At 39.9% G+C, this 60,948-nt stretch overlaps 3 protein-coding genes and 1 long non-coding RNA gene across 8 annotated transcripts; 2 read left to right on the forward strand and 2 right to left on the reverse strand.

Moving 5' to 3' along the window:
• Positions 1–10,611: 10,611 nt before the first annotated feature.
• Positions 10,612–19,676, forward strand: LOC104593447 (protein ABIL1-like). 4 transcript variants are annotated; one of them, XR_016078550.1, is made up of 10 exons: positions 10,613–10,968; positions 12,458–12,540; positions 14,534–14,684; positions 14,778–14,877; positions 14,971–15,063; positions 15,182–15,266; positions 15,402–15,454; positions 15,635–15,741; positions 19,099–19,340; positions 19,478–19,676. XR_016078550.1 is itself a non-coding variant. In XM_010253285.3 (9 exons), exons 1-9 carry the CDS (start codon positions 10,882–10,884, stop codon positions 19,237–19,239), a joined length of 900 nt encoding a protein of 299 aa, XP_010251587.1. In that variant the 5' UTR covers positions 10,612–10,881; the 3' UTR covers positions 19,240–19,676. The 4 variants fall into 4 exon arrangements, 3 of the variants coding, with proteins under 3 accessions (XP_010251587.1, XP_010251588.1, XP_019052637.1); XM_010253285.3 differs by having other exon boundaries at positions 10,612–10,968; positions 19,099–19,676; XM_010253286.3 differs by having other exon boundaries at positions 10,697–10,968; positions 14,977–15,063; positions 19,099–19,676.
• Positions 19,677–21,308: 1,632 nt separating this feature from the next.
• On the forward strand, positions 21,309–27,563 carry LOC104593446 (UDP-D-xylose:L-fucose alpha-1,3-D-xylosyltransferase MGP4-like). 2 transcript variants are annotated; one of them, XM_088891323.1, is made up of 6 exons: positions 21,309–21,584; positions 21,787–22,517; positions 22,831–22,992; positions 26,689–26,904; positions 27,092–27,330; positions 27,493–27,563. In XM_088891323.1, exons 2-5 carry the CDS (start codon positions 22,038–22,040, stop codon positions 27,299–27,301), a joined length of 1,068 nt encoding a protein of 355 aa, XP_088747449.1. In that variant the 5' UTR covers positions 21,309–21,584; positions 21,787–22,037; the 3' UTR covers positions 27,302–27,330; positions 27,493–27,563. The 2 variants fall into 2 exon arrangements, with proteins under 2 accessions (XP_088747449.1, XP_010251585.1); XM_010253283.3 differs by having other exon boundaries at positions 27,092–27,553.
• Positions 27,564–33,427: 5,864 nt separating this feature from the next.
• LOC104593445 (calcium-dependent protein kinase 1-like) lies at positions 33,428–44,216 on the reverse strand. The gene is made up of 8 exons (XM_010253281.3): positions 43,342–44,216; positions 39,424–39,567; positions 38,856–39,008; positions 37,969–38,084; positions 37,692–37,859; positions 34,737–34,864; positions 34,523–34,622; positions 33,428–33,942 (listed from the first exon to the last, which is right to left on the reverse strand). Exons 1-8 carry the CDS (start codon positions 44,015–44,017, stop codon positions 33,859–33,861), a joined length of 1,569 nt encoding a protein of 522 aa, XP_010251583.1. The 5' UTR covers positions 44,018–44,216; the 3' UTR covers positions 33,428–33,858.
• Positions 44,217–56,505: 12,289 nt separating this feature from the next.
• LOC109114436 (uncharacterized) lies at positions 56,506–57,530 on the reverse strand. The gene is made up of 3 exons (XR_016078500.1): positions 57,405–57,530; positions 57,059–57,205; positions 56,506–56,753 (listed from the first exon to the last, which is right to left on the reverse strand). It is a non-coding gene; the product is annotated as an uncharacterized LOC109114436 (long non-coding RNA).
• Between the last annotated feature and the right edge of the window lie 3,418 nt (positions 57,531–60,948).

Below are 60,948 nucleotides of genomic sequence, written 5' to 3' on the forward strand. Positions count from 1 at the left end.
CTTTATTTCTTCTCATCATCAAATTCTATTAATTAAATCCATACATAGTAAATTAAGGGAAATTGTCTAAAACTCACCATGAGTTTTCAACATTTCTCTTAAACTCACCACAACTTTTCAAAATGTCTAAAACTCACCATGTTAGTAAGTTTTTTATTTTCAAAACTCATCTTCCGTTAGTGCACCGTTAATGCTTCTTAACAGAGGTGTCCATGTCAGCATAAATAACAATTTTCATGACTAAATTACCCTTGAATTGTGAGTTAGAGGAAAAATGGTCTTCTTCGGTTTTCAATTTTCTTGTTTTTTTTTGTATTTTTAGTGTTTTGTTATAATTTCTAATGTTTTTTATAATTTCTATTTCTTTACATTTTCTATTTTCTACAATCTATAAATTTTATTGTGTTCTTGTTATTTATTTACAATTTCTGTGTTTTTCTATAATTTTTATTTTCTGATTTTGTTTTTCAATTTCTATAGCTTTTATCATTTGAAAATAATTTTTTATTTTGTTTGCAATTTCTATAATTTTTATATTTTTTGTAATTTCTATGCTTTTATGTATTTTATATTTGAAAATATTTTTTTGAACTTTTCCTTTTTTCATGTCTAAATATTAAAATGGTAATATATTAACACCTGTTAATTTATTTGTATATATTTTATATTTTTCTATGAAGGTTAAAATGGTTATATATTAACACCCGTTAGTCTATTTAACGTCAAGTTAGTGACATGGTGAGTTTTAGATATTTTGAAAAGTTGTGGTGAGTTGAAGAGAAATGTTGAAAACTCATGGTGAGTTTTAGATAATTTCCCATAAATTAATAATCCCAATAACATAAAAAACATACTTTTAAAATCTATGTTGTCACAATTAAATAATAAAATTCAAAAACATATAAAATGCAAAAAAAATAAAAATTTTAAAAAAATTGGAAACGTTTTTAACATTATATATTCGACATATTAAACAGAGACAAGTACAATAGAAGATAAAAGGATTTAAGGACTGGTTCTAATTGGATCCAATCCATTGGCAATCCTAGATTTGATATTGTTTGTTTGTGAGAAGTAAAATAGAAGATAAAATGATAGGATCAATAGATTGAGTTCACATCCGCACCCCACAAAACATGCCCCATGGGTGCCCCACAACATATCCCAACTAGGGGTGCAACTTGGGCGGGCCCAACCTGAGCCTGAACCAGCCCAACCCGGAATTTTACACGGGCTGGGCCTGGATTTTTGGTCCTCGGGCTGGGCTTAGGCCCAAGAAGTCGGGCTTTTTTATTTTTCGGGCAAGGCTCGAGCCTAGCCCTTAGATAGTCCAAGCCTGGCTAAATTATATACATTTATACATACATATATGTGTGTGTGTGTGTATAAATGTTGCATACATATTTACATATATAAATATATGTATATATATTTGCATAAATACATTTATATATGTATAATTTTAGAGTGGGTTCATTGACCAACCCGAGCCCGGCCCGGGCCCAAGCCCAACTCGAGTTCATCAAATTACAAGGCGGGCTGGCTCGGATTGGGAAAATCGGGCTTGACCTCGGGCTCGGGCCTTAAGCCCAAATTTTAGGGTCGGGCCTGGGTTGGCCATAAACCTGGCCCAACCCGCCCGACTTGCACCCCTAATCCCAACCCGTGTATTGGAACATCTCCCAATGACAAGTATAAGACATGTTCCCAATGCACACTGTTGTGATGTGTATGTGGGGCACCCAACATGAACTCTACTAGACTCTTCACCCTATAAAAGAGGATGGTAGCAAAAGGAAGGTTGGTTGTTTTGAGAATAAGATAGGAAACAAAATGACGTGGTTCCTACCTTTATATGAGGAGTCTGTATTTCCTACCTAAGACAACTCTACCCACACCTACCCACATAACATTGCATCAATACATGGGGACGTGTCATCCTCTTACATGTTATTATGCACCGAGAGATATTCCAAATGTATGGATAGTGTTTTGTGGGCAAGCATGAATAGAGTTCTTGTGCGCAAGAAATCCGAGTCTTATATGAAAGGAAATCAATGTATGACGAAAGTGGTGCAGATTTTGCATTGATAGGAACGCTTTTTTTTTTTAATTTTTGATAAAAGCTAGCAATGCAAATCATAGTTATAAACAAATGGATGCAAAACATCGGATGTAAATTTTGCATCCCGTTTAGATTTATACCGCAAACATACAGATTACAAAGCGTAGAATTTTGAGGATTTTTCTTGGCTCATTCAAGGAAGGAAGAATTCATCCCCCCCATGATTTTTTATTGGTCCAAGTCAATTAATAAGCCAACTAGGATTAAGAGAGGGCCACTTACACAGCTAACGATGGCCTCACCCTTAGTTTTTCCCACCATTATCTCAAGAGTTTTTCTTTTATAGGATTCAAATCAAAACAGAGCAGAATTTCATTTGTGATTTCCCATCTCCAATAAAACCCTACACCAAAGCAACTCGTTAGGTGATTTCCCAGCTCTCAAAAGTTCAAACAGAAAGATTCTTGTCTACATGTCCATTGGTTTAATCTACTTAATAGTAGTGCTAGGTTTGATTTTTTTTGAGTAGTACGCTTCATTCAATCCTTATATATAAGAACATAAATTGGTTATTCATCTAACCAATACTTCTCTTTTCTTTATTTATTATCTTCTCCCCATTAGACGTTGTTGAGAAAAGGGATATGATGAAGGGTAATTTGGCACGACCTAGAAAGAAGGGGACACGTAGACGCGATCTGCTCGAGGGGTGACAACTTAGCCAAATGAACCCGGCCCGCAACATTCGGAGTTCGGATGTTCAGCCACCTCGGCGTAGAGACACCTCGACACTCAATCCAGTTTAGAACTAAAGAACCGAAGTACCAATTCAGAGCTAAAGAGCCGAAACGCCACGTAATCGGCTCGAAAGGCCTCCCCAACGAACCCCGAATTTTTCGGATCATAACAAGACTCATCCTAGCTCCGCCTGAATCGGAGGTCAACAATAAACTTTATCAACACATTGCTCTCCTTCAAAAACGGAATAGATCTTATCTGCACAGCCCGGAGATCCTAGAGCTCTTTCGTAAGGCCCACAACTATTCCATTATATAAGGACATAAAACCCCAAGGCAAAGGTACGCATGATTATTTTACTCACTGGCACTCAAGCATGCAAGTATTTATCTCGCATCCACAATATAGTACTAACTTAAGCATCAGAGCAACCTCGCCAGGTTAGCTACCCTAGGTTCTTTGATCTACTATTTTGCAGATTGGTCCAGCTCGTCACGCAACTAGAATTCGGATCGTCTTCCAACTAGGAGTATCTAGATCGCACACCATCAGGATACTTGCAGAGTGATGGTATGTGATCTGGTGCTCCCTATTGGTAGATAATTCGGACGCCAAACTGAATAGATCACCTAGCTAAACTATAAAGAAAAAGATCAGAGTGTTCAGATTACTTTATCTAGGGTGGACACTATAAAATGTACTACTAAAAAAATCAAGAAAATAAACAAAATAAGAGAAAAAAAAAATCAAACCTATCGTTACTATTAAAGTAGATTAAACCAATGGACGTGTAGATAAGAATCATTCTGTTTGAACTTTTATAAGTTGGGAAATCACCTAACAAATTGTTTTGGTATAGGGTTTTTCTTGGAGATGGAAAATCACAAATGAAGTAATGTTCTGTTTTGATTTGAATACTATAGAAGAAACACTCTTGAGAAAACGGTGGAAAAAAATAACGGGTAAGGCCACCGTTAGCTGTGTAAGTGGCCTTCCCCATAGGATGAATTCGTCCTTCCTTGAATGAGCCAAGAAAAAATCCGAATTTTGATGAATTCCAGTCGGTTGGTTTTCTCCGACTCCACGACAGAAACCTATCCAAATCGATTTTTTCTGACTCTTTAGAGAGTGGAAAAGATGACTTCGATAGCAGATTATGTCACCTGGGTCTCCCACCCAAACGCTCAAACCAACGCCCCGAGCCCAAACCATCTTATACTCTCTACAAAACTGCTCAGAAAATCTCATATTTCATTTCCCTTTCTCGAAAAAATGGGATCCGCCGGTCTTGTTTTTCTGTAGCTTCGTTCTTCTCCCCGTTTGCCAAAGCCTTACCGGTAAATGGCTTTTCTCTTTCCTTCACTGGAAGTCGCCTCCATTTCTGGCGGCGTACGTGGCGAGATTCCTCTCAAGCTTTTCTGCAAAACGAACCCTAGAAATGGCATAAGCTTCAAACCTGGGGCTATAGTTCGTTCAAGTGTCAAAGATTGTCAGGTTAAGGTTTCGGCTTTTGAGGAGAATCTGAAGCTTTCTCATAAATTTTCTACTCCGATTAAGCCGAGTTCTCCATTGTCTTCAAAGCATAATAAAGAGGAAGAAGAAAAGCAGAATTACTACGTGAATACGGGGTATGCGATCCGGACTCTCAGGGAGGAGTTTCGAGAAAGATTCTACCGGGAGCCCCGTTTTGATATTTTACACGTTCAAGTTGGAAATTTTGATTTTAATTCCTGTTTTCGGTTTGTTATCTTTTGTCTTTTGATGGACAGGAAAACGTTTATGTGTTTTATTCGCTTCGATCGTATCGAAGGTTTGTCAATTCTGTAGATACATCTGGAACGGACCCGTCAGATTCTTCTGTCGTGTAGTGACTGGTCCAGTAGTGCCTACTGCCTAGTACACTTTGTCTAATCTAGGTGGTCTGATTGATGGGTCAGTAGCCGACTCTCCACCGTTAGTTGATTCTGTCTACTGTCAAAGTAATAGGTTCTACATAGTCAATGTAGCAATTGCATTCTTCTCACACTACTTAACTACTCCAGGTTTTGAATTGTGGCTAAATATTCATTGTTCGAGCCTTGGAGTTTCTGGTTGTGTTCCTTATTTCTCTGTATATTTTTCCAATATTATGCCTTTGATTAGAGTTATCCATGATAACATATTCTAACTACAAAGATGGATTTTGGAATCCATGGATGTGGTCGGATCATAAATGGGCAGAGTAGAAAGTCAAGAATTTAATAGGTATTTGATGAGGGCAGATTTGGCCCTCCAGTGAAATTGTGACATGTGGCACCTCGTGACAATTAGGCAACACTCAGACAATAACTTACCAAGTTGGTGTCCCACTCGGGCACCGGTCTGGTGCGGCCTGCATGCGGCCTATGCACTTTCTGCGCGCAGCCTGCGCTCGGCCTACACGACCTGGCCGACCTGGATCAACCTGGCACATGATCCGACTTGGATCAGCCCGGCACATGATCCGACCTAACCGACTTGGATCAGCCCGGCACATGATCCGACCTAACCGACCTAACCGACCTGGCCGACCTGGCAACCCATAAGACGCCCACCGATAAACTCGGCATACATACACCACGAGCTCGGTAGCTCGCCAAGGAGCTCGGTAGCTCACCAAAGAGCTCGCCACAAGCAGCTCGGCAGAGCTCGCCACAAGCAGCTCGGCAGAGCTCGCCACAAGCAGCTCGGCATAGCCCAAGGAGCTCGACATAGCTCCCCCAGGCAGCTCGCCACTTGTAGGGTAGCTCGGTACAGAAGAGCAGTTTGGCATATCGCAGGAAGATCTCCTGCCTGACAACCGTACCTGACAAATCTGGAGACTCGCGCCCACATCTCTCGCCAGGCGGCACCTTGCCTGGCAGAGCCGTACTCTGCAACAGTCGCCTGCACCCGCCGCCTCAGCTCTGACAGCGACGATGGCAGAGAGACAGGCGGTTGTACCTGACTTGACAGAGGCGGTCACGCCTAATTTGACAGGACACCGCTATATAAGGACTCCAACCCCCAAAGGCAAGGGGGAGGAGGAGAGAAGGAAAAAATGGAGGTAATCCCTGCTCTCTAGCTCTCTCATTCCTCTAATATCATCTTCAAACTCTCGACAATCAGAGTGCTAACTTAGGCATCGGAGAGTCCCCGCCGGGTAAATACCCCCGGGCCCCCTGGTTCAGTTCTCGTAGGTTCCTCAGCTCCCGCCGCCTACAAAGAGGAGGAAAAGATGGAGTTCTCGCAGGTCCCTCAGCTCCCACCGCCTACAAAGGAGAGGAGATCACCTCATGCAGAGGGCAGTTGGGTTGCGCTACACCAGGGAGCTCCACCATCCTCTTGAGTTACAGGCCGCCTAAGAGCAGGTCAAATGACGAGTCCACCAAGGTAGCTCACCACCACGGAGCTCAGTATAGCTCTCCCCTGGGCAGTTCACCATCAGGGAGTTCGGCGTAGCTCTCCCCAGCTCGACATAGCTCGGGCAGCTCGGCATAGCTCCCTAGCTCGGCATAGCTCTCCCCAGCTCGGCATAGCTCTCCTCCAGACAGTTAGCCATTAGGGAGGCAGTTAGCCACTAGGGAGCTTGTCACCAAGTAGCTCGTCACCAGGGAGCTCGTCACCAAGTAGCTCGTCACCAGGTAGCTCACCACCAGGGAGCTCATCACCAGGTAGCTCACCACCAGGGAGCTCATCACCAAGTAGCTCGTCACCAGGTAGCTCACCACCAGAGAACTCGTCACCAAGTAGCTCACCACCAGGGAGTTCGTCACCAAGTAGCTCACCACCAGCCAGTTCACCACCAGGGAGCTCCACCATCCTCTCCTGAGAGTAGGTCAAATGACGAGGCACTTAGCCAAAAAAAATTGATACATCACAAAAAATGATACGTGACCATAACCGATTACATCAATTGGCACCATCTGTGAAAATACGCTACAAAAAGCTAAGTTCTCATCCTACAAAATAATCATAGAAGTACTGGATGTCATTCCCAACTCACCTACAAAGTTTTCAGTACTAGATGTGAAGGAATTGATTGAAGCCCTTGGTTGCCCCTCAACTCCAAAGGCTACATATTTTGAGATCACATCCTCTCCCCTTCCACATTTTGGTGATGTTTGTCAAGATGAGGTATAATCTGGCTTTTAACAACGTCTTGCTTTGAGGCGTGCTACAAGATCTTGAAAGAAAGGTTTGCTGATTGGCTTTTCAAAGTTTGGTTTATTCTGTAATAAGGTGGAGAAGAATTTCAGTTTGGGAACATCATCATCTGAAACAACAACTTTGTTATCAAAGACCTTTCCTAAGTTCAACTCATCCAGTCCTGTCTTCCAATTGGACTCGGATAATATGGCCAAGTTGTCTGTAGAAAACTTGGGTATAAATTTCTGTGACAAAGATCCCAGTGCCAAGTGAGTTGATTTGGTCGGCTACCCCGTCCAAGATGAGTTTTTTTGTCCTTGATATTTGTTGTATATTTTGTAATATTTTTATACGAAGTTGGTATTTGCATACTTATAAGTTACAACACTGTTGTTTGTTATTTTCATTTTAAATCTGTTGGGAAATTCTTTTGATCCCCTGTTTTTTTTTCTGATGGATAAAGGAACTATATTATAAAACAAAGGAAACAAAGTCAGATATACAAGGAAGCCAACTAAGAGCAGAGTCAAGAGTTACCATAGTTTGGCTAGAGGTTTTAGCATACTAGGCTAGTTCATGGACCAAAACATTATATTTTCTTGGTACATAACAAAAATGACAATGACCCAGTTGCGATAAAAAGCTTTTAAGTAAGCACAAAAGATGTAAACAAGCCCAGGGTACATAAGCTTGATTCTAAATGTAAAACAAGCTGAGAATCAGAACAAATAAGCAATGAGGCCCATCCTTCTTTGATCGCCTTCTGAAGACTTATATATAGCCATTAGTTCTTCTCCAAACGCGCCTAAAATAACACTAGGATTGAGGAAAATGCATCCACAATTATTTTAAAGCAAGGTTCAAAGTATCGATAGGTCGGCCCATGTGCATTGATACACCCCTCCAGGGGTTGTATCAGGTCAGACCATGGTTCAGAGGGTAGCTGGGTCTTAAGCCAATTCCTCTGAACTGGTTTTGAAAAAATAAAAATAAATAAAACTTAAAAAAAGTACCGATATAAGCTGACGCACCCTGTCGATACTTTGAACCTCGTCCAAAATCAATTTGGACGGATTGAACGGACCAAAAAGACAATGGATTGGACCAATCCAGTCCAAAAAATTTATTAGATTGGACTGGACCTGGTTCATCTGTAATAAATTTATATTGGATTTGGTTAGATTAAACCAATATCCGGTCCATTGATATAATCATATAAGATAATAATATAGGTGTCAATGGACAGGTTTGGGTTGAAACCAATCTAAATTAAAATTAATTTGAATAAATTGGACGGTCTGAACATTGAATTGGACTGATCCAAAATGGTCTAAATTATTCATTGGATTGGATTGGACCTGGTCCATTTGTAATGGACTAGATCGGATTGGACCAAATCCAGTCCAATCAACACCCCTAATTAAAAATAGTGCCACCATCCGAAAATAGAATATATCTTGTAGAAGCATGTAACTGAATTGTAAAAGGAAAATCATAGAGAGATTGATTAACAGTGCTGGAATGATATGGCTCTTGGAATCAAACTCTCCTACGGCAGGCTTTTCCTCCATTGGGCTCATTTCATTTCTAATACGCCTATTTTGCCAGAGTCCCTTCCCTCTCTTTGGATTTGGCTTCCTAGGCCTCGTTTGTTTTTCGAGAAGTGGGGGCGGGTATGTTGATAGGTCTCACAAAAAAGAAATAAATTCACGATAGTTTTTCGATATTAGTGGGTTCCACAGAAAAGAACAATTCCCAAGTGGCTTATCTACGTGGGGAAATAATACTTTCTCAAGGTGCCAATTGGCTGGTAGGTAAGGTCTCCTATTAGTCATAGTGGAGACTTAGGATCGAATCCCGCCTACACTTGGGTTGGGAGGTTATGGGTTGGTGGATAGGCTACTCCCGTTGTGTAGCCCTCAGAAGATATACTGATAAATTATTATACACCTTTACCTAGGAAATAAAAAAACTGATCAATACTATTATCCAAGTAAGTGTTTCTCAAAAAAAAAAAAAGACTAGGCTGGATATACATTTACCCAAGTAATGCTAAAGTTCAGCAAACCTAAAATGATATGCTGCGTGCCTAACTGCTTACCACTGCCCACCACATGATACGCGGGAAATGGATATCTGGGGTAATCCGTATATAGGATTTTCTTGAAATAAGAAAATGATTAGCTGAATATAATGGCTGTTCAGCGGACTGCGAAACCAATAATAAAATTTATGCTCATAAATTTTTGGGTTGGACTATGATATAAAAAATATATGATATCTGAAAAACTTTTAACAAGTCAAATGAAATAGTCAATCAGATCTTATTTATCAAAATTCATAAATGGATTTTGATTAATCAAAATTCTTACCATATCATATCTTTTCTGCATTATAGATTTTCCCAATTTTTTTTACTCTCATATTTTATTACTGGTGCGGGACCTTATTACTGCATCCACAGCCCGCTGAACAGCCATGACGTTCAGCAACCATTGGACTGGCGTGGGCCCATAAGGCTCTTATCATTGGACCCACAACTATTTACACTCAGTACGAATGAGGAACACACACTGTGGAGCGAGTTCAGCTTCAGTGAGGACAAATTCTGTTCGGTCAGTATTTACTTCTCAATGCAAGGTTGAAAAAGGCTGAAAACGGTTGTTAGAACGGTGTTAGCATGAATTTGCCCTGACTGAAGCCCGTCTCGTAGCGAGCAATGCCTGGCCGGTGCAGTCTCAAGTCTCAACTCTCACCATGGAGTTGCTCTTGCTCAGTTTGGACCGGTGCACGTGCATCCTGACACCCAAGAGATGGTCCACCCATTTTCTTTCCAATCGGTCGTACGTGAGCAACACGACCGAGAGTGGAAAAACTCGGTCTGCGGCGCACGGCAAAAGTTATTCCAACGTGAATCTGACCCGATCCGAAAAACGTGGGTTAGGGTCTCTATCCAATATCCAAATTGAAAGGTTGAAAGACATGACCCGACCCGATCTGAAAAGGTTTTGGGGCGGATTGGGTCATGGATCACCGCAAGATCACCTCTTTTCGCACCAACATTTTCAAACTAGTGTTGACTCAAACAATTGAAATTTGTATGGTTAAATCGAAGGTTTTAGAAATTGTATTGGGTGCAAAACCATTTCGGCCACTAATTCCTGAGTCAAACGGTCTGATCATCCGATTCGAATGAATGACCTGTTCTGATTTGAAATATAAAAAGTGGTCAAAAACCTTTGTTTGGGTCAACGGTTGACAAATTCAATTATAAAGATTAGCAAGTCGCTGAGTAAGTCAAGTGTTTTTTGTTCAAAAACGGTTTTAAGGTGAAACAGGACCCAAATGAACCGGTCTGGTCTGATTTTCGAAACCATGGTTAAATCCATATTTTTAATAAAAAAATCGCTGAATATTTTAGGGGTTAGGATCAGGCTCTGCCAGCCTAAACTAAAAACTTGACCTGATCCGGAATTACTCGAAGTTGTATTGGCCCTGCTCATAGCGGACCCGACCCGATTACCAGATCATTAGTGATCATAACACAACCCACTAGAAACTTCGTCAGTGTAGATCTTTGGCACACATTATCATCTCCCCTCGGAAAGCGACGACTACCGTTTTGTTTCCTTCCTTCAAACCATGACAGCATGACTCAACTCCATGAGAAGTCTGTCAAAAGTGCGAAGGTGTCGACCCTCGAAGTCTCAACCACCACAGATAACTAAATCATTTAATACTCACTTCGCAATAATAACGCATTCCTCGGATTTGCTTTCACTCCACTCTCAGTCTCTGCTTAAGTTAGATTTCCCACCAAAACTTAACGCCATTATCTATTCATCAAATTACTTACTTTTTTTGCTTGCCAGTGTATCACTGTATCCGCATTTTCTCCCTCTTGTAAATCTCATCCCCGGAGAGCTCTAAAAATGCAGCAATTACGGCCGGAATCTTCGGCCATGACCTTTGATGAGATTTCCATGGAGAGAAGCAAGAGCTTCGTGAAGGCTTTACAGGTCAAGCTTCTTGTCCTTTTTCCTCTCTTTGCTTTCTAGATCCGACTTACCTCTTCTTGACGACATTTGCTAGGTTTGTGGTTTAGATCTTTTTACTTCCGGTGATTCTTTGCATTGAAATTGACTGTTTTTGGTGTTCTTAGATTTCGATCTGTTTGTCTATTTTCTTTAGATTTCTTGGCTACTTTTATTTTATTTTATTTTCCTGAGTGTCTGATTGAATTTTACTTTGGCGCCTCTATTAGCTGAATGACATTGTTTTTTAGAATACTTGGTTTCGAGTTCTGGTCTTTTTGTAATCACGGTTTAGATCTTCTCTTTAATCTGTACCTTTCTTCGTTTATGGGGTTCCCTCGCTTTTTTAAGTCTTCATTTCAAGTTCCAATGTGAGAGCTGTTGCGAGTGACATGCCTCTGTCCTGTGAGCTTAATAATATAATTAATCTCTTCAGTTTTATTTCTGTATACTAAGCTAAGGCTATTTGATATAAGCCTTTCGTTTCTGAAATTTTACATATTTCTGATTCCCCAACCATACTTCTCTTTTTTTTTTTAGAGATAGAAAAATAAGTTAAAAAGAGGAAAAAAGAGGAAATGAAAGTCGATGAAAAATTACCAAGGCAAAATCTCATTACCATACAGAATCAGACTAAAGACCTACTTACAGACGTAACTTGATTTTTATCATTTTTTTATCAATAACAAAGGATTTCATTAATCAATAAAAAGAGTAAATAGAGTACAAAGGGAGGAGATAACCTCTCTTATCATTTTTTATCACCGTTTTCACATTCTTCTTGAATGATGGAGTGTCATTCTTCAGCAGTAAATTGTTTGCAGTTGGTATAACTCTGGTTCTAAAAACTTAAATGTTGCAATTTAAACCTCACATGGACAATTTTTAGTTGTACTAGATCATTGAATTTTCCTGTCCTTTATGGAAATTTAATTCTTATTAGTCGTGATCTTTGGTTAAGAAGCCAAAGAATTGAATTGGCCATATACTTCTGGACAAATTACAATAAAAGAAGAGACAATTCTCCACACTTACATATTGACATTATGAAAAACATGATTATAATTGTATCAGTGTCAGAATCATCCTTCAAACTGTTGAAAAGATCAAAATGCTACATCGGGCCTGTCTGAAAGTGAATTCATCAGAGAATGCTACTTTGCATGCAAAAGATTTTAACAAGTTCTTTCCCATAGAAATGGTTTTAGTAATATGAAACTATACAGTTTTTTTATTATTATTGGAAGGCCATTCAGATGTTTCTATGTAAATTATTTAATTGGTGCTTAACCTAATGTTTAACTGTTATTGGTTAAATAGACAAATCTGCCACTTCCTGGATAGCTCAAGTATCAGCTCATAGCCAAATACATCACTGCAACTTATTCTTCTAGACAGATTTCTTAGCATGATTTCAGTTGCAAAGATTATTGCTTGAATTCTGCTTTGATCATTATGCTAGTGTCTTTTTCAGGAACTGAAGAACCTAAGGCCTCAGCTTTATTCTGCTGCCGAATATTGTGAAAAATCATATCTTCATACTGAGCATAAACAGATGTAAGTGTACTTCTTCCACTATTACTTTTAAAATAATATACCTGTTACATGATAAAGCTTCTCTATGGTTTGAAAGGAAATTCAAGTGTATAGTTGTCAAAGCATTAAACACTGGTGACTATTTGCTGAGTATAAGGTGGAAAAGGGACCCATGCATGTTCATATAAATGAGTTGCTTTTATAGGAAAACAGATTTCTTTTGCTTCTAATGTTAAAGAACTAAACATTTCCAAAATTGGCAACAGGAAATATGGACTGTGATTACACTTAAAAAACAAGTAGTGTGTATCTGTTATGCACCACTTGCTCAGTTAGTAGCATGTGCTTATACAAAGCACCCATCTTGACATGTAGGTATTGGTTCCACTACTTGATTAATTAAATGGTGAATCTACAATAGTAGATCTTATTTCAATCAAGTGACTCAACATTATATTTATAATAATTTTTTCACATAGATCCAGAATTTTTCTCTATAAAATCATAATAGATGTTACACGACTGATGCTCATGATCTCCATACTAGAATTAAATTTTCTGGCCTGGCCTTATCTGATAACAGACCCTCCCTAGTTAGAATCTGCTGTAGGCATATCTATAACATTTTGATGATAAATATATTTATCGAAAACAAAACAGTTGATGATAAATATGGTTGAGTACCCACAAAGTCCAAAACCTAGATACTTAAACACCTACATTTTACCTTAATATTTTTTATTACTTCTAAATGGTTGAAAATTTATGGCTCTTTAGAATTTCATTGTGTAGTAGAAACATCTTTTAATTAAACAAAGCAATTTAGAATGGCTATCTTTGGAAAGGATCAAAAAGAGCACCTTAGCACATTTATGTTTAGTGCAACACAAAAGAGCCTTTTTTTGGAGAGAAATTAACCGATTATATTAAAGAGGAGCTCCAAAGGTACATGCAGTGATGCACAGCAGAAAAAAAAAAAACACTCAGATTACAAGGCAGATTTCTGTCACTATACAAAATTTCCTTGTGGGTACCAAACTTGGCCAAACAATCCACCATAAAGTTTAACTCTCTAGGAATCCAAAAAAGTTTTGCATTCAGCAAAACAAGATATCTCTGGCCTAGGTAATGGCCAACCTCCAGGGGCCACCATCCTTCTCCCAAAACCACTTAACAGTATTAGTAGAATCACCTGCAATGGTTAAAGAAGGCAAACCCCTTTCTTTTGCTAATCTGAGGTCTGTACATGCAGCCAAGATCTCTGCTTTTGTTGAATCAGCAATCTTAATTGGACCACTGAATACCACCAAATGCTTCCATCCCTCCTTCTAAAGACACCACCAATCCCTGCAGTTCCAGGATTGACTAGGGCACTTCTGTCAAAGAACACTACTTGGAATCAGCTTCAGCATTGTATTTCTGTTGGTCTCCATGTCAATTTGGTTGGGTGTCTTTGTTATTTCTTTTTGGGTTTATGAAAGTAATGCCGGAAGGTAAAGGGAAGTTTGGAAATAGGGTGTTGGGTTCGCTTTTTTTTTTTTTTCCCTGGTGTATCAGCTTCAGCATTGCATTTCTTTTGGTCTCCATGTCGATTTGGTTGGGTGTCTTTGTTATTTCTTTTTGGATTTATGGGAGTAATGCAGGAAGGTAAAGGAAAGTTTGGAAATAGGGAGTTGGGTTTGTTTTTTTGTTTTTTTTTCCCGGCAATTCTTATCACCTAAAAAACATAATCACCCAAAATCTGTGTGACTGCATAGTTAACAGTTCAGTTAAGATTTGTATATTTGGAGGGAGTGACTAAAGTATTATTACTGCATATTTACATAGGATTTGGAGCTCACAACAGCAAACTAGTTGTTTCGTTTTCATGTAGAAGTAGAACATGAGTTATATACTTATTTTTTGTAATTGTTGGTTTATTGTCAAACACCAAAAAAATAAACATGAGCATGGTAACTTTGTTGTTGGCATCATTGTGCTTATTCTTTGAACTGAGATGGAAATTTCGTACCAGGGTGCTGGACAACCTGAAAGACTATGCCGTACGAGCTCTTGTCAATGCTGTTGATCACCTAGGAACTGTTACTTACAAGTTAACTGATCTCTTTGAACAACATAAGTTAGATGTTTCAACAATGGAGCTAAAAGTTTCTTCTCTTAACCAAGTAACTTTCTTTCCTGGCACTATCAATTGATAATCTTGCTCTAGAAAGGATCTCAGTGGATAGGAGCTCACCTAACTTTCTATGTTAATTTAGCAACTTCTCACTTGTCAAATATACACGGATAAAGAAGGCCTTAGGCAGCAGCAGTTGTTCACAGTAATCCCCGGGCATCATAAGCATTACATTTTACCGAGTATGAATACTATTGTTATTGCTTATGTTTGCAAGTGGTAATTAGCATAATGGGATGAATTGTAACTTTTTCTTTCCTGAAATTCTAAGCTAGATTCAGTCAACAAGAAAGTGCAGTTTAGTCCACAGATACAGATAGATGCCAGGCAAATGCATATTCAAGCAAGACCTCGTTTTCATCCTTCAGGTATCTTGTTCCTTCTGTCTTGGCATATTCACATCTTTATTTTGTGTGTGTGTGAGGGGAGGGGGGGTCTTATGCAATGTATGAGTTTATTTTTATTAGTTGGGTGCACATTCACCAGGCAACCCTCCATCACAAACTCTTTCCTGGCATTTAGCCTCAGAAACTAAATCCACTCTGAACAGGAGCGAGCACACTTTCATAGGGTAAGTTTTATTATGAGAAATTGAATTATCAAAAAATAAATATGATAAATTGTGTGTTTTTTTAAGTATTACAATGAAATTGCTGCTCTAATCTATCTGAAAGCTTAAAGGTTTTGAGATTTTCTTATAATGCAGCATGGAAGACACAAAAGCTTCTGGAGCAACTTCTGGAGTTTTCCAACTGTTGGGTGTGTAATGCTTGACTCTGTAGATTTAGTTGATTATCTAGTTTTTTTTCTCGGTTCTAACTAATAATTTTATGGTTTTACCATTTTACCATTTCCTGTGCTCGTTGTTTTATTGTTTGAAGTTACATTGCCCATTATTAAACCATTATTTTCTTCTGCTGCAAACTCTTGTTCTTGCAGGTTCTGAAGAAGCTGTATCATCAAAATCCACAGCAGCTTGTCTTCACTCAGCTAGTGGAGGTCCTTCTTATAATACAGTTCTGCAAACTTTTTGTGTCACAGAGAGGGTAATGCTATAATCAACAGCTGAGGCTATGTCTGGATAAGCTTCTACTTTTGAGCTTTGGGCTGTGGTAAAAAAAATGTGACATAAAGTGTTTAAGTGTTTCTTTTAAAAATATAATCTAAAGTCAAAACACGTTAATCCCAACAACATAAAGCCTAAAACTGTGGCTTTGTGCTTTGGGGCTTTAAAAACACAAATTTTGAAGCTTATCCAATTGCAACCTAAAGCAACATAGACATTTCCAACACTCTTATAAGTGAATGATTGAATTGTACAAAGTAGAACCATGAATGTTTTTAACCAAAATTTTGAAAATTGGACTAAACTGACTGGTTGAGCCACTATTGGACATCAAGCCAGACCAATCATAACCATCTGGTTTTGGTGGTTTTGAGGCTAAACTGCTTAAACCAGGAGAAACAAGGACCAGGACCCTTTCTTTTGCAAGGTCTAGTCTGGTTTTCAGAACATTGTTATATAACACAGAGTTTGTTTGCTTTGATTATGCTCTAATTATATCTAATTTATCCATTTGGTTACATAAAATTTTTCTTTCTTTTTTGGATATATTTTGTTTACTTTGTTTCATATACTATAAGGGCTATTTTAAGATGCAGAATTATCAGAATTGGATAGTGTTTATTTATACAGTTCAAAAGTTGCTTTCATGGTTCTTTAACTTTGTTTGCGTTATTTTATTTTTTATGGACTTTAAATGTGCTACTTAATGAAGCAAAACAAATGTTGAGGATACAAAGTTAAGGCATCATTAAGAGTTTCAAGTTTTAAACTATTTGAAAATTGTGAATCTCCAACAAGTATCTATTCATAAAATTCTAGAAGAGATCTGTGCGATGCATGAGGTGGTTTTAAAAAGATGCTCATGATACATTCAGTTTCTTAACTGAAGTGGTCGTGGGTAAGCTTAAATAGCCCCATATTTAATTTCTTATTGTTAAAAAAAATAAAAACACACACACAAAATTCTAAAGGGATTGAAAAGAAATATGAGGAGTCTGAACTGCATTTTAGAATATAGTATAGATAAGGCCAAGAATCACTGGACAACCTAGGGAACTGCCGGTGCTTCTCATGGTGGGGATTGGTGTGTGATCCTCACCTGCTTTTCAGTGGAACCTTTTATTCAAATTTCAAAGGACTACATTAAGTCATACTTTTCTTCCCTAGAAATGCATGAGAAAATGTGAGAGGGTGGGAGATGTCAGTTGATAGGGTGCTGAAGCTGAAGGAGAGAGATCTGGTGAAGGAAAAAACCTAAAGTATAGACGTAGGAGAGAGATCTGGTGAAGGAAAAAACCTAAAGTATAGACGTAGCAAGTTAGTAAATGAACTCTTTTTTTTTTCACCAGGGAAGGGGACAGAAATCTATTTTTAATCTCTTAATTGGTGACATTGTGTTTAATGTTTAATGATTAAAGTTGCAGTTTGGGAGCTCTATTCGAGTACTCTAGAAGTTAATTTTACTTGAAGATAGATTTAGAATCTGATGCAGTGGTGTTATCATGGTCAGCAAATCATGACCTTCTGTGGAAGCCTTGGAAGATTGAATTTGGTAGTGAAAAAACAAACATATGAACCCCAATTAATGTTTTTCAGTACAGAAACAGACTAACATATAAACTTAAACAGAAACTTGGCAAATTTTTGGGTGGGGTCAACACCCCAGCCATCCTCTAAGGGAGGGTAATTGCTTAGAATGGTTATCCTAGCTCCCATGAAGTGTGTGAATTATAAAAGAAACCTAAGTTCTCACTTTGTTCTTCCCAGCTGTAGTTGTCAAGGCGACGCCTAGGCGGGTGCCTAGGTGACAAGGCACCCTTTGAGGCTCACCTCGCCTAATCACCAAACAGTTTTGTATTATGTATTATAAAGTGCTTTTTTATTCTTTATTTTTTGACATTATAATTATAAAATTGGCACTATTAAACTAAAATATTCATTTTGTGTGTTTATATACTAATTTTTTTTATTATTTTCTTATTTGTTAGGGTTTAATCAATATAAACATTGCTAAATTCTGTATTCAACCCTTAAAGACTTTAAAACCCGAACCAATAAGTAAGGAAGAACTTAAAATGTTGTCTAATCAACACATTTTCTACTACTACTACTACCTACTACACATTTTCTAATCAACACATTTTCTTTTCTTCTTTTCCTATAACAAAAATAAGGGTTCAGCCCCTATATTTTTTGAATTTTCTTTTCCTTCTTTTTCTTCTCATGAATATGTTGATTTTCTATACTTTAACATGAACTCTATACTTTTCTTGTGAAAATTATGAATAATTATTAAGGAAATATGGTTATGGTACCTAGGGAACTACCCTAGGATCTATGTTTTCTACATAAAATAATCCATTGCCTAGGCAACAAGGTGCCCCCCTATCGCCTAGCCTTGCCTTGGCGCCTTGAAAACTATGTTCCCAGCTATTGAGTTTTTTCTATTTTGTGGCTTTTATTCTATTACTTTTCAGTTAATTTTCACTCTTATAACCATGGTAGGATTTGAACTGATCAATCCAGTGGTTTAAAAGGCACTCCAAGGTTTCACAAGCAAAGATTAGGTGATAGTATTATATTGATAAAAAAAAAAATAGGTGGCAGTATTATATACTCAACCATTGAAAACTTCCCTTATTTTACTTCTTTCCTATCATGTAGTGCAACATTTGCCATTAAAATCTTATCTATAAAGAAGAAGGAAACGTTACCAAGACTTTAATTTATGAAATTCTTTTCCCTGAAAGAAAATCTATAGTTCTGTGATTAAGCTGTTGGTACAGCAGGCTTCTTGTTTCATGTTGAAGGGATTGATTATGTCTCTTGTTTTTAGCCACGTTTGATGTTATATACCCCATAACGAGAAATTTACTGCTATAATTGTTTCTGTAGTCAATGTACATTTGATCTGCTAAATGCCTAGAGTTTAAACTTTTGCTAGAAGTAACTAGTTTTCTGCATTAGACACAACTCAATTGGCAAGCTGGTGGTTTCTTATGTCTGGACATGATTAGGTACACCTGTTGGTTGAGTATGAGTACGATAATTTAAATCAATTTTTAAGCTTGATTTTTGAGATTGGGGTGTATTTAGGCCTCTCAGTCAACTGTACAAAATGTAAAATGCTCCAATGTGTTACCATTGTTAGCCTCTTCTTTCCTTGTCAGCAGTGAGAGCTTAGGGAGTAAAGTACTGATAAAAAAAAAAGGAGTTTAGGGAGTAAAGTGTGCATGAATCCATATTGTATTGAATTATCAAATATTGATGCTTCAACTGGTCCTTAAACATCTTAGTAGAATTGTAGGAACCGTTATAAACTTGTCTCCTCTTGCAGGATACTTCAGAAGGATCCAAGTCATTGATGGCATTCAGGTCCTTGGACAATATGGGTCGTCATGAGATCATTCGCCCCACTGTTCGCAGTAAAAGCATGCTGTCAGCATTCTTTGTCAAACCCAAGTCATCAAAGCAGTAGGCAAATTAATCATGTGAAGTTGTGACAACCAGAGAAACCATCCTGCAAAATTCTCCATCTCTTGCCATCTTTCCTTCATCAACTGCCCAGTTGGAGTTTGTGTATGTGTGCCGACTGGTAGAAACATTTCTTCAATACTTTGTATTCTACAAGGACAAATCTGTCTTATGATCCTATATTGTCCAATTGCTGAATTTCATTAGGCGTCTTTCTGAAATCTGTCATATTTGGGCCACAGGTCATCCAAGGCATGTCATCCTGATCAATTGCATGTTGATTCTTCAGTGTAATGGGATTGTGTGGTACATTTGTTTTCCTCTTCTGCTTCGTTCCTTCACTATGTATAGCGCTTTGCTTATAGAGCATTGGATTCCATTTAATTGATGGTCAATGAAAAATTTATCTCGTAAATCACATTGAAAGACTAGTTGTTCTTATCTCTTCTTAAAAGACCAGCTGCTCTTGATCTCTTCTTATAATATTCCAATTGGTCTGCAACCTTGAAACCATTTGAATGGAAAATATGATTTTTGCAAGTTGACCCCCTGTTTGTTACAGATCATATCTTTCAGGCCCTGTTTGCTTTTCGGTAAGTTATTTGTTAAATGCACTTACCTGGACCAATGTTCTTTTATTTTTCGGGTAAATAAGACAATGACCATTTTAACCATAAAAATTCATTATTAAAAGGGGCATTTTTGTCCCATCCAAGTGTTGATAACTTTCCCCCTGGTAGAAAAGTTATTTACCCACCTGGAGATGGATATCTGGGTAAGCGATACTTAATAAAATCAAGGTTCAAAATATCGATACATCCGGTATGCTAGTATCAATACTCCTTTTGGTGGTTTTTTTTTTCACCAACTGGTTCAGGGGAGCCGGTTTAGGTCTTTGCCACACCCTGAACCGGTCAGACCACTGATACACCCACTGTAGGAGCGTATCGGTGGGGTGCCGGAACGATACGTATTGACCGATACGTGTTGTTACTTTGAACCTTGAGTAAAATACATTTTCCCTGGTCCCCACATAAATCATGGGTTTCTTGGTCATTGGGAATTAAAATTCCACTGACCAACTTTCCCCTCTCAAAATCTAAAATATAATCCCCCTCAATATCAAATTGAATGTGGCAAGAGAATATTTACATTTTACAGATCATATGTCGAGATTGTACCAAATTACTTGGCAAGAGGATATTTACGTTTCTCTTTTATTTTCTTTGCTTTATGCATCTCAACTGTACTTTAAAATGCAATATCTTTTACAGAAGGAGACCTTTAACAACACAATTCACGGTCCCTTGGTTTACAGTTGAAATCAGAATTGGAATTTTTTGGAATCGGAATCGGAATTGGAATTTCAGATAAAATTACGAATGAGAATTGAAATCAGCAAGAATGAGAATGGGGTTCCGATTCCAGACCCTATTCCAGTGAACCAAACGGGGCCTCAGTGATTCTGGCGCATGACAAGTATTGACAACGGGGCACAAAAGAAAAATCTATGCTGCCAATCTGCCATACCAGTTCGACAAATTCACTCGTGAATCGGGATCCAGTTCTAAAATTGGGTTTTGAAATGAACGTTTCTTCATACATAATTATACCCATGGGTCTATACTACAATAGTTATTCTTTTCCCTTTATTAGCATAAAATGGTTTAGGCTTCACCGCACACCGCTTCAGATTATGTTGATGATTTCTGCCCTGCCCAACCCAGACCCGTATCAAATCCGCACCTAATGCGGATCGTGGCAGGGCCAAGCAATACCTAGGTATGAATTAATGATACCGGACCCCTTCCCGACCTCCCCCGGCTGAATTTTGATGAATAACAGCAGTTACAAGTATGCCATGCCTTTCGAGTTTCGACGTTACATACAGAACAAAATTATTTGCGACAAGCTTTCAACCGTCCTATTTGATCCGGAGGTGGAGGAGTGGATCTGACAAAAATTCAGGCTAATCATGGGCACCTAATGTGAATGTAATTATCCAGGTCCGAGTCCGACCCATTCATCTCACAACCGGAATGAATGAATCGGCGTGGATGGAGCACTGCGGCCGGAAAACAAAACTGATGTGCACGAGAAAGCGGCGTCGCATATAAGCGGAGTAGAAGGATGTAAACTCAATTTGCTGAATGAATAAATTCTCATCTCTTAGCAGTTAGCACCGACATAGATACATAAATTCTCTTTCTCTCTCTCCTCTGCCTCTCTTCCAGGATTCCGATCTGCCTGTTGAAGTCTTCAAGCGCGTAACTGATCCGTAGAAGTTTCACGTTTCCATAGTTCAGATCTGGTCGAGTCAACTCAAGCTCAAAGAATCCCGGGCTATAGGTAGAAGGATTTGAATTTTGCGCTTCTTCCCTCTTCCTCAATTTCTTTTGTCTCTGTTCAAAGTACTGGATTTTTCTTTCTTTTCCGATACAATTTTTGAGGTTTAGGGATCTCCAATTCTGTAGTCGGCATCGAGTTTTCATTGTACAATCTCATTAAAGCTGGGATTTAGCTGCTCCTTATATAGGATTTTGTTCTACAGATTTCGTCATTTTAAATGAGATTGAACAGATTGGAGCCATTTTCATTGGAAAATTTGTAGTTGTACAGCCATATGAGCTCTTGCCGCAGACAGTTTCTTTCCTTAGTCTCGAAGGGAGAGCGTACCAAATATTAGTTGGTGCTACATACTATCTCGTAGAACTGGTTTTTTTGGGGCTTACAGTTACTACATTTTAGAACTGGTGCCCATTAGCTTGGACGCAGTAGTCACCTCGAAAGGCACAACGCACAATGCCGTCATCTCTTCATCAAAGACAACAGCAGCAGCTTCTGGCGGATCCTTATCCAATTTCACCACGTTCTACGAGCGGTTACCAAAGATCTATCTCTCCCTTCAGCCGAACTGGCCTTCTCATATTTCTGTCTCTTATGGTAGTTCTGGGTGTTCTTTTCCCGTGGATGGACATGATGGAAAGTTTCATTTCAGCCGGTGGGAGCTCGCTTTCGAAATGGCGGGATTACACGCTGGCCCAGGCTGTGTCTTTTGTGGCAAAAAATGGAACAGTTATTGTCTGCGCTGTGAGCCAGCCTTACCTGCCGTTTCTAAATAATTGGTTGATCAGCATTTCCAGGCAGAAGCATCAGGAGCAGGTACTTGTTATTGCTGAGGATTATGCGACCCTCTACAAGGTAAATCAAAAATGGCCCGGTCATGCCGTTCTCATCCCGCCTGTACCCGATACTCAGACAGCTCACAAATTTGGATCTCAGGTACTTCTGGCACTTCTTCCCTAAGTACGTAAGAGGCTGGATGACCACTAATTTTAGCTGTCTTGTTACTGTTTCCATTTTGGATAGCTGAGTTCTTTGTAAACAAAGGATAACCTGATCTATAGGATAAGTTTGGTACTAGCTGTATATTTTGCATTTGACTTGATATAGATATATTTTACTTTTTATTATCTTTACTCTGGTTTAGTTTATTATTTTCTCTTTTTGTTTCTGAGTTCTGACCATTGGAATGATTCGTGTCTATGTTCACCAAGTGGCTTGTTAAATTCCTCTGATTTATCTAATTTGGCAGGGATTCTTCAATTTTACATCCCGCAGGCCTCGCCACCTTCTGCAGATTTTGGAGCTTGGATATACTGTTATGTATAATGATGTCGATATGGTCTGGTTGGCAGACCCGTTTCCCTATCTCCAAGGCTATCACGATGTGTACTTCACAGATGATATGGCTGCAGTATGTACATCCAGCTTCCTTTCCATGATTTTAATTGTTTAATTTCCAAATAGGGGTTGCAGAAGCATGTAGATCAAAACAAGGATACTGAATGCATAATTGCACACTACAAAAAGTCTGCCAACTTTAAATGCATCTAAGCTAGATGTTTGTTCCGGAAGCAAGAGCTCTAGCCTCTATCTATCAAAAAAACACACACACACACACACACCCACACACACACAAAAAAAAAAAAAGAAAGAAAAGAGAAGTAGCCTCTCTAATGTGATGTGGAAATACCAAAGCTTTGACCAATCAGTGAAGATGAAGACCTAGTTATCATCTACCTTCACCTGCTCTAGTCCAACAATAAAGGTCCATTTGGGAGGGGTTAATTAAAACAGTTCAGAATCCACTCAACATTTGGGAGAAGCTTCTTTAGAACTTTATCATTAACATTGAATTTTCAGCATTTAGGAAACTGGGGCTGGCTTTCTGCATTTCAATTGCTCAACTTCCTTTTTGTGCCTTGTAATCCATGAAAGCCAAAATGGCTCCAGGATAACCCTCCCAAATTGGTACTAAGACCTGAATAAACCAATAAGATTTTTCCTACTGCATCTGTGAAAGTCCCCCACCAGGCCACTACCAGCATACACACAAAAGGCCCTACATTACTCCAAGAGCAACCATCAAAAACTGAGCTCCATTGCTCCCTAAAGAGAGTAGGCAAACTTTGAGGGGCTATCTGTGGAAGTAAAAGATGTCTCCACAAGAGGCTGACCCCAAAGTATGCCATAAAAGGAAACATTAAAGGAAAGTCTTTAAATCTTTTTTTTATCAGTATAAATTGTATTAATAATGATGAAAGGAGAACTTCTCTTATATCCCAAACTAGATATAGAGAAGACCATACATAACAGCTCAACATCTGACAGTAGCACTCTATATATAGTACACAAAATAAAAGTATTTGCATTACATCAATACCCAGCCCAGCTGCCCGGGTATACCCACAGTATATTTTCTCTATAAGTCCATCTGCTATTTATTTGCTGATTGAGGTATCCATTTGAATGAGCAGTTCAGATTAGATGCCAAGAATTTTGCTTCTCGGATCACCGACCTTCTGTTTTGTTTTTCATCCAGCTTAGGACCACTTTGCAGTTTCCTTGCACAAGTAAATTAGTCCATCCTGAAGACTAAGCCAGTTTCAGTCCTTGAGCAAGTGCCTGGGACTCGGCTCTTAAGGAGTTTCCTTCCCCTATTGGTCCTGTTGAACTCATCCTTATTAAGTGCTGATCTTTCTCTATCTGATGTTTCGGAGAGTTCACAATGTTTCCACCCTGGTTCCAGTCCGGGTCCTCATGCAGCACTTCTGGAAATTGGTGAAGCCTCTTATGGTTTTCAGGCACTCAATATCCTGATTGCATCAAAGGACTGTCCAAGTCAGTATAGTAGTGAAAACTTTTTAGTTAAGTGGTAGTGGGAAGAGTTGGAGTTGATTTGGGTAGAAAGGAGTTGCAAGCTCCTAGCGTTTCTGACGATTTGGCAGTTTGAAGAGAAATAAAGGTACAAGCAAATCTTATCTTGTGCATGTTACAAAGATTTTTTCACGCCTGAAAGTGGGGATTATTGCTGGCTGGATCCAGCGGCAAGTATAAAAGAGTGTATGGTAGAAGAGGGGTGAATCTGAAATTCACTAGTAAGAAGGTCCAGGGTGGGTTTGTTCTGTTATCCAGAAGATGCTTGGGAAGCTTTCAATTGAAGGGGTGTTGGAAAAGTCTGATTCTTTAGGGGAAGAAAAAGGAGAGAAGGTGGATGATTGTGGTCCCTCAGGTATAGGTATCAAGCCATTGGCTACAGTGGAGGAGGATTCTGGTGGAAGTACGGGTGTAAAGAGTCTTGTGGAGGGACATGGAGGTTGGTAAGGCATTGGACTTGTTTTTTTTAGGTGAAGCTTTTGAAGAATTTGAAAAAAGGAAAAGGGAGAACTACCGAATGGTAATTAATAATATCAAAGGTGAACTACTGAATGGTAATTAATAATATCAAGTGTTGGTTCCTTTTCTGTGTCTCATTCCTCTCCTGTAGTCATTCAAATAGCAGTTATTGTTGGACACATCATCACATCCACATGATATTTTCCCTTTTCAAGTAGAGAGGAGATCATCTAACACAAATAGGTTAAGATATTAACTAGCATCTACCAATGGGCACCAAAGAGGAATAGGATGTGGCTCCAAATTCCTAAAACATAAAAAGACATTATCAATGCCGGTCCTTGCTATTAGGCTCTTGGAAGGGATGGAATGGATACAGACCTAACCTCCAGCAATTTTTGTACAAAGTGGCTTCTCTTAGACTCACGCCCATATTTTTACACTTGTGAGCCTGCGATTTTACCATGTCACCAAGCAATGGCTCCTCCAACAATTCCTAAAACATAAAGGCATATAATAAAGATGTTATAGATCATTTCGTAGCCTTACAAAGAAACATATATGGAGAGATAGAGGCCCAGTTTTCTTTCTTAAGTGAACCACCTGTTAATTTTTTATATTTTGGTGCATGATTCCAACAAAAAATCCAAGGCATGGAGCAAAAGTGCAAAACCTATGGGTTTCTTTAGTCATATATTGCTAGTTGGATCATTTAGTGAGGTTGTCTATATAACCCAAGAATCTTTGATGTGGCAACTTGTTTTGGGACCAAAAGGACCTCAAAAGTCTTTCACACTTTAATCATGAGCTGAATTTCAGGCCATTATGGGTTTTTAAAAGAAATAAAATTGAAAGTTTGAACAGTAATGCAATCTGACAAATTTTCAATACCATGTGGGTATGTAAAGGTGCAAGACTGCACCACACAGTATCTTTAAAGAAAATAGAGATAAAAATGCAAACAAAATTGGGTCTGAAAATATCGTTCAAATATTAAAAACATAAGATGGGAGGCATTTTTCTTGGAGTTGTACGGCCCAAATAGGGCTTATACAGAGCTGCTTGCAGCCCACTCAGGAAATAACCGCATCCTCTTACACTTTTGGTTTCTCTTTTGGGCTGACTTTGCCTTCTTGAATTCTTACACACACTTTTGAGCCTTCAATTTTCTTTTCTTTCCTCTCACTTTTTCTCTCTCTCTTCCACATACTCAGCCCCTTTTTATAGACACTCAAGATGCTTAGACTCCTATAACATTAATACTTACATAACCGATTGACCATTTCTAGCCCCAATAACTAGACTCTTAATACTATTAATGGACACTCTTTTACCTGAAACTCACTCAACCTCCAAACCTTTGCATTTAATGAATTTTCAAATTAACTCCAACAGTATGGAGCTAATTTGGACTTCCAGCACATGGCCAATCCACAAGGTCCCCTATCTGATAGACAGTCTGTATTAGCCACAAGATTCTTCCACATGGGTGAGATCTTGTGAGCTTCCTTGATTGACCCAATTACCAAGGAAACCTTTTACACGTGTGTGTGTGTCTGAGAGAGAGAGAGAGAAAGAGAGAGAGAGAGAGAGAGAGAGAGAGAGATCAAAGTAACCTATCAATGGTGGACTTGCTACCTGACAGCTGCATGATGCATGCATGATGATAGGTAGTCTCCACCTCCCTAAATGTGAGGTCTCATCTATATGTTGCTCACATCATTTTATGGTATTTGTAACTATAAGTTCATAATTTATCCATCGAATGTCACAGGTGAAACCTTTGAATCACTCTCATGATTTGCCACCTCCAGGGAAGAAAGGGCGCACTTATATTTGCAGCTGCATGATTTTCCTGCGACCAACTAGTGGAGCAAAGCTGGTCATGAAGAAGTGGATTGAAGAACTCCAGGATCAGCCATGGTCCAAAATAAAGAAATCCAATGACCAACCTGCCTTCAACTGGGCTTTAAATAAAACTGCTGGACAGGTTTGCTCCCTACTCAATTGCTGTCTCATTTAGTTTCAGATCCAATAGCTGATGTTTTGCCTAATTAAAACCTCAGGCATTACAAATAATACAGTGGATGAGAGAATTTATTTGCTTAATTCATATTATACATACTGGGCTCTTATGTTGACTTGCTGAGAGAGCCATATTTAATGATTTGCTGCAGGTGGATTTGTATCTGCTGCCACAAGCAGCATTCCCAACAGGAGGACTGTATTTCAAGAACAAAACATGGGTCGAGGAGACTAAGGGGATGCATGTCATCATCCATAATAATTATATCACAGGCTTTGAGAAGAAGATAAAGCGGTTCCGTGATTTTGGGCTCTGGCTAGTGGATGATTATGTCCTTGAGTCACCACTTGGCAGGATATGACAAATGGATGAACTCCTTAGCAGAACCAGGTAGACTCCATTTTGAAGTGCCCTTTTGTGGAGAGTTTTAGATAATGAAGCTTTTTTACCTGATCATCTTTCACACGCCTTTTAGTTGTTACGCTTAAAAAAGATTTTACAATTGTTTTAATCTGTAATGGTGCGTGATTCTTTTCTCCTATTTTGATACAGGAAGGCTATTCTTCACTGTAGGCATTTGAAGCTTATTGAATACTGTAACTATTGGCTCTGATAAGATCAGTAAACCATGGAAGACATACCCCCCCCCCCCCTCTAAAGAAAAAAAAAAGAAAAGAAAAATCTAACTATTGTCTTGCGTTCCTCAAGTTGCCAACTTTCTGCCAGTAGGAGGGGGTGCATTGATCTTTCTGCCCCCAACTCTCCTTTGATGAGTGGTTTCACTGTCACCTTACCTTGTTATCCCCAAGGGGCATTACCCAATGTTAGTCCTGTCTATCTGGATAAGAAATATTCATCATCGTGGATTGCAAGGGTCAAGAACGAGAATCAAAGTTATGTCTAGGAATCAAAATGGCTAAAAGGGTATTTGCTGATATTGTAGTATCAAGCAGCGTTGTAAAAAACAGATCCAAAGGGAATCACTTTTTTGTCCACATGTTAGATTAGTGGTTCAGTCATTTGGGTCAAATAGATTAACTTACAACATCTTAAATTAAATAATAAAAAAATATGAAAATTGAGAAATTATAAAAAACATAAAATTTTTGAAAAAAAAAATGGCTGTCTTTAATATATAATATTTTATCATATTGAATAGAAAGAAGTATGATAAATGAGAATTGTTGTTGTTAATGGTGGGAATGATTAAAAAACAGAAAGAGAATTAATGTTTAGCACATAATTTGTTGACTGGGTCAAATAGTTCATCGGTTCAACCAGTCATATCATTGGGTCATTGATCGATAATGATAAAATTTTTTTGCAAGTAAGCAGTTCAGGGGTAAAAAGCCAGAGATTTGGCTGGGTGATAGGTTGTTGACCGGTCTGGCCAATATGTTTGACTAGAGGTTGAGAACATTGGTACCAAGTAAACATGCAATTAGTTTTACTTGTATAAAAAAAAAAGTAAGAATGCAATTATTAATAAAAATGACATCGATTTTGGTCAGTGCAAAGTCCTTTATACGGGAGATGTTCCCAATGCATGGTGGGATGTGCCTGTGAGGTCATGAGTCACCATCTCACTTCTCTCAATGCAAGATTGTTGCAATAAGCTGTTCAAATCTGATGTGAGCATGGGCTCCAAATTCAACATAAAGACAGCACCCCCAAGGGTAAATACGAAGTCTTAATGCTTAGTTTGGAAAGAGTATAAATGCAAAAGTGCAAAACCTTATATTTTGTATGTATTTGCACTACATATTTGCATTTGTACTCCTAAACTGAGCCTAAGTTACAGAGTCAATGGTTGATCGCGCGTGATCTCATGTAATCATTTTTATTTTTACTCTACATTAACTTCCCTAGTACTGACGTAAAAGTAAACATGAGAATTTGTAACTAATATTGATTTTTTCACATATGAAGGGATTCAAAGCATCGATGCTCATTGTTTCTTATATTCAACGTCTCGGTATCAACATTGATACTTATTGTTTCTCACTTTTTCAATTTGAAAGCTTTAATGTAAAATTATGTTGTTCAGGAGCTGGATTCGCATATTTTACCATGCCACCAAAAAAATTTAGTGTTCATCTGGGAGAGCTTTCACACAACAGCAGCTCACATGCAAGGTAGGCCCCACATGGAAAGCCTTAAAAACATGTTTGGTGGAAAATCCAAAAAGTTAATGTGCGTATATGAGCTGAAAAATCAACTTTCCGGTAAAAGATTTTTTTGGTAGATCATCAGAAGCAGTTCACTCAACACAGGCCAATCATGCTGAGGCCCTCCCAAAAAGACTCTAAAAATACTAGAGTACCAAACTCCACAGCATCCCATCAAATCAGCATATGAATCAAACAATAAATGGGTGCACCCTACATTTATTTTTAGATGAAGGTGCACCCTATAAAAGCATACCGTGCTTGATGGTGATAATGCAGAATTTCTGCATCATAAAACTTGCACCTAGTTCGACTATGATATGGAAAAGATATGATATCTTAAAATCTTCTGACCAATCAACTAGAATCATAAACATGATAACCAATCAAATGTTATTTATCAAAATTCATGGGTGGATTTTGATTGGTCAATAAAATATCATGTTCTGTTTTCATTTTTCTTTTGCAAGGGACGTAATCAATAATAGGTTTTGATGTGAGGAGGCAGTTTAAACTATTTCCATATGATGACAGAAGTTGAACTCGAGATACTATAGCTCCATACAAAATAGAGATCTAGAGGCTGTAACTTGAAATATTTGGAGGACAAATCTATATTACTATTAAAAGTGTGAATGACTTTTAGATTCACTTCTTTTTTTACTAAAATATTCCTATTTTTTGAATTCAATCCCTTTTTATTATGAAGGCAAAAGACAGTAAATTGAACAATTACTTTTATTAAATTCATTTTATTCTCTCTTATTAAGTCCTATATTTAAGGCATCAATTTCCATTTCTTCTCATTAAATATTATATTCAAGATGCATTAAATAAATGAACTTTATGGACTTTTCTTGGTTAAAACCACTTATGAATTTGGTCCCTCTAATTGTATAGGCAAAAAATAGTTTAGAGTACTATTACTTTCTACTTCATTCAATTCCCTCTCTAAACATATTGACTCCCATTCTCTCTCCTTAGATACTTTTTTTTTTGGAACATTTTTGTTTTTCACCAATAAATTCTAATAATCAAATCTATATCCAATATTTTTAATAATATAAAACATGTAAAAAACCAACACAAAAATAAGGTACTCTTTTGTCTAAGTGGTGGGTAAGTAATTAGGCCATCCACATCAGATGGATCAACTAATGGCCTCAAAGTTAAATAATAAATTTTAAAAATAAATAAAATATAAATATTACAAAAATTAAAAAATATATATATATATGAAAAATTTTAAACACATCTCTAATATTATATTTTTATCATTTTAAAGAACAAATATAATAAGCAAGAGGTATTTTTATTAATGATGAAAATAAAATGCAAGATTTAAAACTAACTCACAAACAAAACTATTTTCCTATTCAAAATAGACTTTTCTATTTTTCATGTTAGGCCCAAAACTAATTATCATATAAAGAATTTAATATGTGGAATGGGGAGAGACCTCATGGCACTATTCTTATGCTACAGTCAAACCAAAAGTATGTCAATCTTAGGTTGTCCTAAATCTCATCAGTTTGCTAGGCACAGAACTGGAACAGGCACTGGAAGCAATTTTCAATTTTCCAGTGTTTTGCAGTACACCATGCCATGCCAAATGATATTGCTTCCAATATTTCAAGCAAGAAGACAGACCAAACAGCAACCATACCAAGAGAAAACAAACATAATTGTACAAAAATACTTGGTTGTTCTTTAATCTAGTTTGTAAAGAACACAAAAGAATGGAGTGGTCTGTAAGCTGGAATTGGAAAAGGCTTATGACTTGGTGGACTGGGAGTTCTTGAGGAAAGTTTTAACTAAATTCGAGTTTGGGGCTAGATGGTGTAAGTGGATCATGGGTTGTGTCTAGAATTGTCATTATTCATTGCTAGTGAATGGGACAGTGGTAGATTTCTTTCCAGCCGGTAGGGGTATAAGACAAGGAGACCCCCTTTCTCCTTTCTTGTTCATTTTAATTGTGGAGGTCTTGGGGAAACTGATTCACAGAGCAGATTCTAGGGGGCTCATTAGAGGCTGGAGGGTTGGGAGGGTGGAAACCCCCCTCACTCACTTACAGTTTGCTGATGACACAATTCTGTTTTGTGAAGGTGGTAATGTGAGGTTTATCATGAACTTAAAGTCGGTGATACAACTGTTTGAGCAAATGTCCAATTTGAAGGTTAACCTTGAGAAAAGTTGTGTAGTGGGGGTGAATTTGGAGGAGGGAGAGATCAGGGAGAGTGCTGAATTGCTGGGGTGTGAAGTTTCGGGGTGGCCTCTGAACTACTTAGGATTACCATTAGGTGATAATCCCAAGAGAGAGAGTTTCTGGAACCCGGTGATGGAAAGGTTTGAAAAAAGATTGGTATCCTAGAAAAAGAACTACCTCTCTCTTGGTGGGAGAATTACACTAGTTAAGGCCACGCTTGCTAACTTACCCATCTTTTTCATGTCAGTGTTTAAAATCCCAGTGAAAATTGCTAACATATTAGAGAAGATAATGAGAGATTTCCTGTAGGAGCCGGGAGAAGAGAAGAGGGATCATAGAGTTAGTTGGGAGATAGTGTGTAGGAGTAAGTCGTGTGGTGGTTTGGGGCTTGGGAGTATTAGAAGAAGGAATATGACTCTGCTGCGGAAGTGGTTGTGGAGGTTTCCTATGGAGAAGGAGAAGCTATGGGCTAGAATAGTGGCAAGTATTCATGGGCTTGAGCACAATGGATGGGACGTTGGAACCAGAGCTAGGATCACAAGCAATTCTCCTTGGAAAGCCATTCATGACCTGCTACCAGTTTTCATTCCTAATATCAGGTATGACTTGAATTCCGGTAACTCCATAAAATTTTGGGAACAAACCTGGGTGGGGAGCGCCCCTCTAAAGGATCAGTTTCCGTCTGTATGCTCTTTCTAATTTGAAAAATGAGCCGATCTCGTCTTTCACCACCCCGTCCTCTTCCACTTCTGGGATTGGGTGGAACTTGGGTCTAAGAAGAGATTTGAGGGACTCAGACCTCGACTGTATTTCTAGCCTTCTTGCACTTCTTGATAACGTTGTCTTAGACCCCACTAGGGCGGATTCCAGAATTTGGACACTTAACCCTAATGGAATTTTATCTTGTGCTTCGTTCTTCAAAGTCTTAAGTCAGTCCACCAATCCTACATTGTCCCCTTTCCCTGTTGGTGAGGTTTGGTGCAGAACAATACCTCCTAGGGTTGGTAATTTTTGTTGGAAGCCTATCTGAAAAGAATCAACACTAGTTATCTACTCCAAAAGAAGAGACCCAATACTTGCTTGTCACATCAGTGGTGTGTTCTGTGTAAAGCAGATGGGGAGACTGGTTTTCACCTAATGGTGTCTTACCACTTCGCGAGGTCATTGTGGGATTGGGCTTTCTCCTTATTTAGATGCAGTTGGAATCCCCCACCAGACATGCAGGGCCTTTTCTCACCTTCCTTTTTCAAGTGGCGGTTAAAAAGGGGAAGGACAATGTGGAGAGGACTAAGGGCTACAGTATGTTGGACACTGTGGGAAGAAAGAAACTCTAGGATATTCTCAGAAACTCAAAGAGGAACAACAGATCTGAGGGCTATCATACATTTTAGGGCGGTACAGTAACTGAAATCTTTGAAAATATTCGCAGATTACACTGTGAATGACATGTTGAGGAAGTTGGGTGAAATTGCAAATTGCACGCAAACCAAATCAGTAATGAGTGTGGCTTGGACCCCCCCCCCCCCCCCCACCTAGTGGATTCTTGAAGTTAAACTTTGATGGATGCAGTAGGAGAAACCCGGGACAATCGGGGATCAGGGGTGTTTTTAGAGATGAAAATAGAGTCATCTCTGTTATGTTCTTAGGCCCAATTGGAGTGGGTGACTCCCTTAGAGCTGAGATATGTACAGTTATGGAAAGAGCCCGGAAAGCTAAAGAATTGAACATCAAGAAACTTATAATTGAAGGAGATTCAGAGGTGGTAATAGGGTGCCTGACTAAAGATCAAAATGATTTATAAAAGTATAATAATGAGAAGAGGAAATTCAAATGGCTGGTGCGGGAGATGGAAGTTAAGACATGTTGGATTAAAATATCAGCTAATTCCCTAGCTAACGGCTTAGCAAAACAAGGGGCAGAAAGGGATTCTTTGTTTTAGGCTAAGCTGTAACGTTAGTGTCTTTGTATCTTTGTATTTTCTTTTTTCATTTTTTGAAGATATTTGTGACTCTTGGAAGATAAGTGTGTTTGTCTTCCACTTGTAAATTTTCTACCGATGAATTAATGAAAGTGTTATTGATAAAAATAAAAAAAAAAAGAACACATCATAAAATTGGACTGTACAATCATCCCTTCTGTTTTTCCTTTTTCATTTTATCATTGTTACTACTTTGGGAGGTGAGAACGTATTGACATATCTGTCCCAGGGCAGGGTTGTGATACAGAGAGGGGGACCATTTGAGCTGTGAGGTCCTCGCCTAATCCATAGAGTTTGTACTTTGTACCCTAATCCTTCAGTCTTCTATTGGATCCTCCCTGCTTCCCCACCAAACAAATCATACGCTATCCTGCAGAGTCGTGCACATGTAGAGGACTAATCCCTCAAATTTTCAGAAGGGTGTGCAGGGAATTACAAACCATTTAATAAGAACCGACTGCAATGGTTATCAAACACGCAGCCATAAAACTGCAAGTCTGCAACACAATTCACAGGCCAAATGAGGTTGAACTAAAGAGCATTAAATCACCCAACCAAGTCGTTAATTATTTTCGGCGTCTGTTGGTGGTCAACTCAGGATTGCCTTTCCTCATCATGGCAACAAACTCATCATAGTTGATTCTTCCATCCTGGAAGATAAGAGGCAAAAGAGTCAGCATCAAGGAATTTCTGACAAGTGATACAAAAATCAGCAGTAAGGAATTTATCCTTCTTTGACAAATTATTACAGAATTTATGCCATGTAATCCCTCAGAGACAAATATCCAACTTTTTATTTATTTTCTAGGAAGACATTCCACAAGCTTTCTGCTCTTCCTTTTTTTTTCTTGATAGTTGATTTTCTCTTAATTGCTTTATTATTAGTGCTACTTTTCTCTTAATCTTTGAGCATTTAGTTTACATGTGAAGTAGCAAAACCTATATTGGCTTCACTAGAAATACTGAACCAGACAATAAATATAACTGCCAATAAGAAGAAAAACAAACAGGAGCTTATACTATCTTTACTAGGTCTTTGGGTGCAGGTGGTTGGATGGGCTAGTTCATTGAGTAGCTCTAATGGTTGCCAGACTGCAACATCAGTAGGATCAGTATCCCATTCTTATCCAAAGATTGGTTTTTATTTAATGGACTCACCTCTAAATTTCCATCAATTTGAAAATAATTGGACATAAGAAAACAAGCACATTTCAAGTATACAAGACATACATGATCTGTGTCAACTTCTGCAATTATTTCCTTTATTGTTTTTGTATCACCCATATTATACTTCTTAAGGGCTTGCTCCAATTCCTCCATTGTGATGTACCTGAAAAGATAGGAATGGAAAACAAATCAAACATGGAGACACGCAAATAACAGCATTAACAGCTTCAACAACCACTCTTTATAATAAATATGAAAGTTTCAGGAAAAAATGAACCCGCTCTTGTCTTTGTCAAAATATTCAAAGGCTTTATATAGATGCTCTTCCTTCTCCATTCTATTCATGTGCATTGTAGCTGTTATAAACTCAATATAATCAATGGTTCCATTTCCATCAACATCAGCCTGACAAAGCAGACAAGAGTTGTATTTAGTTATCCATGCCAAATCATAAAATTGTAGATGACTTCCTACATGTATAAAATATATGTGGAAGAGTTAGGCTGAAGAAAGCAGCTCTAGATGCAAATTCAGATGAACTCTAACAATCATGGTGTCAAGAAATAATAACCAATTTCTACCAAAAAAACAAAGAAGTAATAACCAATTTCTTTTATCTTGGCGTCTTTGTTTTCAGATAGAGTGCTGATTGGAGCACATCTCTTGTGAAAAGACAAAAGGTGTCCCCCTTAAAGTACATAGATGCATAGGGGTGCCTATCTTTTCAAAGCATCACTTTTTGTCTACTCACTAGGGGCTGTGCCCCCTTTATCAAAAATGGTATCTGTTCTAGTCACAACTCTTTCAGATTTTATTATTTTTATTTGTATTTGTCTATCCACATGTAATGTCCCAACCGTGTACTTGGTTTTTTTAATTCATATTGTATGGTTACATGAATAATTATCTAGTATTCATTTTATATAACAAGACCAACATCTTTCTCATTGTTTGGGTAAGATGATATTTTTTTGACAAGTAACAAATAAATTTTATTAATATGAATAAAAAAGTACAATGGATTGTCCAAGCCAGAGATTACAAACATCATAGGCATTCTCAACCCCCAAAAAAAGATTCTTGCTCTGAACCCCTTGTTTTACTAATCCGACTGCCAGCTAATTTGCTTCCCTGTAAACCCATTGAACATTTATTACCCTGCCCCTTTTGAGCTCTTTTATCTGTTTTAGCAAATTTCTATACATCAAAGGCCAGCTTTCTTGTTTTTGAATCCACCCCACAACTACTTTTTTTTTTTTTTTTTGATAAATGATCCCATGACTACTTTAGAACCACCCTCTACAATAATGTTAGTGTAACTTTTCTTTCTAGATAACCTCAACGCTTGCAAGAACTGCAGCTCTAACTGCAGAACCATGGCCCTTTACTCGGGGCCCAATTGGGGTGGGAGATTCATTAAGGGCAGAAGTAATGGCTTTACTTCAAGGTTTGAGACTGGCGAAACAATGGGGAATGCAGCAATTAGAAGTGGAAGGAGACTCCAAGCTGGTAATAGGGTGGATGCAATCTGGAAACTTGGGAGTTTGGTCTCTTAGACAGCCTCTAAGAGAGATTATTAGCTTAGCAAGGGAGACGGGGGTGCACTTTAAATGGGTAAGAAGGTCAGCAAATGGAATGGCTGACACTTTAGCTAAGCAAGGAATTACTAGGGAGGCTTTGTTTTGGGCTTGTTTGTAAGTTTTTGTTTTTTTCCATCCATTTTGTGGGTGATAAGTCTGTAATCGTTTCAATTCTCTAATGAAAGTTACTGTTTCCTATCAAAAAAAAAAAAAAGACCTAAAAAGATTGCTATTGGTACCTTACTGTCCCTGAATGCTCCCCCTATCCCTATTCGAGAGAAACCCAGGTTCCCCCTGCTAAACCCATCAAAATTTAGCATGCTGTGTCGTAGTGGTGGAGCCCACCAATTATGCACTAAAGTTCTGCCACTGCTAGACTGAGCAATCTGATGCCAATTCCTGACAATGCCATCAACAGAAAAAGGGTTAAACAAGTGCATTGTTCTAACCTAATGAGCTACTTTCCTGGTGATGGAATCAATGATAGCTTCCCTTTCATGGGAGTCATCTCTAGTAGGACTGAAGAAGTTGCTGAAAATAGTCTTCACATGAGGAAGGGTGTACATTTATATAATAAAATTAAAGAAGTTTCCCTTCAGCCACTACCTTCCACATTGCCAATGTATACATGCATTAATTTTCATCTAGGGTGATTCATTGGGTGAAGACTTTGAAATCTTTGAAGGAATATCACCTGCGGATCTGATAAGGAAGTGGAGGGAAGTGGCTGACCCTGCTCCATTGAAAATCGTTGTTAGACCTTCCTGGACCCCTCCTACTAATGGATTTATCAAGCTGAATTTTGACGGTAGTAGTGAGGGCAATCCAGGACCTTCAGGTATTGGAGGTGTCTTCAGAGATTAGGATGGTTTCATTAGGGCTCTTTTCTCAGGCCCTATTGGAGTGGGTGACTCGTTGAGAGCTGAAATCTATGCTGTAATGGAAGGAGTTCAGAAGGCCTAGGAATTAAATATTTCCAAGCTAATAATTGAAGGGAACTCAAAGCTTGTTATTGGATGGCTTCAAAAGGAGGAGATGGGCTGGTGGGATTACATCAATGAAAAAAGGAAATTCAGGTTCCTAACTCAAGGCATGGAAATTCAGCTGCATTGGAGTAAGAGAGATGCTAATTGTTTGGATGATGTTTGGGCCAAGCAAGGAGTGGAGAGAAGCAATATTTTTCTGGGCTATATTGTAATTTTCGTTTTCACCTATTGGGGGGAGCTAAGAAAGTTTATCTCCCTTCCTCTCTTTGTAATTTCTTGATTTTTATTTAATGAATCTCATTCAGTTATTGATAAAAAAAATGTATACATACATTGAGAGATTAGTTGATAGATCACAATTTTAACTATCAGAATTAATATTACAGCTTAGACTACTGGAAATATTCAATAGATATTGACAAGGAATTGGGGGCATGGCGAATCAGCACTTTCAAATCAATGTAATTCTTCAGCTTCATTCCAGCCAATCACTAGAAGGTCAGATCAATGAACTGAATTATTCAAACTTTTTCTTTTGGGTTGGGAGTGGGAGGTAGGTTTACAGATATATCATGATATTATTTATCTATGTACTTCCAGACATGGGAGAAAAGGATATTAATGCATCAGAAAAATTAGCTTCAATTTAAGATTAGGAGATCCTACCGCTTCCATCAACTGCTTGACTTCAGATTCAGAAACCTTGGTACCCAATTTTGGAAGACCCACTTTCAATTCCTCAAAAGTGATTGTTCCACTGTTATCTGTGTCCATGGATTTGAACATCTCTTTCAACCCCATGATCTCCTCTTCAGAAAGATTTTCTGCAATAACCTGGTAGAGGAAAAAGAAGAAAGGGGGCACACAAAGGGGGGAAAACTCAAAGAAGGTTCCATCTTCCATGCATTTTGAAGTAAAAAGCATAAAGAGCAGCTACCCTCACCTGTAGAGCTACTTTTTTCAATTTGTTCATTGCCCTGAATTGCTTCATTCTGGTTAGAACAGCAATATCAATTGGCTCGTCAGATGCATCCCCATCTTCTCTGATCCATGGATGGCCTGCATTTTATTTTTGGCAGTCAAACTTCTGATTCTAGCTTCAGACTATACACACACACTCAAAGACATGTATGTTCTATGTGCAAATACATATTCCATTTCCTTCAAATAGTGGAGAAACCTGGAACAGTGTTTAGAAGACAGGATCCTGTCTTATTGAAGTCCTATATTAGATGGTACACATACAATAGATGAAGATTATAGCCTCGGAGTGTAACCTACCTAGAAGATTTCCAACAGAGAAGTTTACTGACTTGATGATTGTAACTGTCCAATAAAGAGGCCCTGTGATGGAATAATGGAATAGATCCTGTATACCCTCCTTATTTGCACTTGGGTTAGAATTTATGCCTAGAGCATGTAATCTACCAAATCCAAAGAAAACAAAATCCTAATCCAAGTACAAGGGCCTAAAGGGTGAGTAGTAGAAACAACGCAATCAAGCACTTTTTAACAGTCCATTTTTAGATGATACAAAAAACGTGAAAGGTAAGAAAGCTATGATCAGACACTCGGGCCAGTTTTGATGTCAGATATTACTAGATAAGGGTCCATCTAATGGTTGAACACAACCTACCAGCATGTTTTTCACGTGCCAATTTACATATCCATGTGATGAATAGTCTTAATAAATATATTCTATCAGAGAATTGTATGCATGGAGTAGGCATAACCTTTTTCCAGTGACCATAATAGACATCACATAATCATGGCTCATACCAATACAACCATCTGGCTCATCCCTGAATATTTTGAAGAGTTAAAGCTTACTTAGAACTTCAACTGCAGAAATCCGCTCGTTTGGATCAGCCCGTAGCATTTTCTTCACAAGATCTTTAGCACTACTAGATATGGAAGGCCAAGGATCAGATGAGAAATCAATATTTCCTCGGAGAACAGCATCAAAAATACCCTGCTCATTCTCTGCAATAGAAAGGAAGGTGAGCAATAAGTAATATTAAAACTGCCAATATTAACCATTGAGCAATATTCAATATCAGAAAATTGGTAAATAAAAGATGGACATGAGATTCATCAGTCTTGATAAAATAAATCATTGGCAATGTTCATTAAGCTATTGCACTTCTAACCACCCAACCATTGACTTTTTCCCTTGCAGTTCCAACTCTAAATTCATTCACCTTTTCCTAACAGGTCTAATTCTAGAAACATATCAGAAAGTTTAGATCCTCCAAACATTGTTATTGTCAGTCTACACCTCAGACTAAACTGGGTGAAGATTTGGACTGGACAGCTTGCAAATCAATAGTAAGGAGGGGATATGGGATCAACCAAGCTCCATGGATGTTTTCCTCAATAATATGGATGGAGTAGGTACCTCCCCAGAAGGGTGGAACCCCGCTAAGAAGAATGTATAGTATCACTCCAGCACTCCAAATGTCAGCTTCAGTTCCATAATTCCGTTGCAGGACCTCTGGAGCTACATAATATGCACTTCCAACAAGATCTCTAAATACTTCTCCTGCAGACCACATAAACATTAGCAAAGCTTAAAACAATCTTGTTAGAAAATGCATTAGGAGTTTCTATTTTCTCCTCTAAGTAACTATGAGAAAGCTTTATGATATGCAAATAACAGCAATGATTTTTTTTATCAGCAACTCAAAGAATTTTATTTTAAAACTTAAAGAGAGAGAGATTACAACAAGAAATTGTTAGGAATAAAACCCTTTACAACAAAAAAGTCCCACCACCCTTTTAACATTGAGACCAAAACAAATGATGTCTATATACTCCTTGCTTAGCTAATCCATCTGCCAACCCATTAGTGGACCTCCTAACCCATCTTACATGAATTTGCACTTGTCTTGACAGCAACTTGAACTGCCTGAATTCATTTCTGAATTGCCATAATACTCTTTCTCTCTTTTTCAACCAACCAATGACTATTTTTGAGTCCCCTTCTACAATCAGCCTTGTGATTCCTATTTCCTTAGCTTTTTGGACCCCAACAATAGCAGCCATGAATTCAGCTCTCACTAAATCACCCTGATCAATAGGCCTTGAAACAACCCACAAATGTTCTCACTCACATCTTGAATCACTCCTCCAATCCCAGAGGGTCCCGAATTGCATAAACTACTTCATTCAAAATTAAGTTACATCCACCCACCAATTTGGGGAAACCATACCTCCAAGAGCTTTTGTCAAAGCACTCTCACCATTCAACTTACACAAAATGCACCAATTTGGCCTTTTCTTTTGCAACAGATAGCACGTATTAACGCACCACTAGGGGTGGCCACGAGCCGATCCTTTCACGATCTATTCGAGCTCGGCTTGACTCGGTTTAAACCGAACTTTGAGCTCAATTCGAGCCCAATATATAGGCTCATTTGCTAATCGAGCCCGGTAAAGCTTGGCTCGTGAGGCTCATGAACATAGTATTTAATAAATATTTTTTATTATATATACATACATACATATAAATATATATATAATAAATAATTTTATTATATATACTAATATTTTTATTTTTCATGTATAATAGTAAATAATTTTTTAATTCTTATTTTCTTGTATGTAAAATAAAAATAATTTTTATAATTCTTAATTTTTTGTCTAAAAAATAAAAAATAATAATTTTATACATATAATTTTTATTTTTCAAAAATACTTGGCTTAAAGTCGAGCTCAAGCCGAGCCAAGCTCGAGCTTGATACTATTCCTGTGAGTCGAGCTCGAATAGCCAAGTATTTGGCTCAGCTCCACTCGAATCCACCCTTACGCACCACCCATGATAAACTTCTCAACAAAAGGCATTGACTTTTGGAGGGATAGGGGCACACCAAAATTCTTTCACAAGAAAGGTATGGGGAGAGGAAGTGGCCACAAGGGAAGAGAAAAAGAATTTCCAGGTAAACAACCCATAGGGACTAAGAGACCAAACTCAACTATCATCCGTTGAATCATCAAAAACTAGGTCATCCAAAATATTTAACGGGTTAGACACTGAAGACATTTTAGACTCTCTAAGGTTTCCCACTAGCCCCAAATTCCAATCCTCCCGAGAAGAGGAACGAGACCCAAAGAATTCAAACACAGGTTTCTCTTTAAGGCTTGAGAGAGCATACAGATAAGGAAACACATCTTTCAAGAAGAGATCCCCAACCCATACATCTTCCCAAAATCTAATCCTATTACCAGAAGGCAAATCATACCTGATATGCTTAAGGAATTGAGAAAGAAGGACAACTTGACTAGCCCTTTGCAGAATACCAGCATCCCATTCATTCCTAGAAAACCCATGAACACTTGAAACCACTTTATGCAACAATCTATCATTCTCCAAGGGGAAGCACCACAACCACTTACTTAAAAGAGCAAGGTTTTCCCACTAGTGTTTCCTAAATCCAACCCACTCTTCTTTCCTTTTGACAAGCTTCTCCCATCTTACCAAATGATCCTTCTTTCTGTCTCCTAGTTCCCAAAGAAAGTTTCTCATCAATTTTTCCACTTCACAATAAGATAGACATGAAGTACATAGAAAGGTTAGTCAAGGTGGATTTTATCAACGTGATCCCCCCACCCTAAAGAGACGTAATTCCTTATAATTTTTCTTAACAGCCAGGATAGATATAATAGCTTGTAACTAATTCCAATATGAAACATTACAAGGATTGACTAGGGTGCTTGCAATTTGTTTGTGAACATGTCATCATATCAAGAATGGAAGGTGAATGAAACCAAGTGTTGAACTATTTTAGTTTGATATGTTTAACAACATGAAGAAAAGAAGAGAGTATTAAAATATAATGATCTGCATATGTGGAATTACCATCTTTTGCAGCATCATAAGCAACACCCAAGAAAAAATATCCGCTTGCTTCTATTAAAAATTCATCTTGTGTTATGCTAATGGATCAAATCTTTTGTAATTTTACTAATTTGAAATGATGCTATGGTGTGAACTATTGTTCGTTCTTAGGTAATGTCAACTACATCAACTCCATTGGAAAAAAATCTAAGCGATGACAACTTTTTCCCTTTTCTTTTGATAGAAAAATTGTTGGTTGTAGAATATTTTGTTGGTTAGCAGGTTACAAAGGGAAGAAACCATTGCTTGGTTAATGGTAAAATCTCAGGTTGACAAGCGTGAGAATGCAGGATGGAATCTAGGAGCAGCCACTTCGTGCAAAAAAATGATGAAAATTAGGTCTATATCCATTCCATCCCTCCCAAGACCTAGATAGCTGGGACCAACATTGGGAATGGCCTTTTAGCAAATTCTTAGTATTATATAAAAAAATGCCAAAAAGTATTACAAATGAAGCAAGTCTAGCCAAACATTGATGAATTAAATTAAGATTGTCAAACATGTTACATTACATTTATGACTTAGAAGTAATTTCGAGTTTATTGCAAGTTTTTAGTAAACTGCAGGATAAAGTATAGAGAAACTACCCTGCACTTTAGGGTAATGACACTTAAGTCCCCAAATTTTCATTTGCGCAGCAAGCTACCTTATACTTTCAAATTCCAACACTCTGCTCCCGCTGTTGACATTCTGACAGTTTGAACTTGTATGAGACCATTTTTGCCTCTCTTTTGTTGCATCTCCAAAACCCAAGTTTTGAATTTTTCCTATCTTTGAACTCTCCTTTGTCTCTCTCTTACACATATGAAAAGAAAAAAATGGAAAGAAGATATGAAAAGTTCAAAACTTGGGTTTTGGAGATGCAATGAAAGAGAGGGTAAAATGGTCTCACAAAAGTTAAAAACTGACGGAATGAACAATAGTGTTGGAATGGTAGCTCTCCGTGGCAAATGAAAGTTTGGGTACCTAAGTGTCACTACCCCCGGAGTACAGGGTACCTTTCTGTATTTTACATTTCCACCCTAAAATGTAAGCTATAAAAGCACCTCAACGTGCAGAAGTCCCACAGCGTTCTAACTATAATCGATACACTTGACCAAGTTTGAAGATGCAAACAAGTCATGAACTTATGCCTCAGGAACGTTAAGCAGCAGAATGAGCTACACACTCGACACGTATTTAATTCAGACAACAAGTCAAAGGCATTTACAAAATCAATTCATACATCAACACAGTGTATGGTAGTGATGAGCATTCCTACACACTGTTTACCGAGAAGACTCCCAACGGTCTCTGAACTAAATTATTTTGTCTCCTTGATTAAATCATGAGTTATCTTTGAAAAAAAAAATGTTTCCATGTCAGGTTTTACATGTACTCAGTGATTGAGAGAAAGAGGAAAAGAAAGCGCGAAATTACCGGGTTTGAAGAACGCCGATAGCCCAAAATCTATGGCCTTCAAAGGGGAATTCTCGTCCTTACCGAGAAACAAAAAATTTTCCGGTTTAAGATCCCGGTGTATCACCCCCATAGAATGGCAATAATGAACAACGGTCACGATCTGACGGCACAACGCTGCGGCCGCTCGTTCAGAGTAATGCCCCTTCAGGATGATTCGATCGAACAGCTCACCACCTTCACACAGCTCCATCACCAAATTCACCGAGTGATGATCCTCATACGCCCCCTTCAACTCCACTATGTTACGGTGGCCCGTCAGGTGGTGCATGATCTGGACCTCCCTGCGGACGTCGTCGATGTCATCGCGGTTCACCAGCTTACGAGTAGCAATAGATTTACAGGCGAATTGCTCTTTGGTCTCCTTGTGCGTGGCTAAACATGTAACGCCGAACTGGCCGCGACCGATCTCGCGGCCAAAAACATACGTGGCCCGAACATCTTCCATCGGACGGCCGAGGACGCGTCCGGTTCCTGAGAGTGGACGGTGAACGGCGCTTGGTGGTTGGGGTGGCCCCTGATGCTGGTTTGGAGGAGTTGGGGTAGTGGGTTTATCATCGGGACGCACGCTAATGACGTTGATTGGAGGTGGCGGATGCCGATCGTCGTTGGACGGTAAGCCGTTGCAGTTTCCCATCTCCGACAGTAAAGCAGACGGTGTGACTTGGGAGAGAAATACAGGGAACTAGTCTGACAACGAGTCGACTCGTTTGGATTCAATACCTTTCACTTTCAGACATCGAAATCGAGGTCTGAGACTGAGACCCGAGGGAAGAGTTTACTGTGTGTGTAGTGTGCAACTCACTAACGCCCAGAAAACACTCGGGATCTGCTGCTTTGGTAGCAACGATCAACTGTCCTTTCCACGTGTTATATTGGCCACGTGTTATTAGCCCAAGATTTGTGTAGTCGTGTCTCGTGTACGGCGGAGGATGGTTTCACCGAGTCCGGATCTACTCTCACGGAGCGCGCCTTACACCGACCCCACACCCACAGCATGTTGTGGCCTCATGTCTTGAACATCTCACTACTGGAACGGGATCTGAGGCTCACTACTTGTATTTGTTATTCATGAGTCGGATGTGGCTATGAGGTCGATGTGAGGCGCGCTGTTTATGGAGCAGATGGCAATTTTTTTTTAAGGCAAAGCAGATCCCAATTCGGTTTTATTGTTTTAAAACCAGAGAATGACCCCGTAATAACTACGGGAATATTATTTTGATTTTTTTTATTTATGTATTTTAGTAAATTTTGTTTTATAATAAATTTAGGTTATTATTTTATTTATTTTTTATATATATATATATATATATTTGTTATTAAGTTTTATTTATACACAAAAATGAGTTTTCGTTTTTTTTCTTGGTAGGGATAATAATTACTAACTTATTTTGGAACTGAGGGTCTATTCGTTTGTTTGGAAGTCTGACATGTCCGTTTGCTCAGAAGTTTGACATCTAAAAGTGCAATAATTATATTAAGAGGTATCAAGGTTTAAAATTTCAATATGATACATCAGATACGGGACATATTGTATCGTATCTTTGAAAAGTAAATACGGGATACACATGGAAATTGGACATTTCGTTCATGTGTATCAGACCCATATCGGGTATATCGATAGTGATGAAGGGAAATTTGGCCCGACCTCGCAATCGCCCGACACGTGGCAAAGGCAAGCAACTCGGGACAGTAGAGCGCCCGAAGCGAACATCGGAAGCAAGTCCAAGCTCACTACCGAGCCCGAACTCTAGACCGCTCTACTGAGTCCAAGCTCCCTACCAAGAGTCCGAGCTCCCTACTGGGAGCCCGAGCTCCCTGTTAAGGGTCCGAGCTCCCTAAATAAGAACCCGAGCTCCCTACTGGGAGCCCGAGCTCCCTATTGAGTCCGAGCTCCCTATTAAGAGCAAGCTCCCTACTGGGAGTCCGAGCTCCCTATTAAGAGCGAGCTCCCAACTGAGAACCCAAGCTCCCTGCAAGGATCACGAACTATACTGGGCCCCAAGCCTCACAAAGCTGACCCGAGCTGGCCCATGGCAGCTCGGAACACTCCAAACCGAACTCAAGACACCTCGCTCGCCACTCCAACGCTTCGCTTCCGAAACACCAGGCTGACTAAACGTACCCGACACCAAGGACGTTTGTATCCAAGGGCGACGCACATGACTGATTTGGGATCTGACGCCTGACAGCCGCACTTCAAACGGCCTCCTGCTACCGCCACCTGCAACCGTCGTCACTAGCCGCAGAGACGGCTCCGACAAAAGGAGCAGTGGCAGTTCTGTCCGGCCAGAGGAAATGACATCCGAACTGGCAGGGGTTCAGAAGTAATCATCCCCGATCTGACGGAAGCCTGGAAGTGAGTGCGCGAGGTGGTTATAAAAGGCTCCTACCCCCCAGGAACGAGGTATGCCAACTTTTGCGCTATCTGGTCTATCTTGCCTTTGAAAGACTCTAACTTAAGCTTCGGAGCCCTTACACCGGGTTCTCCCCAGAGCTTCTCTTCTCCTTCTGTTTCAGGTCCCTGTCACTCAGTTTAGAGGCAAGATCGTTGACAGCTAAGATCGGCCGGATTGTGCATCATCAATTGGCGCCGTCTGTGGGAACGCTTCAAAAGGCCTCCCTCCAAAACTTTCACACCCCTTTCTTCTTCTTTGAGAAACTCAATACTCATGGCCTCCTCCAGCAACGCCAGACGCGGCACAGAGACAAACACCACCGAGGAACAGCCTCAAGTTCCCGTGGTGTGTGTTGGACAGTTCACCATCCCCCTCTCGGTGGACGAAATTCCCAATCTGAATACGTCACAAGCAGTGGCGCCTGTAAACCAACCTGCCACAAACATCCCCTTTCCTCTCCCCATCGAAACTACCCTCACCGAACCAACCGCCATCCCCTTGGCAGCTAGCCAAAATCGGTTGGACGACCTAATGCAGTGCATGCGGGCAATACAAGCCCAGATGCAACAATTCCAACAACACCAGCTTCACCAGCACCAAGTGTTGCACAACCTCTCCCAATATCACTATCAACAGCAGTTCCCCCAACTGCCACCGAACCAACCATTACTTCCACCTCGCCACCCTGCTCCGAAGCCGGTCAAGGCCTCTCCGCAGGATGGACGCTTCCACCAAGGAAAGGCCTCCATGCCCCAGATCCCCCCAAACAGCCAGGTCTCATCCCCAGGCCGGAGAGAGAGAAAAGTCATCCCCGCCTCGCAGCTCGCAGGTGGGTCAGGAACCTCACCCGCGAGATCGGCACCTCGAGGCTCCAAACCGGAGTTCCCACTCGTGGAAAACCGATTCGGCGCACTGGCAGCAGCGGACTACCAGCACTCCGGGCCCATCGAGCTCGGCAACACGGAGGCCAGCAGCGCCAGTACAAGGCCTACTCAGCAGCGAAGGCGCCGTCGAGGTCGACGAACCACCAAACGCGTCCTGTCAGAGCTCAGAGGCAAAGGCGAGACGAGCTCAAAGGCAAAGGGTTCAAATGGACCCAAGACTGTCAGCTCGCGTTTGACGAGCTAAAAGGCTACCTCGCCAGTGTGCCAACCTTAGCTAGGCCGGAGGAAGGCGAAGTCTTAGAACTGTACCTCTCGACTAGCGACAAGGTGGTTAGTTCGGTACTAGTAAAGGAAGCAAACCGGGTCCAACGACCCATATATTATGTTAGTAAAATCTTGCAGGGAGCAGAGACAAGGTACCCGCAGATAGAAAAGCTAGCGTATGCACTGGTGGTAGCAGCACGGAAACTCCACCCGTACTTCCAGGCTCACACCGTCATCGTCCTGATCGATAAACCTCTGAGACAAGTTTTACTCAAACCCGAGGTTTCCGGCCGGCTGACGAAGTGGGCCATCGAACTCAGCGAGTACGATCTCCAGTACAAGCCAAGAACTGCCATTAAGGCCCAAGCCTTGGCAGATTTTATCGCAGAATGCACGTTTAGCCACGAATCCCCTGAGCTGGTCGAGCCCGAGATCCCCAGTTCGGGCGAACTCGGAGCTCCCAAGCCAAACGAGTCCGAACCCCGTGAAGTAGCAGCCAGGGCATCCCTCCTGGTTAGACCAAGCGCGAACTGGGATGAGGAGCCCTGGATCATTCACGTAGATGGCTCCTCAAACCAACAAGGCAGCGGGGCTGGAATAGTGCTACGCGGCCCGAGCGGAACAAAACTGGAATACGCACTACGCTTTGAGTTCGCGGCATCCAACAATGAGGCGGAGTACGAGGCACTGATAACCGGGCTAAACCTAGCACACAAGGTCGGAGCAAAGCACATGGTTATCTGCAGTGATTCCCAGCTCGTGGTCAACCAAGTTACAGGCGAATATGAAGCGCACGAGCTCACAATGATTGCATATTTGGCAAAAGTAAAGGAGGCTCTGCTCAACTTCCAGTCACACTTCATCAAGCAAATCCCGAGGTCAGAGAACGCTGAGGCCGATGCCTTGTCCCGACTGGCTAGCACGAGCCACAACGCCAGGAGAACCGTGTACGTAGAGGACAGCATTCTCGGTGGGGCAGAAGAGGTCGCTCCCGTCACCGAAGCAGAGCCGAGCTGGATCGACCCACTCGCGAGCTTCCTGTTAGACGGAACCCTCCCCGCGGACCGCAACGCAGCCAAGAGGGTGCAGCGCCAAGCAGCCAAATACGTCATGATAGACGAACGGTTGTACCGACGATCCTACACGCTCCCCTATCTGCGATGCTTGCGCCCAGCCGAAGCCGAGCTGGTACTCCGCGACATCCATGAAGGCTTGTGCGGCGGACACCTAGGGGGCAGAGCCCTCGCCCAAAAGGCACTTCGACAAGGATACTACTGGCCGACAATGAAGACAGAGGCAATCGAGCTCGTTAGAAAATGCGACAAATGTCAGAAGCATGCCAGCATCCACCATCAGCCCGCTGCCGACCTCAAATACCTCACCAGCCCATGGCCCTTCGCCCAATGGGGCATCGACCTCCTGGGGCCATTCCCACCAGCGACAGGCGGGAGAAAATTCCTAGTGGTGGCAGTAGATTACTTCACAAAGTGGATAGAAGCTGAACCCCTGGCAATAGTTACAGCTCGAAACATACAAAACTTCTTTTGGAAGAACATTGTATGTCGCTTCGGGCTACCTCGGGTACTGATCTCTGACAACGGCAAACAGTTCGAAGATATCAAGTTCCAAGAATGGTGCCAAAGTATGGGAATTAGTCAGAACTTCACGTCGGTCGCACACCCGCCGGCAAATGGCCAAACAGAAGTAATGAACAGAGCCATCCTCCGCGGACTGAAAGCAGGATTAGACCGAGCCAAAGGTTTGTGGGCAGACGAACTACCAAGTGTTCTATGGGCTCACCGAACCACGGAAAAAACTGCCACAGGAGAGACCCCCTTTAACCTCACCTACGGCACCAAGGCGGTGATCCCGGCGGAAATCGAAGTGCCTACGTTGCGACTACAAGCGTATGACGAACAGACAAACGAGGGCGAGTTACGCACCAACCTCGACCTACTAGACGAAGTGAGAGACCTCGCGCACATCCAAACTGCGGCCTACCAACAAAAAGTAGCTCGGTATTACAACGCGCGAGTAAAGAAGAGGAACTTCCGCGTCGGCGACCTGGTTCTCTGTAAGGTCATGGTGCCCGAACCCGGCGTAGGGAAACTTGGACCAAACTGGGAAGGACCCTACAGAGTAATGAAAGCACTCGGTGGGGGAGCATACGAGCTCGGAACCCTAGAAGGAAAACAAGTACCCCGAGCATGGAACGTCGTCAACTTAAGAAGATACTACCTATAAACCACCAAGGCAAGCACCCCGAAGCCTAGGTAGAAAACGAACTGAAGGACCGAAATGGTCAGTTCGGCAAAAAACGCAGCTCGAAGACGACCAGAAAAACAAAGCCATTTCATTTCAGACAAAGGTGTCAGAAAACGAACTGAAGGACCGAAATGGTCAGTTCGGCAAAAAACGCAGCTCGAAGACAACCAGCACTTGAACAAAAAGCCATTTCATTTCAGATGTGTACATTTTAAAAAAAAAGAAGCCATTACAAGCCAGGGGCTACTTCATCATTATCAGAAGCCACTTCGACAACACCCGAAGGACCTGCCTCCCCCTCGGAGTCCGGTTCGGCATCCGCAGCATTAGCCATATCTTGAGTAATGCGCGAAGTGGATATGGCGTTGGTATCGAGGTCGGGGTACGTATTCCGGATCATCCACCGGCTTAGCTTGAAACCCCTCCTGTAGGAGTCCACCATCAGATCATCGAAATCCGGCGAAGCAATATAATCACTAACAGCTTTTATCTTCGCGTCTTCGATGCCTTGAGAGAAGATCTGAGTCCTCTCCCTGATATCCTCCTGAAGATACTCGACCTGGTGCTCCAGGTCCAGCTTTAATTCCGCCATATGCTTCACCACCACTCCCATGGCCTCGGCATCTCTGAGACCTCGCATGCCTAGACCGCGCGAGGCGAGCAGCAACCTCAGTAGCACGAGCATTCTCCTCGGCAGTTCGAGCAGCCTCCTCGGCAGCTCGCACCTGCCTCGAGCATCTCTCCACCTGGATTGCCAAGGCGTGAATGGAAGAGTTCACCTATCAAAGGAAAACGGGATCAAAGGAACGAATAGAAGAATAAAAGCCGAACTCTAAAGAAGGGAGCACTTACCACCATGGCATGAGTAACAGCACGGCAGGCCACTTGGTGCAGAGGGAGCTCGGTCCATGCCGCAACTTCCTCGGGAAACATCGCCTCCTTACTCCGTTGAGGAGCATGAACAGGCGACAGCATGCTTCTGAAGTCCCCCGGGGCCTCCGAGCCCGACGGCCCAGCTCGCGTATGGGCAGACTCGGAGTAAGCGGAAGCCCCCGTGTGTGTGGTTTCGGCATAAGGAGCCCCCGTGTGTGTGGTTTCGGCATAAGGAGCCCCCGTGTGTGTGGTTTCGGCATAAGGAGCCCCCGCCGGCTCCTGCATAGGAGGAACCATCTCGGGCTCCTCTGCCGGATAATCCGGCACCTCGGGCTCCGCACCCTGGGATGGCTCGGCACGAGCTCGCTTAGCCACCCGTTTTCTCCTCTTCATGCCCTGGAACAAGTGCCCACCTCGGGTCCCTCGAGAGTCCATCGTACCTGCGAGAAGGAGTTCGGCATCAGTAAGACATGTAAAAGAAGAGCAAGACAGGATCACTAGGGAAAGAACCTACCCGAACTCAGGCCCGCAGCAATAAGCTTGGCCTCCGTCAGATACCGTTGACAATCCAACCCAAGCCGCGCCCATTGCCAGAGGCCCTTCGCCGTCTCCTTATCAAGTGTGACGCCGGAATCGGGAGCGGCCATCCCCCAGCCGGTCTGAAACGGCCACCCCAGCGCACTTCGCACCCCGAAATAGTCCCGCTTCCACGCCGGGACCTTATTAGGGAGTCCGTGTAAGAGCTTGAAGCCCGGGCAAGGAGACAGGTAGTATGCCCGCCTACGCCCAGGAAGGGGACCCGCTTGTTTTTTCAGCATTAAAATAGAGGAGAAAATCTCAAGATCCAAAGGAAAGTTCTCGTCACAAAATAAGGAGATCGTCCCCACTAAATTTCTAATAGAGTTCGGGTGAAGCTGGCCGACCGTCACACCGAAGTGGTTTAGAACCTCGATGAGAAGAGGATGAAAGGGCAGTCGCAGTCCTGCAGCAAGCTGTTCCCGGAAAATCACGATCTCATTAGGACCGTGTTCCCAAGGGAAACTACCCGTAGGGATGAAGTAACCGTGCTCCCCGGGCAAGTCGTAGTAGTCTATGAGGGATTGAAGTCCCTCAGGCGTCATAGTCGAAGGGCCGAACTGATCTACAACCCGGCCACGACGGGAGGTGGACGCCGACCTACCCGAAGCACCTCGGGCTGTAGGCCCGACCCCTTCCTCAGGACCTACATCGGGCTCACTTGAACTACCGGGGGACGCAAACTGGTTCGTAGAACCTACATCAGACCCGCTTGAACAGTCTGAACCCTCCGAACTAGACATCGGGAAACGGAACGGGATTCCAAAAGCACTCACCCGGGAAGAAGACTGAAGTAGACCACGAAAGCTCGAACAAGCAAGGAACCTGGGACGCGAGCTAAAAAGCCTGGACGCGAACTGAAACTTAGGCGCGAGCTCAAGATGTACAACAGTAGCAAGGACGCCCCCCCCCCCCCCCGCGCGCTATTTATATCCACAGCGGCCGAAAAGCGACGGCCCAGATCGAAGCCAATCCAATGGCCCACAGCCGCGCAAAACCGCACGTCTTCTGAGACCAATCAGCGCACGTCTTTCTGAAACTGACGGAGCGTCGTGCACGTCCTGTCAGAGGACGGGTGTCAGCACACACCTTCTCTGAACTGACGGGGTGTCGGCGCATGTCTCCTCACAATAAAAGCGTCTGCAGCCCAACTCTCGAATGACTGCCGTCGCGTCTCCTAAACGCGCGCCCTTTTTTGAAAGTCAAATTAAATCGAGCGCCCTCAGCACGGACCAAAACCCTCCTGCTACCTTACGAACTCCCCGCGCCAAGACAGGACCCTTGTCGCAGGGAGTGGGGGGCAATTGATGAAGGGAAATTTGGCTCGACCTCGCAATCGTCCGACACGTGGCAAAGGCAAGCAACTCGGGACAGTAGAGCGCCCGAAGCGAACATCGGAAGCAAGTCCAAACTCACTACCGAGCCCGAACTCCAGACCGCTCTACTGAGTCCGAGCTCCCTACTAGGAGCCCGAGCTCCCTGTTAAGAGCGAGCTCCCTGTTAAGGGTCCGAGCTCCCTAAATAAGAACCCGAGCTCCCTACTGGGAGCCCGAGCTCCCTATTAAGAGCAAGCTCCCTACTAAGAGTCCGAGCTCCCTATTAAGAGCGAGCTCCCTACTGAGAACCCGAGCTCCCTGCAAGGAGCACGAACTATACTGGGCCCTAAGCCTCACAAAGCTGACCCGAGCTGGCCCATGGCAGCTCGGAACACTCCAAACCGAACTCAAGACACCTCGCTCGCCACTCCAACACTTCGCTTCCGAAACACCAGGCTGACCAAACGTACCCGACACCAAGGACGTCCGTATCCAAGGGCGACGCACCTGACTGATTTGGGATCTGACGCCTGACAGCCGCACTTCAAACGGCCTCCTGCTACCGCCACCTGCAACCGTCGTCACTAGCCGCAGAGACGGCTCCGACAAAAGGAGGAGTGACTGTTCTGTCCGGCCAGAGGAAATGACATCCAAACTGGCAGGGGTTCAGAAGTAATCATGCCCGATCTGACAGAAGCCTGGAAGTGAGTGCGCGAGGTGCTTATAAAAGGCTCCTACCCCCAGGAACGAGGTATGCTAACTTTTGCGCTATCTGGTCTATCTTGCCTTTGAAAGACTCTAACTTGAGCTTCGGAGCCCTTACGCCGGGTTCTCCCCGGAGCTTCTCTTCTCCTTCCGTTTCAGGTCCCTGTCACTCAGTTCAGAGGCAAGATCGTTGATAGCTAAGATCGGCCGGATTGTGCATCATCAGATAGCATATTGACGGAAAAGATATGACCAAAAACTAAAAAAAAAAATTAAAGAGGTAAAGCAATATTCTTTTCCCCGAAATAAACCTTCTTTCACCCCCAAATACTCTAAAACTCCAAACTTCATTCATAGAGTGCTAGATTTGCGAAAGTTTTCAAAAAAACAATTGTGAATAATTAATTTTTTTAAAGATTTTTCAAATTTTGAAAAAATATGGCAAAAGTAGGTAAAATTTTTCAATTTTTTATAATATCTTGTGATTTCTTTTTTTCTTGAATGTTTAAATTTATGTTGATCTACCTTTCTTACCTTCAAAATCACAATTTTTTTGTGTTATCAATAGATTTATGGAAATTTCATGAAGATATTTGGGGAAATATAAATTAACAAAAATTTTGAAAATGTAATTTTTTTCTCTACCTATAAAGACTAAATATGTTTTAGATCTATGGATTTATCTATCATATCTATAGAGCAATTGAAATTTCTTCTTTAAAATTTTTTGCTTTTTTATATTTTTAGAATTAAAAAATAAATAATAATTAATTATATTTTATCATTTGATCACAACAATTGAATATATTATAATTCTATGGATGATCTATCATATCCACAGACCAATTGAAATTTCTTCGTTAATAATTATTTTTTTATTTTTTATTTTTTGAATTAAAAAAATAATTAATTAATTAAAATTTCTTCTTTAATAACTATTTTTTGAATATATTATATAATGTTTATTTATTTTTTATAAATTTTGGAAATGAATAGTAAATAATAATTATTTATTAATTATAATTTCACATAGAATTTGTGCTAATGCATGTTTTATGGTTGGATAGGGGAGTTGAGTTTTTCCCACTACATAAAACTTAAGAATTATAATTTATAAATTATAGTTAAACATAGGATTTTTAATGAAATTATAATCAGCTACAATATATTTCTTTATAAACCATTAAAATATAATAATTTAATGTATATACACCTCTATTTAATGTTGTTGGTGTATTTTTATGATTTATTAAAGTATTTATAGTGTTTCCAAGTGTATCTTAGTTTTTCTCCAATACGCATGTGTCAACACAAATTTCATGCTAAATTTGGAATACAAAAAAAATGCGGACAAATTCAAAGATTTTTTTTTTTTTTGCAGAAATGTAAGTGGGATACAAACTCTTTTTTTATGGCAAAGAAAACCCTCTGATTCTCTTGTCACGAACACAATCTGAACTTGTACTTATAGCTTGTCATGAACACGATCCAAAAAGCTTGACAACTTATAGTTGTAAAAAGAACTTGCAACGATCAATTGTATGCACACAAGATAGAAGAATTTTCTTTTTTTTTGTTGTAGTAATTTGAGGAAGCTTTTGATTGCAACAACTAAAAGGCTGGAATCCTTCAGCCGACGTGGCTTGGAACTGTAACTGTTTCGGAGCTTCAATGGTTGAGAAGCTGAAATTCTTATTCTTCTTCCCTTAATCTTGGTGCAGCCCATTTCTTCTTCTTCTTTGTCTAAAGCAATGGAAACAAAGGAGAAGAATAATCACTTTTGGCATACTATTTCTTAAGAAAATAAGATTTTAGTTGTCTAAAGTAGATAGTTTCTAGTCTAAAGGTTTTCCTTTAGTATATATACTAATCAGGACTCTAGGATGCATGAGCTTTGTTGTATTGAGTTAGGAGTCTTATTTCATTCTTAATTGATTTAAGTTAAATTAAAGGTAAAATTCCCAATTAGTATCATGTACTTTGGGTCTAATGCCACTTTGGTCCCCGAATTTTCAAAATATGTCAATTTAGTACCTACCATTAACCAGCTATTAAGTGGCATTTGAGAAAAGATAGAAATGCCCTTTGAGTATCATCCGGTTTTCTTTATCAACCATCTAAACGTTGACAAAAAAATTAACAATCCCAAATCTATGCTTCTTCTATTCAAGAAAGTTGGGGTCACGTCTCACTGGGCATTTTGGACCCCAACTTTCTTGAATAAAAGAGGTAAGGATTTAGGACTGTTAATTTTTTTGTCAATGTTTGGATGGTTGATAATGAAAATTAGATGACACTCGAAGGATATTTGCATATTTTTCAAAGGTATTTAACGAATGATTAACAACCGGTTAACGATAGGTACTGGATTGACACATTTTGAAAGTTCGGGTACTGAATTGTCGCATTTTAAAGTTCGGGGACCAAAGTGGCACTAGGCCCAAAGTACAAGATATTAATCGGGATTTTTCCCGGGATTTGATCCTAAGTCATAGGAAGGTGCCAACGAATAGGTTGGTAAGGTCTCCTATTGGTTGTATTGGAGACTTAGGATCAAATCCCACTTGCACCTAGGTTGGGGGATGGATTACCCCCTAGTTTGATAAAGTTGTATTAGTTTTTATTAAAATTTTATTTTTAATAATGTTTATTAAGGTTGGTTATACGAATAGGTTGGTAAGGTCTCCTATTGGTAAAACTGCCACCTTAGGTTTTTGCCAAACTCCCTCGTGTTTTTAGGTGGCAGTCCGAACTGCAGGTTTATATGCTAAATGACCGCCGCCTTATGTGTTGTTTTGTGACTAAACCGACAGTTTAATGACCACCGACTTAGTTGTACTAGGTTAATTCTAACATTTTTGTCCGCCGGTATATACCTATTTTTAAAAAAAATGCATATACCCGCTTAATTGCAGCATTTTTGTGGTACCTGAATTTTTTATTGATTTAGCATTTTCATACCTGTTTAATACAGCAAAACCATTTGATAAAAACTAATTTAAAATGAAATCTATTAATTCAAAGATTATACATTGTTCAAAAACAATATTCAGTTGACATATAAATAGTACAAGAACATAAAAAAATTAATCAAATTCTCTAATAATGCAGCACATCTTCCAATGCAAATCCAGTTAACATATTGGTTGAACCTACAAATAAAAACATATAAATATTAGAATTATATTCAAATTAACAAGATCTATGGGAATTGGATTCCTGCAAATTAACATGTACCTGTAATGCCTATGAGCTGTAGCTGATATATGAAACCGGGTATCGCCAGAATGGTTTGGGAAGATCAGGTAGGATATAGAAGAATCCAGAGCTCAGCATTATAATTACCTACATATGAAAATGACAGTGCTTGTGAAGGTGATAACAGAAGAGAATATACAGGTGTTTCTGGAAGTAGTTTCCTTACAATAATTCCAATCCCAACTATGACACCCATCAAGTAGTTGGGAACCAGCGATGCAACAACCATCATGCAGCCTTCTACCACAGAAATGCAGCTCAAAAGATTAAGCCAGGTGAATACAAGGTGAGAGAACCCAGAGTGAAACTTCACTATGAATGAGATTATTGTTCCAGTAGTAGTAGACACTCCCAGCAAGAAAGGGAATGAGGAGAGAAAATTAGATAGGATGTATACAGCATTGCCATAGTGACCATTTAGCCTCTCACGATAAAAGACCTGTTTGAGTAAGAAAGCGAGACATTGAGAAAGCTTAATAGAACCAGCTTTTTTTTTTATCTTTTTCAACAATTTGATCTTGATGGAACTGAGATTCATAATTATTTGCCCTTATTTCTTCAAGGAAGGATGGGAAGCCTCCTATGGACATGAATGTCATGAAGCCTGTTATGAATGCAACACTATCTCCTTTGTCCCTGGCTGTGTTATAGCTGGTTCCAACATCAAAATAAATGGTGCCAACACATAGTGATACTACTAGGTAGACCATAATCCTTAACCAGTAATACCCAATATCTTTGCACATATTCACGTAAGACCTCTTAGTCAATGTGCAGAGCTATTTCCACCAGCTAGCCTCGCTTCCCTTGTTTGATTTAGCGATGGGTCCTTCCTACATTAACATTTAATTGTTATTAAGGCTCAGTTTGGAAGGAGTACAAATATAAATTTGTAGAGTACAAAACTTTGTATTTTGTATTATTTTCTATGTATTTGCATTGTATATATTTGTATTTGTACTCTTTCCAAACTGAGCCTAAGCAGCGATAATTTATTCTTGGAAACTCTCCTGATCATCAGATCATATTTTAACACATCTCAATTGGCAACTAAGTTTTGGAGTTTAGTACCGTGTGTGTGTGAGGGTAGGTGGGGGAGACAAATGTGTTAAGGGTTGCTTGAGTTCAAAGTGTTTACAATGAGTAAAAGCTCCCTAATCCGTCTTCTTGTACTTGTTGCATATTTTGATGTCTTGTATTTTGCATCAAGGATTTCTTTAATCCTTCAACTTGCTTCATTCATTAGAAGATCTGATGATGATGATGATGATGATGCCTATGCTTCCTGTGACAAAAAATAAACATTCACCCATAAACAAATTAAGTTAATGAAATAACCCATCAAAAAAAAAAGTTAGCAAAATAAGTTCTGAAAATTAATGAAATCACCCCAACGACAAGGGAGATGTTTGTTTGGTAGAATATATATAGGAGGAAGATTCCCACATTGGAAATGATAGACATAAAAGACTGTTGTCACATACATTAAGTCTCGGACATTCCCTCAGAGCGGCAGTTACAACATCGAAATCTGTGTTAATACAACGAAGGAAATTATCCGAAGGATTCCTTCTAGTGGAACAAGGGAAACCAGACTCAGCAAAGAACTGTATCAAGAAATATCGATGGAATTAGATTGTTATTGGATTAACATCGTCGAGTGAAATTTGCAGGATTGTTGCATTCTTCTTAATTATCCTAGCCTCTCCAAAATAAATGGCTTCTCCATCCGAGAGAGTGATATAAACATATGAACCAAAGTGAACTCCTGTGAAGTTTGGAGTTTGGTACTGAAGTCTCATTCCAGCAAAACTAGAAAGAAAAATAGAAGTTGGGTAGTAGAGAGTGAACTTACCTGCCAATGAGTCAAGCAGTACAACTTTTATTTCATAAACTTTTTGTTTCTTTTTCTCTGCAAATCAAAAGAAACATATATGATCACTAACCAACAACTTAAGCAAAAGGATTGAGCCCAATCACTAATCATCTGTGTAGATTGTGCGAACCTCCAATGGGTTGCCCATCTGATGAACAATCTGAATCAGCCACAAATCCCTCCAATATAGGAAAAGAGTGTGCAGATTCATGTAGGGAAGCTCCACAGTTAACCCAACTACTGAAATCTTGTGCTAGAGAGAGAGAGAGACCAACTCAATTAAGAACCCAACTCAATTAATCAAAACAGTCCTAGTTGAATTGAGTTAAATCAAATTGCAAAGTACTAAACCCAACTCAAAGCAATCTTTTCACTCCAAAAACCTCTCCATGCCCTGCAAGTTGATCTCAATGAGCCAGGGGTGCTTGACATCGTACAACAAATGGGTTGAACTTGAAGTATAATTCCAGCACAACCAGCAAACACGGCAAATGGAAGATTCTCTAGACCATGACCCATATTTTTAATTTGATAAACTCCAAATTTCAATAGCTGAAGTTTCCAGGAAACCGAGACAAATTTCAAGATGCGAAGCTAATGTCTACTAAAACATGGACCAATGCCCAAATTCAAAGCTTAAAGGAGAAGCATTAATACATGATCTGAGTGGGAATGACTTGTCTCCAAACAATTCCAGCATTGATACTATTATGCATCACCTCTTTTCAGATCTTTTTCCTTGTTTTGAAAAAAAAAAACTTTTATAAAGAAAAGGTTTTCTAGGAGTAGGAGCTCATCAATAACTTCATCAGCAGATTTCAAGTCAAGATCAAGAGGATTATATAGAGATTTAGAAGATAATTTTTAATCCAAATGAATTTTAAATAGTTACGTGGTACAGTAGAGGATCCAAGTGTATGAAGAGGTATTTGTACAGGCTTTCATCAGATGAACCACTGATATGCTTCTATTAAGTCAAGTTTATTGACGCAAGTATATCATCTGTTTTACTTGGTCCAGGTTATGATTTTTAAGAGCTTAATTGAAATGAACCTTTCTGGGCATAATGAAATTGAGTGGATATTTTGAGACGCAACAAGTGACAATTGATCTACCTTTGGTCTTCTCAACTAATCATCAATAAAGAAGGTGTTAATTTGCTGAGTTGGTAAAACTTCTCCCTGGTTATAATAGTGTCATGTAGCAGAGGCCTCTTCAAACTTCATTTGAGATTAATCAAATGTAGTTTTTCTTGACAACTGATCCATTTCAGGTGTCAATGATATGGGTTCAAATGCTATGTAAAACTTAAATGAAATGGTTCTATTCCAATGATCCAATAGGCTAACTCATCCTACTCTAGTCAAATTTTCAACTTGTTTTGTTGCATTAGTGATGGCAAAGGATTAGGTTCATTATGCACAAATAGATCTGAATTCAACTAGATCAAACTTAGCTTAACCAAAATGATTCTACCCTAGGAATAGGAATGGTGGGTGGTGTACATAGGTTGGGTAGGCCAAATGGGAAATTAAGTTAATATTTAGGTCCAATATATAAATACACTAGGTTTACACTTGAATTTTCACTATGGCCCCTTACTTTCCTATATTAGTTACAATAGAATAATTCATTTTTTGAAGAACCAGAAATTATAAAATACAGCAGGAGGTGATAAAACATCACCATAAGCAAGGATCATCAAATGAAGGAGATTGATTGGATGACCAGTACATAAAATCATTACCCCATCATTTCTTGTGCTTTCCATGAGAACGAACAATAGTATGGTGGTAGACTGGTAGGGTCTCTAGTCATTCACATAAGATGTAGTTTTATTTGAAATTGGCTTTCATTGGGAAAAAGGGAATCCATGTTCAAATGCATACTAATTGTGTTAAAGAGGTTTTTGTTTCCCTTTAAGTTGCTCTATCAATAGCAATGACCTGACTATTATGATATCAAATTCTTATCCTTGATTCTTGGATATAAAATCTTTTCCCCTCCTCAAGTAATTGAATTACTAGGTCATCAGCACCCGGTTTGTTATACACCTTCACCAACATTTTTAGTTTGGGATCAACCAAAAGAACTCATAACAAGGCCAAGGCAAGCATCAGAATTACATAGAAAAGATAAGTGTTGTTAAAATCAGTCAGCAATAAAGGAAAGGATTACAACATACATTTGACAAAGGAGTAGGAGACGTATATTAACTCAAGGATGAATACAAGGTCCAATGTCAGAAACAGAGATAAATATGAAAAGGTCACAGTAGCAAATCTGTGCAATATTAATGAAATACCCAAACATGTATCAACATCTACAAGAATTATAAAAAATAAAATAGACAAATATTGGCATCATGAACAGGAATGTGGAACTTTAAATCAAAGCAGGACAAATTAAAACATGGGATTTGGTGCAAAAAGACAAGAGTATAGATGTGGTTCTGACTCAATTTTCTGTCTTGTGATTTAAGAGCTCCACTATGAACTCAGCCTGCAATGTGTCTATATACTACTAGTGCTTAACATATGTATTGCTATTGACCTTTATGGCAATACCTAAGATCTTATCCCAGATGTGTATTTTATAAGATCTTTCCCTCAACTTTCTGTTTCTCTTATTTTCTGTCAAACCAAATACAACCAAAGTATCCAAGTTTCAGTAGATTAAAGGAAATCCCTTTGTTGCGTATGGCTGTACAGGTAGATAAGGTTACCCTTCTGGATATTGGTAAATGTTAGGCTCAAGTTTTAACTAGCCCCCATTGGAAGTTTTGTTGGATCATGCATGAAGTGATTCACTTGCTTCCTCTACAAGGGATCTGTTAGGATGAACTTGACCACAAAAATTAAGTCACTAATCCTTTTTGGATTTGGAAAGCAAGGAGATGAAGCAAGTGTATTACCAAAAGAACAACCTGAAAAAAATGAAAGATTATATCAAGAATTAAATACCTAAATACTATCATTAAAAGCAATGAAATAGGAAAAGAAAGGAAATATTAAAATGCATACCCTGTTATTGCCTAGAGAACCCATCAAAGAAATTAGCATGGACCTATGGATAGTGATTTTATGTTTTAATACAACCAATAACTTTTATACTTGGATAGGCAAGAATTCAGATGCCTTAACGTTTATTTT

This window comes from Nelumbo nucifera, chromosome 7 (assembly GCF_055504915.1).
Source record: "Nelumbo nucifera cultivar China Antique chromosome 7, China Antique-T2T, whole genome shotgun sequence".
Lineage (NCBI taxonomy): Eukaryota > Viridiplantae > Streptophyta > Magnoliopsida > Proteales > Nelumbonaceae > Nelumbo > Nelumbo nucifera.

Excerpts from the sequence above, each read along its gene's own strand:
- LOC104593447 (XM_010253285.3), top strand. The coding sequence starts at position 10,882 with ATGCAGCAATTACGGCCGGAATCTTCGGCCATGACCTTTGATGAGATT. Across the intron at positions 14,685-14,777 it reads AAGTTTCTTCTCTTAACCAA|CAACTTCTCACTTGTCAAAT; the intron begins GTAACTTTCTTT and ends ATGTTAATTTAG. Across the intron at positions 15,455-15,634 it reads TGGAGTTTTCCAACTGTTGG|GTTCTGAAGAAGCTGTATCA; the intron begins GTGTGTAATGCT and ends TTGTTCTTGCAG.
- LOC104593446 (XM_088891323.1), top strand. The coding sequence starts at position 22,038 with ATGCCGTCATCTCTTCATCAAAGACAACAGCAGCAGCTTCTGGCGGAT. Across the intron at positions 22,518-22,830 it reads CTCACAAATTTGGATCTCAG|GGATTCTTCAATTTTACATC; the intron begins GTACTTCTGGCA and ends CTAATTTGGCAG. Across the intron at positions 26,905-27,091 it reads TAAATAAAACTGCTGGACAG|GTGGATTTGTATCTGCTGCC; the intron begins GTTTGCTCCCTA and ends GATTTGCTGCAG.
- LOC104593445 (XM_010253281.3), bottom strand. The coding sequence starts at position 44,017 with ATGGGAAACTGCAACGGCTTACCGTCCAACGACGATCGGCATCCGCCA. Across the intron at positions 37,860-37,968 it reads TGAAAAAAGTAGCTCTACAG|GTTATTGCAGAAAATCTTTC; the intron begins GTGAGGGTAGCT and ends TTCCTCTACCAG. Across the intron at positions 33,943-34,522 it reads CAGAAGTTGACACAGATCAT|GATGGAAGAATCAACTATGA; the intron begins GTATGTCTTGTA and ends CTTATCTTCCAG.